Below are 60,948 nucleotides of genomic sequence, written 5' to 3' on the forward strand. Positions count from 1 at the left end.
CCAGGGCAGCGCAATGGAGAAAACCAGCCTGGAGAGACGGAAATTCATGAAAGCCTAATTCTCTCTCTAGGAAAGTGCACGTTTGCATTTAACTGGGGAGCGGAGTTGGTCGCCGTTTATTTTCTTACTTTTTAACAAATATTTATATTGCATTTATATTCCAGGCACTTCACAAATATTAAGTCTTTGGATCCTCACGACAAACCAATGAAATGGGTACTATTTTTATCTCCATTTTACAGATGAGGAAACTGAGGCACAGAGAACTTAAGGAATTTACCTAAAATTTCATCACTTGGAAGTGGTAAGATTTGAACCCAGGAAATGTGATCTGACTAAGGGATGCCTTCATGCATTGAATCCTTAGAACTACAAGGCAAAGAAGGGTATAATTAATCCCATTTTATAGATGCATAAAACTGCAGCTCAAGGCTATTTAGCGTCTATGCTATAAACCCAACAGGCCCTTCACTTCTTTGCTACACTCCCTGGATCACGTGCCAGGAATTCTTGGTCTGGGCTGTGCTACTCAGTTTGGTAACCATTTACTACATGAAGTTACGGAGCATTTAAAATATGGCCAGTATGACTAAGAAACTGAATTTTTTCATGAGATTGACCTTTTAATTTAATTTAATTTAATTTTTTGAAAAGATTTTATTTATTTATTCGACAGAGATACAGACAGCCAGCGAGAGAGGGAACACAAGCAGGGGGAATGGGAGAGGAAGAAGCAGGCTCATAGCGGAGGAGCCTGATATGGGGCTCGATCCCATAACACCAGGATCACGCCCTGAGCCAAAGGCAGACACTTAACCGCTGTGCCACCCAGGCGCCCCTGACCTTTTAATTTTTTTTTTTTAATTTTTTTTTTAAAGATTTTATTTATTTATTCGACAGAGATAGAGACAGGCATCGAGAGAGGGAACACAAGCAGGGGGAGTGGGAGAGGAAGAAGCAGGCTCATAGCAGAAGAGCCTGATGTGGGGCTCGATCCCAGATCGCCGGGATCACGCCCTGAGCCGAAGGCAGACGCTTAACCGCTGTGCCACCCAGGCGCCCCCCTGACCTTTTAATTTTAAAGCAGGTGAAACGTTTTGTCCATTCAACACAATTTAATTGTTTTGGTAGAACAACATTTCACTTTAACCACTGACACTTTAGCTCCCGTGCTGATTTCTTTCCAAACTAAATATAAAAGACCAGATTTTGAAAACATTAGTAAGAAAAAAATTAGATGATCGCATTAATAATACTTTATTATTTGTTGAAATGATCCTATGTTAGATATATTGGATTAAATAGAATATAGTATTAAAATTAATTTCACCTGGGGGTGCCTGGGTGGCTCACTCGGTTGAGTGTCCAATTCTTGATTTCAGATCAGGTCATGATCTCAGGGTTGTGAGATCGAGCCCCCTGTCAGGCTCCACATTTAGCGGGGAGTCAGCTTGAGATTCTCTCTCTCCCTCTCCCTCTGCCCCTCCCCCCCTCGCGTGCACGCATGCTGTCTCTCTCTCTCAAATAAATAAATACATCTTTAAAAAAATTAATTTCTTTTCGTTCTTCTTTAATACATGACTAGAAAATTTGAAACTACGTATGTGGCTTATATTTTATGTTCTGTTGGTCTACAGAACTGGGATTCGACGCCCTCAATGTGACAAGGCCCACCCCCAAACCTGGGGGCCATGCCCTGGGTACAGTTCCAGAAGCCATATATCCACCAGTCCAGGTAAAGGCAGCTGGGTTGCAAAGGTTGTAAAATGTCCCTGGACAGTGTGGCCACTGGAGTTAGCGGCCCCAGCAAATCTCAGATCTGCTGCATACCACAAGCTGGGTGCTCTTGGGTAAGCCCCTTACTTTCACTCATCTGTAGAACAGAGGTCATAGTGCCTATCTCATGGTTCCTAAAGTGCCTCAGGGCCTTTGCACTTACTTTTTCTGTGTCCCCTCAGATCTTTGCACTTCTCACCCGTCTCTTCCTTAAGATCTTAGTTTAAACATCACCTTCTTGATGAGTCCTCGTGAAAATAAGCACCCCTCAGTCACATCTGATAGAGGACAAATCTATCCTATTCAAATTTATCCTATTTCTTTATTCAAGAAAATAGATGACATCACCTTTAAATGATCTTGGTTATTGATTTTATTTTCTTGGTAATGGTCTGTCTTCCCATTGATTTATGAGATCTGTGAGGTCAGGGATGGGTCAATCTTGTTACTGCTGAGTCCCCAGCATTTAGAACAGGGTCTGACACAGCATGAACAAAGTTAGGAATGCACGAGCACACCCAGCCAGTGCGGGCTTCATAGAGAAGCTCAGAGAACAACCAACCCCACCTTTCTTTGCCCCTTCCCTTACTGCTGTGGGATTTTCCACTGAGTCTGGATGTCCTGGTGTGGAAAATGAGTTCATTAATCCCTCCCTCCCAGGGGAGCCTCCAGGATTAAATGAGATCCCAGAACACCCTGGTGAGCCCTGAAGGTCCTGAGACACGGGTGAGCTGGTCCCTGAGGTTTGCGAACCTGAGAAACGAAGGTAACTCCACCCACGATTCATCCAACCTCTGCCTGGAGGAGTTATTTTTTTGACACTGGTGCATCCAGACATCAAGACCTAAAGCGGATTTCCCGGAAAGGTACTGGACCCCTAGGGCTGCACAGGGATCCTTCACAAAACAGCAAGTGGCCCCAGGGCCTCCTAGGCTTGGGGTGCAAATCCTGTTACGGGTGCCTTCCCCTCTCTGAGCCTCCATTCTGCTCTCTGAGCACTTAGGATGTGAAACACAGTTCTAAGCATTTTGTCTCAGCAAAAACCTTAGGAAGTGAGGACTCCTGTAAGCCCATTTTATGGAGGAGGAACTTCAGCTCCAGCAGGGTGTGAAGCAGCTTTCCCGAGGCTGCATAGTGCGTCTGTGCAAAGGTGGGGGTGCGCTCTTAGGCCCGCTGGTTCTAGGCACCGGCTCTTAACCATTACGCTGCACTGCTTCCAGCCAACGAACGCTGTGAAGCGAAGCTTGCCCGACCTCAGGCCTCCCCAGGGGACCACACCAGCTCTTTTGAGTCCGGAGTCAGCTCCTGAGTCTGCAGTCTTTGCAAAGCTCCCGGGCTGCTTTCCCAGCGCTGGACCCCAGGATACCCCTTAGTAGAATGGGGCACGCGCGGAGCTTCCTGCCAGGCTGCCCAAGGTCCTCCTAAAGTTAATAAGCAACGGCAGGAAGGTTCTTTATAAACAGGAAAGCGCCGGGGAACTGTCACGGTTTGCTCTTTTTCTCCTCTGCATCCTGAGAAGGAAGGATGTTCTCCCCATTTCACATACGGGGAAACTGAGGCTCAGAAAAGGAAAGTGCTCTTTCCAAGGTGATAGGGAGAGCCAGTAGAGGGTGTCCGCGCGCGGGGCAGGTGGGGGAGGAGGCGGAGCCCAGACACCCCTGGAGGACTGGTGAGGCGAGAGGGGCGGGGCGGGGAGCGCTGGGGCGGTGACCCCAGGGGCGGAGCCCGGGGGATGGTGCAATCCCCGGCCTGAGCGCATCAGGCCGCGGCCGATTAGCACAGGTTTGCATCACCCGGGCCGGGGCCGGAGCCGGAGCCGGAGCCGGCGCCGGGAGACACTCGAGCGGAAGCGCCGGCGGCTCTACACGTGTCCGGCTGCCGGGGGCCGGGGTCCCGAGCTAGGTCGCATCGCAGCGGGCCCCGGGCCACGTGGGAGTGCCCTGGCGACTCAGGACCCCGCCGCACGCCCGGGCAAGGTACCCAGCGGGGCCGAGAGGGGCCGGGGCCGGGAGCGGGCGGGTGGGAGGGTGCGCCCCCGCGAAGGTGGCGGCGGTATCCGGGGGGCGGAGGGAGGCGGGGACGGAGGTGTGGGAGTGTGGGGCGGGGGAGGCGTGTGTGTGAGGGGCCCGTGGGGGGCGCTGGGGACTCCGTAGGGTGTCACTGCAGGGTGAGCCTGGAGGTCCGCGTGAGCCTGCGGGGTTGGGGGAATGTGTCTCAGCGGACAGTGCGAGCTATGGGGAGGGCTGCGTACCTGGTGCCAGGTGTCGGCCGAGCGGGGGACACGGCTGGAGCCGGCTGGGGTGTCCTAGGGGCGGGGGCAGGTGCAGAGCGAGTGGAAGCGAGGATGCGGGGCGCAGAGTGCAGGACCCCGGAGCGCACGGAGCGTCGGCCGCAGGTGTGCACCTGCCGCTGCGGCGGCGGGTTGCCAGTTGTACCGTGCGCGCGTGTGTTTTGTTCCTGAGGACCCTGGGGTGTTCGGGGCGAGGGCCCAGGTCCGCCCCTTCTCGCAGCCCTGGGGCCCAGCCTCATTCCCTTCGCCTCCAGCCGCTCCGTTTCCGCTGAATCCTCTGCCTCGGGACACCCGCTGTCCGCCGCTTCCGCTCCCACGGGAGGAGCCTGGCTGGGGAAGGCGGGGCGAGGCCGCCTGGGGGGCTGGGGCACGTGTCGGACCGTGCGTGTGCCCTGACCGCTCTAGGTGGGGTGTGTGAGGGTTGGGCGGGCTCTGTGTGCGCGCACACTCGCCCCCGGAGGATGAGGTGTGTGCCGCTTCATGTGTGTGCGCGCCTCTCTGCCCCCGACGTGGTGTCTCGGCTGGCTGGCCTGGACAGACTGGCTTCGAGGGGCGTGTGTACAGCTGTCTGCTCTGCGTCTGTGCGTGTGTGCGTGGTATGACCTGCCCTTCTTCCCCCAGAGGTGGCAGGGAGCAGCAAGAAGTGGATAGGAAGGGCTGCGTCCATCCTACAGTGGAGATTCTAGTCCCGCGGTGTGGCCTGAGAAGTCCCTTGCTCAGTTATTGTGACTCCACCTGTCCCCTGGAGCTTATCCCAGGGCCTACCAGCCTCTGAGGCATGGATACAGCCAAAGGGACAGTCCCAAGGAGAGCACTGAAGCAGTTCGGCTACGAGTAACAGTAGTAGCAATGGACAGGGCGACCATTTACTGACACCCACCCTGCAACAGGGTCACTCTGAGTTATTCGTACTTTCATTTCATCATTGTAAAAATCCTATGGGCCTTGCCTCCCGCTCCCACTTTACAGATGAGGGAACTGAGACTGGGCAAGACTTCAGGACTTGCCCAGGGCTACCCAGCCCGGAATGACTAGAACCCAGGAATGACTACGGCCAGCTGCTGTTGCATTCTTACCACATTGGGGTTATGGCCTTTTACTCATGTGGGGTCTCCCTGCCAAGGCAGCCCATGCATAGTAGTCCGCTGTGTGGCCGCGCCATGATGTTTAACCAGCCCCCTGCTGCTGCCCATTTGGGGGGGTTCCTGCCTTTTGCTGTTACATACAAGGCTCTCCTTTTTTTTTTTTTTAAGATTATTTATTTATTTATTTGACAGAGAAACAGCCACTGAGAGAGAGAACACAGGCAGGGGGAGTGGGAAAGGAAGAAGCAGGATCCCAGCGGAGGAGCCTGATGTGGGGCTCGATCCCAGGACTCTGGGATCACGCCCTGAGCCGAAGGCAGGCGCCTAACGACTGCGCCACGCAGGCGCCCCGCACAAGGCTCTCCTGAACGGCCTTTCACGAGTTTAATATGTTGATGAGCATCTTAATGGGAGGATAAAGTCCCAGAACTGGGACACCCGGTCAAGGGTAAGGGCATTTGTCAGTTTCATGCACGCTGCCAAGTCACCCTCCATAACAGCGAGGGAAGAGGGGGGCCACCAAACAGCCTCCCCTCAGTGCTTTTCCCCCTTCTTTGTAGATGCGAGCCACCCCTCTGGCTGCTCCTGTGGGTGCCCCCTCCAGGAGGAAGCGGTTGGAGTTGGACAATGACCTAGACACCGAGTGTCCCACCCGGAAACAAGCTCGAAGCAGAACCCAGCCCCAGCTGCTGCCCTGCCCGCTGCCCCTGAGCCCACCCCCTGCTCCAGCGCGGGCCGTCACTGTGACCACTGCCTCCCGGCTTGGGCCCTATGTCCTCCTGGAGCCCGAGGAAGGCGGCCGGGCCTACCATGCCCTGCACTGCCCCACAGGCACCGAATATACTTGTAAGGTAGGTCCCCGGGGGTCACTCTCCCCCAGCATCACAGGGGCCTGGAAAGGGCCTTGGCTCCAGAGGATTGTCAGGGTGGAGGAGTCCTTAGGGTTACTTTGTTCCTGTGTTTATTGGGGAAGCAGCCAGTGAGCCCCCAGCTCTCGGTCAGGCCCTGGCCTGGGCTGAGATCAGACGGGTAAACCCGACAGGCCCAGCCGTGGGGGAATTGCGCCGTTTAGGCCCATAGTAGGATCCAGGCCATAGGGGTGGAGCCTACGGGCGGTGGGAGCACAGAGAAGGAGCCTCTGGTGTATTCAAGGGGGGGCATCAGAAAAGGCTGAGCGGCAGTTAGCGAGGGAGAGGTGGGAGAATGGAGGTCTGGGCAGGGCCTAGAGGAGTGAGAGCATGGGGGCATCACAGGGTTCAAAGGGCTTCACCCCAGCCAGAGTGGAGAGGGGCGGGAGATGAGGGTTGGTGGCCACCGGTTGTGAAAGCACGAGAAAGGAGCTCACACTGGGCTGGGGGAGCCACTGAAGATATTTGTACAAGGGAAGGGTGAGGTGGGGTAGACATCAGAACTCCTGGGACCCTGGAGGTCATTGGGCCTATCCTGTGACCATTTCACAGATGAAAAGACTGAGGTCAAGAAGGAAGGGCCAAGCACAAAACCTCATTGTATTGGGCCTGGCTCCTAGGGCAAAGTCCGGGGTTCTTGGCACAAATCAGGAAATGGACAGGGTCGGGCCCACAGGACATTGGCAGGTCATAGCCTAAAAAAAAAAAAAAACAGAGCTGAAGAACTACAATTATAAGTATTTACTGTGCACTCGGCACTACATTGATGGCTTAGTGTGTATACTCTCTTCCAGTCTTCACCCGGTCTATGTGGTAGTTACTATTATTGGCCCATTTTGCAGACGGAGGACACTGAGGCTCATAAAACGGTGGTCACAGAGGTGTCAGAGGTGAGACCAGGGCTGTGGCCCTGTGCAAGGACACGTGTCTCAGACACAGCAAGGCAGCCTTGCTTCTGGTAGGCAGGGTAAGGAAGATACAGGAGACCCAGCTACACAAGGAAAAGGAAGAAAGGGGCCTGGGTCCCCTCCGGGATGCACAGAGAAGCAGGTGGACCTAAGCTTCCACCCGGGAGCAGCGGCAGCTGGCTCCTGAGGGGTGGGGGTGGGGTGCAGTGGGCAGGGGGATGGAGGCAGACCTATGGTCCAGCCACCAGCTTTACCCCACTGCAGGTCCCCAGTGCTCTGCCCCAAGTGCTCTAAGGAACCCCTGAACTCTGGCTCCTTTTCCTGCAACATTACAGGTTTTCGTCTGTTCCTCCAGGGGTGGGGAGTCTATGCTGAGTGGCATGACCATAGCGGGCTCAAACCAGAAGTTCGAGGCTTTCTCATAGCCCCAGTTACTCAGAAACATTTAAGGGGGTCTCCTGGCACGTGCTTATCCCCATACTAGCGTGAGCCGTGGGGCTGACCTGCCATTTCCACATAGCCATCCTGCCTGTAGTTTATCACCTATTCATTCATTCATTCATTCATTCATTCAACAAACCTTCATCGAGCACCGTATGTGCCATGCACAATGCTGTGGTTCCAAGGCAAGAGTTCTGCTCTCATGGTGCTGGTGCTGTAGTGGAGGACATGGACAGTAAACAAGGGAATAAGGAAAATACGGCACAAGGGAAAGGTGATCTGTGCCCGGTGATCCTAAGTGCTTTGGAGAGAAAGCCAGGAGCTGGGAGAAAGGGGGACGGGGACCGTGGGGGAGCAGGTGATTTCAGTCCAGGAAGAACTCTCCAAGGAGGTGACATTGGAGCAGTGACTTGTGTGAGCTGGGGGAGCCAGCCCCTGTGGGGATCTAGGGAAGAGCATCCAGGAAGCAGGACAGGCAAGTGCCAATGTACAGAGGCAGAAATGTGCTTGCCCTGACTTAAAAAAAAAAAAAAAGGAGTCTTTGTTTTTTGGATTCTTTCTTCCATGCTGCCCAACTGTTTGTTTTTAAAGACATGCTTACATTTTTTTTCATGAATTAAATATGTACATGCTTTCAGTTTATTTTCTGTGCGGCAGAGCCAGAATTACATGGGAAGGGTTTAAAGGCAGACAAACTGAGTGTCCCCGCTCTGCCTCTGATCGGGTGTATGGCCTCCAACAAGCGCCCTTCTTCGCTGAACATCAGTCTCACCAGCAGTAAAACGGAACACACCTTTCAGGGCTGTGGTGAGGCTCCCATCTGATGTCCATAAAGCCCCTAGCGTGTTTCCAACAACCTCGCCACTCTCACCCCTGCCCCTCTTCCCTCCCTTACCCTACTCCAACGGAACTGATCTTGGGCTGGTTTTCTAGAGCAGTCAAGCTCTTTCTTGTCTCGGGGCCTTGGCACTGCCCATGTCCCCCACTTGGAAAACTTATCCCATGGACATCTCTGAATCATTCAGGTCACTTGCCCAGAATCCCTTTTAGACCCTTTTTCAGCTAGGTGCCCCCTTCCAAAATATTCTCTATTCCAGTATCTTTCTTGGTTCCTTTGCAATGCTTATCAGAATTTGTAAATACTTAGTTTTTGGCTTGTTTGGACCATGGGCATCAGGGGGCAGGGACCATGGCTGTCGGGCAGGCTGGATCCCTGTGCTGGCATGGGCGCTGCACAGTGCCTGCGGGTGGAGTGAATGAGTCGGTGGGCAGGCAGTGAATCCTAGGGAATGGGAGCTGTGAGCTCTGACGATGCTCGGGCTAAAGTGACTTGTGCGCTCTCTGATCTGGCTCTTCCCGGCTCTCGGGTTATTTTCGTTTGGGTTACCTACTATTTCCCAGTTATCTGGGAAAGGTAGCAGTTGAGAGCGCAGACAACGGATGGTGGATTCAGATCTCAGCCCTGCCGCTCGCTGGGTTTGCGGGGTGGGGGTGGGGATCGGCTTGCTGCTGGAGCGCCGGGCCCAGTGCCTAGTGCACAGGGGTGCCTGAATGGTGGCCTGGGACTGTTCCCAAGGCCAGTCTGCGCTCCTCCGGGCGCCACCTGCGCTCATGCCAAACCCCGCCCGCAGGTGTACCCGGTCCGCGAGGCCCTGGCCGTGCTGGAGCCCTACTCGCGGCTGCCCCCGCAGGGACACGTGGCCCGGCCCGCCGACGTCGTGGCAGGCCCCCGCCACCTGTACGCCTTTTTCCCGCGGCCCCACGGGGACATGCACAGCCTGGTGCGCCGCCGCCGCCGCCTCCCGGAGCCCGAAGCCGCCGCGCTCTTCCGCCAGATGGCCGCCACTCTGGCGCACTGTCACCAGCACGGGCTGGTCCTGCGCGACCTCAAGCTGCGGCGCTTTGTCTTCACCGACCACGCGAGGTGAGTGTGGTCACAGAGACCCTCCTCCCAGACATACCTAAGAGATGGGCCGTGATGGGGAAACTGAGGCCCACGAAACTGAGGCCCACGAACGTAACTTACACAAAGAAATGGAGAAGCCCGGGCTGGCGCCTCTGCCTGGCTCCCGGGAAAAAGTTGTCCCGGGGCTAATGAAAGCCCCCTGGGCTGGAGCACTGCCTTTGTGACAGTCCTAAAAGCTGACAGTGATGAAGAGCGTGGCTGCACGCTCTGACTCAGCTGGGATCCTTACGAAGAGGAGATAGGCAGTATTCGAGTTCCCACAGGCCCGCTGAGGCAACGGGCCCAGAGAAATCAAGGAACACCTAAGATTCCACAGCTAAATAAATAGCAGAGCTGGGAATCGAACCCAGATGACTCCAGAGAGGTCCTAATCCACCCCGAGCTTGAGGCACCTGCTGGGCTTACCTGCCGACTCAGGGCCTCTGGACCTCAGTTTCCCCATTGGTAGAGGAAAGGGCTGGATTGTCAAGCTGTTTCCAGGATGTTAGGGCCACAGACAACAAGCCGCAACAGGCCCGGAGGTTCCTCACATGGGAACTTTTTCTGTGAAAAAGGGTGATTTTGGAGGGAGGGAATAGAAGGGGAGCTGGGATTCTTTCCCCTCCCCCAGACTCTGGGGGGTGTGCAGGGTGTGTCCGGAAGCACGGCCAGACAGTCATGTCCACATGAACAGCCATCAGAAGCATGGATAACACTGCAAAGATTTTTTGTGTGGGGGGAGGGGGGAGGAGGGAGACCCCATTGCACATTTTAATTTAAAAAAAATTTTTTTTTAAGTAATCTCTAAACCTAACGTGAGGCTCAAACTCATGACGCCAAGATCAAGGGTCACACGCTCTTCCAACTGAGCCAGCTAGGCACCCCCCCACACTGCACATTTTAAGCTTTTTTTTTTTTTTTAAAGATTTTATTTATTTATTTGACAGAGATAGAGACAGCCAGCGAGAGAGGGAACACAAGCAGGGGGAGTGGGAGAGGAAGAAGCAGGCTCACAGCAGAGGAGCCTGATGTGGGGCTCGATCCCGTAACGCTGGGATCACGCCCTGAGCCGAAGGCAGGCGCTTAACCGCTGTGCCACCCAGGCGCCCCCATTTTAAGCTTTTTAAAAATATATTTTGTTTGTTTGTTTATTCGTCAGAGAGAGAGAGCACAAGCAGGGGGAGCAGTAGGCAGAGAGAGAAGCAGACTCCCTGCTGAGCAAGGAGCCTGATGTGGGACTCAATCCCAGGACCCTGGGATCATGACCTGAGCGGAAGGCAGACACTTAACCGGCTGAGCCACCCAGGCGCCCCGTGTTCATCTGTTTTTAATTGAAATTGGCTGTCAATATTTCAAAAACTGGGATTTTTCATCAAAATATGATTTCTGGCTTCTCTTGGGGAGAAATGGGAATGTGGGGCCACCTTGGGAACGGTGAGTGGTTCATGGCAGTGGCTCTGGGTGGGTGGGAGCTGGGGTTCACATCCCAGCCCTGTGCCTGTGCCTGTGCCCGTAAATTGGTGTCTTCCTCACAGGTTGTGTGAGGATGAGATGAGATGCTCGAGGTAGTGAGCTTAGCTCTGGGTCAGGTACCCAATGGAAGCTCCAGAACATTGACTGTGATGTTGCTAGTGGTGCCCTTTTCAGGTAGGGTTTGTGTTGAGGTGTTTGGCCTGGTCCCCACTTCCTATTTCTGTCACTTTATTACCTGCCTGGACCCTAAGTTTGCCTCTGGTTTAAGAGCAGATTAGTGCCCTCGGCCCCCTCAGCCCCCTCCCCGAGGGGCTGTTGGGAAATGTGCTCCTCTCAGAGTCCTAGTTCAAACACAGTTGCTCCGTGGCCTCGAGACATGACTTAACATCTCTGAGCCTCGGCCTCCTTGTGTGTAAAATGAGATCAGTCAACCAGTCTCACAGGACTGGCTCAATTCTGCCCAGTGCCAGCAGGCACTCAGGAAGTGGGTGCCATTAAGGGTGAGAGAGTGGGGGCGCCTGAGTGGCTCAGTCGTTAAGCGTCTGCCTTTGGCTCAGGGCGTGATCCCGGCATTCTGGGATCGAGCCCCACATCGGGCTCCTCCGCTGGGAGCCTGCTTCTTCCTCTCCCACTCCCCCTGCTTGTGTTCCCTCTCTCGCTGGCTGTCTCTATCTCTGTCAAATGAATAAATAAAATCTTAAAAAAAAAAAAAAAAGGGTGAGAGAGTGGGGTGGTGGCATGGTCTCCCCAGAGGAGCTGACCCCTCTGTCTCTCCCCCTGCCGCAGGACAAAGCTGGTGCTGGAGAACCTGGAGGACGCCTGTGTGCTGACTGGGCCCGATGACTCCCTGTGGGACAAACACGCGTGCCCGGCCTACGTGGGACCGGAGATCCTCAGCTCCAGGGCATCCTACTCGGGCAAGGCAGCCGATGTGTGGAGCCTGGGCGTGGCGCTCTTCACCATGTTGGCCGGCCACTACCCCTTCCAGGACTCAGAGCCTGCCCTGCTCTTCGGCAAGATCCGCCGCGGTGCCTTTGCCCTGCCTGAGGGCCTCTCGGCTCCTGCCCGCTGCCTGGTCCGCTGCCTCCTTCGACGGGAGCCAGCTGAGCGGCTCACAGCCACGGGCATCCTGCTGCACCCCTGGCTCCGGGAGAACCCGGTCCCCTCAGCTCCGTCCCGATCCCGCCTCTGGGAGGCTGACCAGGTGGTCCCCGAAGGGCCGGGGTTGGAGGAGGCTGAGGAAGAGGAGGGGGAAAGAGAAGCGGGCCTGTATGGCTAGGCAGCCTCAGACTCTCAGCCGCAACAAGTGGACTGAGTTTGGGGTAGCTCCAAGCTCTCTCCTGCCTTTTTTGCACTGAGCCAAACCTTAGTGCCTTCTAGAAGGGAGAAAGGAAGAGGCATGTGTGGCGTGTGCCCTATGCAGAACTGTGTGGTTCCTCACACCTGTGCACACAAGCCTGTGCATTTAACACATCCTTCCTGGGAGTTCACTGCGTGCCAAACCCTGTCCTGGATGCTGGGAACACAGCAGTGAACGAAAGACAAAACTCCTGCTCCCAGAACTCACCATACTTGCCTGTGCCCACAGGTCAGTGTCCACACTGGGCCCTCTCAGTACAGTGTCAGCATCCACTTGTGCTGGGGCCCACGCACTTCTGCCCTGGGACAGGACAGTCCCTCTCACAAATCCCTGTGCCAAAGGCTCCGGGCCTCTCCCTCTCCAGGCCACTCAGGACTCCAGAGCTCAGGCGGTGCCTGGAACTGCTGTGCTGCCAACAGCTCACTTCTCCTTCCAGGCCCGAGCCAAGGATTCGGGCTGTAGGCTCACCAGTTCCAGCTATGAGGCTGGCCCTCATCTAACTCCAGGAGTGGTTTGGATTGAGGGTCCGCGGCTGTCCTCCTCTGGCCTGAGCACCAGAGCTGGGGTCGGAGGAGGCAGGGTCTTCTTCCTGGCCTCCTGGCAAGTCTCAAGCCCTATTCTGGGTTTTGGATTATCACTATGGCTTTTGGATGCCATAAGAGTATATTTTTACCTTTTGCCTAATAAAGCAGTTATGAGATATTTTAATGTCTCCTGAACATTTGTTCTGTCCTCTGCTCCCAATCTCTTACCGGCTTTCCTTGCCCCATGTGGAGGCCAGAGGCTTGTGGTTTGTGAGAATAGATTCCTTGCAGCCCAGCCGGTCTCGCGCGGGCCCTCTGTTCCTTCTGGAGGCAGTGGTGTCTCTGTTAGGGTACTTTTTGGCTGCAAGTAACTGAAACCCTGGGCCAAAGTGGCTTTAAAAAGAAGGAAATTTCACACAAAGCAAGGAGTCAAGAGGTGGGACGGGCTTCTGGGCTGGGATTCAGCTCTCATAGCCGTCAGCAAGGACTGGCTCCCCAGGCTCATTCTGTCTCGTCTCTGTTGTCCCTGGTGACTACTGACAGTATGGCCACAGTGGTCCTGGATGTCACAGAAGAGAGATCCGTGACCAGAGGAAGCAGGGGGACGGCATTGTAGCACCGGAGGACTCTGTCCTCTGGAGTCAGGCTGCCTGGAGTTAAGTCCTGGCTCCCGCCCTCGCGAGCTGACCCCAAGTGTCTTAACGACTCTGTTCATGCCTCAGCTTACTCATCTGTACGATGAGGAAAACAGTGCCCAACTCAGGAGAGTTGAATGAGATATTTCCTGGAAAGCACTTGAACCCTCAACAAAAGTGAGCTGTTACTATTACCCCCAGAGCTCGCTCTTGGCGATGGGGAAAGCTATCCCAGAAGTCCTCCTAGCACACTTTCCCACAGATTTCATTGGCCAGGGCTGGGTCACATGTCCTTTCCTGACCAATCACCGGCAGGGAAATGCAAGCGTGCTAATTAACCATGCCAGTCCTCCAGCTGCGGGGTGCAGCCTCCCTGAGGCTCACGCTCCATGTGGGGGGAATATCACCGGAGCAAAGTCAAACTCTGGGAGGAGGTGGTGGGGGAAAGCACAAGGAGGCGTGGGATGCGCTGGCCTATAGCCGGCTGGCTGCAGACAGGTGAGGGAGACCGTCCTAGATCGTCTAGCCACCCAACTGCAAATGCACAGATCAGTCGGGCTGGCCAAGAGCAGAAGACTTGCCATAGAATTATGAGCTAAACAAACGGATCTTTGTTTTAAGCCACTGAGTTTTGGGGTGTTTCATTACACAGCAAAAGCTAGCTTGTAGGGAAAAGTCAGCCTTGTGTCTCTGCACCCAGGATTGCCGGGGACAGGGCCCCAAGCTTTCTTCTTTCCCCTCTGGGCTTCCAACAGACCGTGCCCCAGGTCCCTCACAAGCTGGGCGTCCTCCCAGGTAGCAGTGGAGCGAGGGCAAGGGAGACAAAGTCGTACAAAATGGGGTTGCCAAATGGCAGTGCCGACCTTGTATCTGCATTATGCAGAGGGACTCGTTTAGGTCTCACGGCAACCCTGCAAGTAAGTGCGCTTGTCATTTTATAGGTAAGAGAACTGTGCTTTAGAGAGCGGAGGACTCGTCCAAGACCACACAACCGAGAAACAGACTCACCTGGCTTCGCCTTGAAACAGGAACTTTTTTTTTAATGTATTTATTTGAGAGAGAGAGAGAGAGAGAGCACGAGCGGAGCGGCAAGGGAGAGGGAGAAGCAGACTCCCTGCTGAGCAGGGAGCCCAATGCGGGGCTTGATCCCAGGACCCTGAGACCATGACCTGAGCTGCAGGCCAACGCTTCACCGGCTGAGCCGCCCAGGCGCCCCCGAAGCAGAAACTTTTGACAAGGCGTCTCAGAAGCAGCCGCATGAAAACTGGCACAGAAAAATGCAGAATCCTCCTTCACCAAGTAACGCATGTGGCCACACCCCTGCCCCAATTAGTGGGGACTTTCATGTTCTGTTTATATTCATATAATGATCATTATAAAAGTTTTACAATATCAAATGAAATACATATATATTACTGTAAGAGAGGGACCGACCGTAGGAAGTTTAATTGGGGATTTTCTTTATAACTGGGAGCTAAACACAAAAGATAATATTATGGCCTGTCCGATTATTCATTCACTTTGGCACCTCAACCACTATTATGAATGACGGCTACAGGCCAGGCATGGTGCCAGCCAGATGGACACAAACGTGGTCCCTCTGCTCAAGGACTCAGTCTAATAGAGAAGCCAGATGTTAACCAGGTAACCACACAAATTAAGAAACTAATTACCAGGGGCGCCTGGTGGCTCAGTTGGTTAAGCGGCTACCTTCGGCTCAGGTCGTGATCTCAGGGTCCTGGGATCCAGCCCCATGTGGTCCAGCTCCCTGCTCAGCTGGGGGTCTGCTTCTTCCTCTCTCTCTCTCTGCCCCCCCCCCCATGCTCTTTCTCTCTCTCTCACATAAATAAATACCTTAGGGAAAAAAAAAAGAAACTAATTACCTCTGTGGTGGGTTCTTTGTGGCTAAGGTGGGCTTCATCAGATATTCCAGGTGCTCTCCTACCTGCCTGCCTCCCTTACAGTCACGTGATTATTCTGACCGATCGGGGGTGTGTGTGTGTGTGTGTGTGTGTAGACGTGCCCTCTGCAGGAGATCCCTTCTGGGCCATTGAGAGCTGGTGAACCTCCACCCCTCTCATCCCTAACACAGCCACCTGAAAGCCACGGTTCCCTCAGCTACGAGACAGAGGAGGGCCGCCATCCACACTGGATTTTACTGAGCAAGACATGAAGCTTCCTGGGTGAGGTCTTTGTGATTCGGCGTTTGTCTGTTGGGCGGTTAGGGTTAATGATCATGATTAAGGAAAATTTGCCCCAGAGGAGGGGAGGAAATTTCTCTCCCCCAGTAACTAGGCCGTAGCAGTCTTTGCTGTGTTACAAACACCAAAACTTAGCGGTCCCTGCTTCTCTGGGTCAGCAGTTTGGGCTGGGCTCAGCTGGCTCACTCACGTGGTGGCCGGCAGCCCCCTCTAGAAGGGCGCCCAGGCTCCCTCCTGGCTGTGTGTCATCCGTCAGTCTGTCAGTCAGCAGGCTCTAAGGAGGCCGGGCTGGGTGGCTCACCGCTGTTCCACGAGGTCTCAGCCTCCAGCAGCCTGAGCCCTGGCCCCCTCACGTGGTGGTGTTGGGATTCGAGAAGCAACAAGAGAGGACAGCCACCAACGTGCAAGCTCTGCTGATGTCACATGGGCAAGTGTTCCATTGGCCAGAGCACGTCACACAGCCAGATTCGGCAGGTGGGAAAAAAAGATCCAGCCTCCCGATGGGAGGAGCTGAAAATGATTTATGGCTTTTTATTTACTTATTTTAATAGACGGCATGAGATATACTTGATCAAATAAGTTGGCCACCGTGTCCCCACATGTGGGCTGTGTGTCCCTGGACAAATTGCTTGGTGTCTCGGGGCCCCAGCCTGTTCCCCTCCTCTCCACGTGGCTGAGCCCGGCCCCGCCTTGGAGGCTGGACCTGGAGACTCCGTAAAACTGGGCCAGCCCTCCCCTGCCCCTCTGCAGCCAGATGTGGTTGGTCAGCCCCCTGGGGTGCTTGTTTACAAGGCAGATCCAGGATCTGACTGTGAGTCAGACCGTGTGGGGCTGTAACATCACCCCTGGGTGATGCTCCTGGGCCCCAGCTTGGAGAACCTCTGTATTTGGAAAAATCCTGACTCCTTGGGGAACTCAGAGCTCATTTCAGCTCTTCTCTGAGCTTGTTTGACCCCAGCCCAGGTATAAAATGGGTATAAGTTCCACCTGCCTGGGATGCCAGGATGGGCTCAGAGGTCTGAGAGGGCTGAATCAGGGGTCAAATCTGAGCCACCATGACTGTTGTCCTGGCTTTCCCTCTCCCCTTACCTGGCTTTTTCTTTCTTCATGGCCCTCAGCACCACCTGGCAGGACATTCTATCTCTGTTGTTCGCGGGAGCTACAGAAGGCTGGGGGCTGTGTTTTGTTCATAACAGTCTCCCCCGCTCCTAGAACAGCGCCTGGCGCACAGACCTGCTCAATTACATGTTTGTTGAATGACGAAATGACAGTAGTTGCTATGCAGCCCCTGCATGGCTAGAACAAAGCAGGACTTACTAGGGATGGTTAATGTTTACTGAGGATATGTCACGGCCAGGCCTGGCTCTAAGCCCTTTGTGTGCACTCTCTCATTTGACTTGGGCTCATCGCCAGCCTCCAACATGGCCCCCATGATCCTCGACACGTGGTATTCATGCCCTTGGGTAGTTCCCTCCTACCCTAAGCTGGGTTAATGGGTGTAACAAATAGGATATTGTGAAAATGAAGAAATAGGACTTTTTTTCAGGCCGTAAGAAGTGTATTATGTCTTCAAGACACAACAATGTAGACTCTTCTCTCAGAGAAGCATCTTTCAGACCCAGGGAACCATCACCCAGATGAGTGGCCCATTTGTCATTTTCATAAGCAGCTGGATGCTTCCCCTTGGATTTCTCAAACTCCCGGGTCCCCCATATGTGGACAAGATCAATACTACAGACGGTGACACAATGACAAGGATGCATGCCCGAGTGTGGCGCCGTGCCCTGGGGGTGCCCTTGCCGAAGTGCAGGGGAAGGTGTGATGCTCGAAGGACCGCAAAGCTGTATGTGGCCCCACGGTGCATCCGTGTTAGATTCCCAAACTCGTGGCCCAGGGTCGCGGTGGCGCCTCCTTCCCACACAGGGGTCATCTCGCCCTCCCCAGTCGTGGGAATCACTGTCCGGCTGAAGGTGTAAGACTCGGCTGTAAAATATAGCATGGCTCCTGCCTTGCTCTCCTGAACCCTCTGCTCTTGGGAAAGCCGGCTGCTGTGTTTCGAGGACACTCAGGGAGACCTATGGAGAGGCGCGTGCGACAGGAGACTTAGCCATCAGCCAGAGGCTTTCCTGAAAGCTGATCCCCACCCCAGTCAAGCCTTCCCATGACCGAAGCCTCAGCCAACATCTCTACCACAACCTGGGAGAGACTTGGAGCTAAACCACGTAGGATGCTGCTCCTGACTGGGTGTTACGCGCAGCCGAAGAATCGCCGAGCACTGCAGCTCAAACGAACGGTGTGCTGTGTGCTGGCTAATCGAATTGATGTATTTGTTTGTTTTTAAAGAGATTATTTATGTATTTATTTGACAGACAGAGAGACAGCCAGCGAGAGAGGGAGCACAAGCAGGGAGAGTGGGAGAGGAAGAAGCAGGCTCCCAGCGGAGGAGCCCGATGCGGTCTCGATCCCAGAACACCCAGGGATCGCGCCCTGAGTCAAAAGCAGATGCTTAACGACTGAGCCACCCAGGTGCCCCTGGCTAACTGAATTTAAATAAAATTTAAAAAAGAAAAGAAAAGAAACCGTTCCTGAATGCTTAACCCCCAGAAACTGGGTGAGATCTACATGTTTATTGCTGTTCTAAGCCGCTAAATTTTGGCGTAACTGATCAGTAACCGATGACTGACACAGATCGTCAAAACAGCCCTATGAGGGAGGGGCCGTCATGATTGCCGTCATACAGAAGGGGAGACCAAGGCCCCGAGAGCAGGAATCTTGCCCAGGGCGCACAGAGTGAACAGTGGGACCGAGCCCAGGTTTGAATGACTGAAGAGTCTACCCGCTGGGAGGAAGGATGTCCGAAGCGAATGCCAGCTCTGCCCTTGAAGGGCCAAGGCTGGGACTAGAACACCGGAAAGAAAGTATCTGCCCTCAATACGAATTTGTGCAGGTAACCTCAGGGCTGAAGGGACCATGACCGTCGTAAACCAGCAGGGTCACCAGAGGAAAACAAGGCACCGGAAGTGAAAACCGGCAGAAACAGACAGAGCTCAGATGGCAATATCACCGGATACAGATTATAAAGGAAAAAATGTGTACTGCCCTGAAATAAATAACAAGCTCGAAACTATAGCCAAAGTGTAGGAACTTATATCAAGTGACAACAGATTTGAAAGGGGCGCCCGGGTGGCTCAGTTGATGAAGCGTCTGCCTCCAGCTCAGGTCATGATCCCAGAGTCCTGGGATCGAGTCCCGCGTGGAGCTCCCTGCTGGGCTGGGAGTCTGCTTCTCCTTTCCCTCTACCCCTCGCCCCTGCTCATTACCTCTCTCTCTCTCTCAAATAAACAAATAAATAACATCTTTAAATTAAAAAAAAAAGAAAAAAGAAAACCTAAGAGAACTTCTAAAAGTCAAAAAACAATAACCAAAATAAAAAATTCAAAAGCTGGGGGGTTGGGCACCTGGGTGGCTCAGTTGGTTAAGCTTCTGCCCGCGGCTTGGGTCATGGCCTGGGGGTCCTGGGATGGAGCCCCGCCTCCAGCTCTCCACTTGGCGGGGAGTCTGCTTCGCCCTCTCCCTCTGTGGTCTCTCTTGTTCTCTCTCTCAAATAAATAAATAAAATCTTTTAAAAATTAAAAAAAATAAAAATCTGGGTTAAACCACAGATTAGATGTGGCAAAAGAGGGAACAGTGAGATAGAAATCCAACATCAACCACAGATTCAAGAGACTCTATAGGGGCGTCTGGCTGGCTCAGTCCATAGGGCATATGACTCTTGATCTCAGGGTCATGAGTTTGAGCCCCACGTTGGGCGTAAAGATGACAAAAAAAAAAAAAAAAAGAGAGAGAGAGAGAGACTCTAAATTTTCACACATAGACACATCATAGTGAAAACGCAAAAAGACAACGAAAAAAATCTTAAAAGCCCTCAGAGGGAAAAAAACCAGCGAGATTACTTTCTAAAGGACAGCAGTACAACATGGATGAAACTCAAAAACATGATGGTAGGTGAAAGAAGCCAGTTACTAAGGACACATTTGGTAAGATTTAATTACTTTAGGAATAGGAAAATCTATAGAGACCAAAAGTAGATTAATGCTGAGGGGTTGGAGGATACCAGGTGGGGGGTGTCTGCTAATGTGTACGGGGTTTCTCCAGGGGTGATAAAAATGTTCTAAAATTAGATTGTGGTGATGGTTGTATATATAAGTCTGCAAATGTACTAAAAACCTTTACAGTGTACACTTTATTTTTTTTTTAGATTTTATTTATTTATTTGTCAGAGAGAGACAGCCAGCGAGAGAGGGAACACAAGCAGGGGGAGTGGGAGAGGAAGAAGCAGGCTCCCAGCAGAGGAGCCTGATGTGGGGCTCGATCCCAGAACGCTGGGATCACGCCCTGAGCCAGAGGCAGACGCTTAACGACTGCACCACCCAGGCGCCCCTAAATTGTACACTTTAAATAGGTGGCTCTTATATCAAGTATAGGTCAGTAAGGCTGTTGAAAGAAGGAACAGAAGTTAGACTGACAGGTGGTGATGGCTCGGTAGCAGCCATAGATGCCAGAGACGATGGAGTGCTATTTTCTTTCTTTCTTTTTTTTTAAAGATTTTATTTATTTATTTGACAGAGAGAGAGAGAGAGACAGCCAGCGAGAGAGAGAACACAAGCAGGGGGAGTGAGAGAGGAAGAAGCAGGCCGCCTGCGGCGGAGCCCGACGTGGGGCTCGAACCCAGAACCCTGGGATCATGCTCCGAGCTGAAGGCAGACGCTCAACGACTGAGCCACCCAGGCGCCCCTAGAGTGCTATTTTCAAGGTGAAATACCAGCTGGAATTCTCCTAGTGAAAATGTCTATCAAGACCGGGGTCTATGGGGCACCTGGGCGGTTCAGTCGTTGAGCGTCTGCCTTCAGCTCGGAGCATGATCTGAGAGTCCTGGGATCGAGCCCCGCATCAGGCTCCTCTGCTGGGAGCCTGCTTCTTCCTGTCCCACTCCCCCTGCTTATGTTCCCTCTCTCGCTGGCTTCTCTCTCTGTCAAATAAATAAATAAAATCTTTAAAAAAAATCTTTAAAAAAAAAGGGCCGGGGTCTAATTAAGACTTCAAAGACCAAGAAAATCTGTCACCAGAAGTCTCTTCCTACAAGGAATTTTAACACAGTGGCTCTCAAACTTGACTTCTTATTATAAATAGTAGAGAGCGTTGTAAATTCCTGATGCCTGGGCCCAGCCTGAGATTCGGAATCTCAGTTGATCTGAGATGTGGCCTGGGCATCAGGATTTTTGAAAGCTCTGTAGGTGATTCAAATGTACAGCCCAGGTTGAAAGCCTCTGTGTTAAGGGATGCATTTCAGGCAAAAGGTAAGTGACCCTAGATGAAAAGGCAGAGATTCCTTCACTCATTTAAGATATAATCCTTGAACACCTATTATGAAATGCTGGATGTATGCGGGTGTGTGAAATTTCAGATAGAGTGGACGGGGAAGACTCTTGGGTAAAGACCAAACTAAACAGACAGAGCAAGTCATAAGGATATTTGGGTTGTGGCATATGCAAAGGCCCTGAGGTGGAGTGTGTCTGCCTCATTGCAGGACCTAGGAGGCCAATGGGCTTGAATGGAGTGAGCCAAGTAATCAAGGGAGACCTCACTAAAATGGAGTGGAGAGGCCAGGTAGGGGAGCTCTGACAGGTACCCCTGGAGGTTCCTTACAGGAGGAATTGTCCATTACACACCCCAACAGAGTTCTCAACAGGAAAAAATCAACTACAGGCCCCAACAGGGAAAGATGTGCATTGCACCTCCTACAAGAATCCACTATCTTTTTAACTCTGCCAATGAAAAACTGTCATCACCCTGAACTCTTGCTTTTCTCCAATGGCCTTTGGCTGAAAGCACCCCTCCCAATTTCCTCCTTCTCAGTAGAATAATGTCCCTTTCCTTTGCTTGTTAGACTTGCCCGTGGTTTTTCATAGCTCAAATGTCCTAAATTGCAATTCTTGGCTATTTCTGAATAAACCCATTTTGCTGGGAAAATAATGGGCCGTTTTATATTTTAGGTTTAACAGTAGTCAGAGAAGGAGGGGAGGCAGTTTGCAGGCCTTGAGGAGGACCTCGGCTTTTACTTTGCCATGAGAGTGTTGGGAACTACTGGGAGTGTTTTGAGGAGTGACGTGATTTGATTTACATTCTAGGGACCCTCTGGCAGCAGATGGAAAATGGACTGTTGGGGCCAAAAGGAGTAGCAAGGATTCGAGTGAGGCTAGAGATTCCGTCGGTCTCCGGCAAACAGAACTGAGGATGCCGCTGACCCTCAGGTGTGCGGGTGGGTTCGCGGAGGCTGAGCAGGGGTGGCTCCGCGCCGCACCCCACCCCAATATCGCTCAAATCCCGCCCCCGGTAGTCACGGCCCCGCCCCCATCCGGGCTCCGCCCCTCCCGTCCGGGCCCCGCCCCCGCCCCGCCCCTTCCAGCAGCGCTGCGGGCGCAGCTGGGCGGGTGAGTGAGGGTCGGGGAGTCGGGGGTTAGCCCAACAGGGGTCACTCCGGTCAAGGTCATTGAGCACCCGGACCGCCGTGATCCGGAGCAGGGCGGGGACCGCCGGGGACTGCGTAGGTGGCAGCCGCCCCTGGGTGGGCCGGGCGGTGTGTGGGGGCGGGGGTGTCCGGATGTCCCGACAATCTGCTGCCCCACTTCCGGGGCCTCCACTTTCACTTTCCCTTCGGCTGTAGCTGCTCTCCTCCCCTCCCCAGTGTCTGGGGCCGCCCGGGAGGGGAGGGAGTGTGGCTGCAATCCCGGGCGCCGGGGGCGCTCCCAGTAGCGAAAAGTGGGGGCCCTCCGTGGGAACTAAACAGCGCCCGGCTGTGCGGCGTCAGTCTCATCTTCGCACCAGGCCTATCCCGTTTCCTCTAACGCTCGTTGTGGACTTGGCCCGGTGCCGCCTGCCCTTTCACCTCCCACGCGGGGTCCCGGCCCGTTCCCATACCCGGTCCCCGGTGCTTGTGATGTTACCCAATTGCCGCTGGGGAAACCAAGGCACAACGAGGGCTCGGGCCGCGTTGGAGGCCACCGGCCGGGGCTGAGTTGCTTGTGGTCGTTCGCCCTCTGCCAGGTGACCCAGGGATAGCATTTCTCCGGAGCCGCTGCCCCCGCCCGGGGGGATGGGCGCAACCACGCCAGATGGACGAGAAGACCAAGAAAGGTGGGCACCCCCTGGAGGCGGCTGGAAAACTTTCATTGGGAGGTGGGCCCCAGCAGCACCCGGCCTCCCCTTCCCGGAAGGGCCCGGGAGAGAGAGCTTTAACCGTGTCCTCCCTCTACCCACCTGCCCCTCGGTTTCCTTCTTTGGGGCCTGGTTGCTGCCAGAGGCTTGTCGTTCAATTATGGGATGCCCCTGAGGCCACCGTGAGCCAACTCTGCTGCGATGGGGGTAGGGAGCTCCCAGAGGGCACAGGAGACATCGCAGGCTGGTGGGGAAGACAGATCTCAATTGACCTGTGTACCAGGGGCCCTTGCCTCCCCTTGCCCCCTCCACCCAGCACTGTAGAACATGTCAGGTCACGTCATCAACCTGCTTAACCCCCCCCACCCGGTGCTCCTCTGTGTTCTTAAAACAGAGGCCAGAGCCCTTGGTTAGCCCACAAAGCCCTTTGGGCTTTATTTATTTAGTTATTATTTTTATAATAATAATATTCTTTTATTATATTATGTTAGTCACCATACAGTACATCCCCAGTTTTTGATGCAAAGTTCCATGATTCATTTCTTGAGTATAATGACCTCATAGTCTTACCCCATTCACCCCCTCGTTCATTCTGATGGAGCTCCACTGGCTTCTTTCTGTTCTCATCTAACCATTTCTTGCTCAAGGCCTTTGCCCTTACCTTTCTCTCCACCTGGTATACTCTTCCTTAACTGGGTCTGGACCTATGTAGCTTCTCCTTCTGGTCTCAGCTTCAGTGTCACCTCCTCCTAGAGGCCTTCCCTGATCTTACCCTGTTTATTTCCTTGCCAGCATGGATCACAATCTGAATTTTTTTCTATTGTCTGTCTCCTTACTGGGCTGGGTGGTCCATGAGGAGAGGGACCCTGTTTATCTTATTCACTGATGCATCCCAGTTTCGGGGACAGTGGTTGGTACACAGTGGGAGCTCAATAAATGCTTGTCAGATAAATGGATGGAAGTATGGGGACCTGGGAATATGAAGGAAAAATAGAACCAAATGAACAGGGAGGGGGAATGGGGAGTTTCAGAGAAGGCCCCTCAGAGAAAGGGACTTTTAAGCTGGGTATGGAAGGATATGTAGGACTTCACCAGGAACACAGAGGAAGTAGCATGTACAAGGGATCACCACCTCCCTCACCCCCAGCTCCTGAAAAATAAACCCTGTGCTAACCTGCTTCCGCTGTGCTGCATTTCAGCCGAGGAGATGGCCCTGAGACTCAGCCGAGCGGTGGCAGGCGGGGATGAACAGGTAGCAGTGCAGTGTGCCATCTGGCTGGCAGAGCAGCGGGTACCCCTGAGTGTGCAGCTCAAGCCTGAGGTCTCCCCAACACAGGACATCAGGTGAGGAGTGCATGGTTGGCCAGAGACTTAGGGCTCCTGAACCCCAGCGGACCACGATGTATTCTTGCCCATAGAATGGTTATGCATAGTGGCAGGTTCTGGCGTCAGGAGACCTAGGTTCAAACCCAAGCTGCGTCACTAATCAACTGTTCGATCTATGGCACGTCACTTTGCCTCAGAAAAAACATCATAACAGTGGCGTAAACAAGTTCGACGGCAGGCAGTCTAGATCCACATCTGGGAGGCTGTGCCTCCTGTAGTCCTCAGAGACTGATGCTTCGTCCTGTATTCTGCCTTTCACGGACTCCATTCTGAGTTTTCCTTCATGGTCTAAAATGGCTGTTCCAGCTCCAGCCATCACATCAGCATTCTTGTCAGCAGGAAGGAGAAAGGTGTGGTGTCTCTCCCGATCAGATGGGGGACCCCCAAATATGGGGCCCCCCAATCGGGTGGAAGCTGGCGGCCCCAGGCACTGAAAGGATTCACCCTAGGCAGAACAAAGGAGATAGAAGTTAATTGAATACACTGCAAGGGAGTGGGTGGGCAGGATAGCAAAACAGAGACTTGTCTGCAATGAGGCAGGGTGGGGGGCTGTAGTTAAAGGGCGGAGTGGGGAAGTAGGGGAACGGATGGAATTTTCCCTTTCTTGGGAGCCGTGCCTGGTGTAAGTAACCCGTGGTCAGCTAGGGCCATGGGCATTTTGAGGTGGTGGCTTAATGAGCCTATTTGCGTTCAGCTTTGGCGGTTGCTGTGGCCCTTTTGCCTTGATCACGTTTCCCTTGCTCCAGCTTCTTGCCCCAAAGCGGCCTCTACGGAAGGGAAGAAGGACACCCCCTCCCGCACTTAAGAGCGCACAGCTCAGAAAGTCGCACACTTCCTCCACTAAATTCCCGTGGACCAGAACGTATTGTCGCGGCCACCCTCGGCTTGCAGGGAGGCTGTGAGACGTGACCAGGTAGCCAAGTGTGACCAGGAATTCAGGGGTTCTGTTAGCAAGAGAAGCAAGGGAGGGATGGAACTGTTAGTCTTTCCCCAGGAGACTGAAACTCGATGTTGCTTAGCCCAGTGCCTCGCACATGTCAAACTTTTTTCCTGCTTTTTTGCTGCTGCGTAGTAAGACAGTCGTCTCATAGTTTGTGATTTTCAATGATGCTGGTGGATCCCATTTGATTTTTTCATGGTTTCATTGAGATACAGTTGACATACCGTACAATGCAACGATTTAAAGTGTAGAGTTCAAGTCTCTTAGTATATTCAGAGTTGTGCAGCCATCACCACCATCAATTATAGAACTTAAAAAAAAAAAGATTTTATTTATTTATTTGAGAGAGAGAGCAGAAGCAGGGGGAGCGGCAGAGGGAGAGGGAGAAGCAGGCTCCACACTGAGCATAGAGCCCAATGCGGGGCTCGATGTCAGGACCCTGGGATCGTGACCTGAGCCAAAGGCAGATGCTTAACCGACTGAGCCGCCCAGGCGCCCCACTTATAGAACATTTTTATCACCCCCTGCAGAACCCCAGTCCGTGCTTATTAGTAGTCACTCCTCATCTCCCTGCCTTTCCCCAGCCCCAGCCTTAGGCAGCCACTGATCTTGCTATCTCCAGGGTTGTGCCTCGTCTGGGTATTTCATAGAAATGGAATCATATAATATGTGGTCTTTTGTGTCTGTCTTCTTTCACTTAGCATAATGTTTTCTCAATCCATCCGTGTTGTAGCACGTATCAGAACTTTATTCCTTTTATTTTTATTTATTCATTATTATTTTTTTAAATAGGCTCCCCTAAGTGTGGAGCCCAGTGCGGGGCTTGAACTCGCGACCCTGAGATCAAGAGTCGGATGCTTAACTGACTGAGCCACCCAGGTGCCCCAGAACTTTATTCCTTTTTGTTGCTGAATAATAATCCATAGTATGAATGTACGATATTTTCTCTATCTATTAATCATTTGATGGAAATTTGGGGTTTTTTCCACTTTTTGGCTAATATGAATAATGCTGCTGCTGTGAATATTTGTGTCGGGCTTTTATATGGACCTATTTTTGTTTCCAGTTTTACTGTATCATTGACATATAGCATTGTATTAGCTTCAGGTGATGTGGTACTGTGATTTATAATAAGGAATACATATTTGGTCTTTGTCCTTTCCTGGCACAGAGCTCCTTGGAACTTCCTAAGTGATGAGAGTGGTAAAGGTGCCTTTTGTTTTGTGAATGAGGTGACTTTTGGAATGTCCCCCAGATCTCTTAAGAATAGGGGCTGGTCACCAGAGCAACCAACCCCCTGATTAGAGGGTTGGAACTTTCAGTATCACCCCTGACCTCCTGGGAGGGGGCGGGGGCTGGAGGTTGAATCAGTCCCCGTGGCAATGGTTTGATCAGTCATGCCTATATAATGAAATCTTCATAAAAACGGAAGAGGACAGGGTTCAGAGAGCTCCTGGGTTGGTGCGCACATGGAGATCTGGGGAGAATGGTACAGTCCAAGAGGGCAGGGAAGCCCCTCACCCCTTCCCATATACCTTGCCCTACATGTCTCTTCCACCTGGCTGTTCCTGAATTCTGTCATTTTATAACAAACCAGTGGTCTAGTAAGTAGAATGTTCGAGTTCTGTGAACTGCTGTAGCAAATTATTTGAACCCGAGGAGTGGGCTGCTGGCACCCCCGACTCTATAGCTGGTGAGTCAGCACAGGTGACCATCCGGGGCTTGTGATTGGCATGGGGGGGGGCAGTCTCATCAGTCTGAGCCCCTAATCCCTGGACCCTGCTGTTGTCTCTGGGTGGATAGCGTCAGAATTGAGTTGCAGTGTAGGACGCCCTTCTGGTACCCGAGAATCGCGGGGGGCTGTGTGAGGAGCACCCCTCTTCCCGTCCACACGTGGGAAGCGGAGTCTCAGAATCATTTTAGATGTACGCCATGATTTGGTGCGTGTGTATCGTGCAGTGAGGACACAATAAGTTAACGTCCATTGCCTCACATACTTACAGATTATTATTAAGTAATCTGTACGCCCAACATGGGACTCCAGCTCACCACCCCAAGGTCAAGAGTCACGTGCTGGGGCGCCTGGGTGGCACAGCGGTTAAGCGTCTGTCTTCGGCTCAGGTCATGATCCCAGGGTCCTGGGATCGAGCCCCACATTGGGCTCCCTGCTCAGCGGACAGCCTACTTCTCCCTCTCCCTCTCCCTGCCACTCCCCCTACTTGTGTGCTGTCAAGTAAATAAATAAAATCTTAAAAAAGTCACATGCTCTACCGACTGAGCCAGCCAGCACCCCTATTTTTTCTTGTGATAAGAACTTTTAAGACTTATTCTCAGCAATATTCAGACATACAACACAGTATTGTTAACTGTAGTCACCATGCCGTACGTAACCTCCCCGTGGCTTATGAATCTCAGTCTCATTATCACATCTAACAATAATTAAGGAATTATTAATAAAAATCCCCTAATACTGTTTATATTAATCCCCTACTACTGTTTATATTAAAATTTCCCTGATGATCTCATTAATTTTTGTAGTAGGTTTATTCTCGTCAGGAGCCAGAGATCGGCACGTAGCATCTCTTAATATCGTTCTTATTCCCTCTCTTTTTTAATGCCATTCATTTAAGAAACCTGGTCTTGGACTTCCAGAATTTTCCCTCATTCTCAATTTCTTAACCGCTGTCTCGAGCTGTCATTTAGGATCTCCAGTTCTTCCGATGAACTTGTAGTTGGATCTGAAGGTTAGGTTATCAGGAGTCACTCTTTACATCTCCAGGAGCTCGTCCTCCTTTACTAATTGCTCCTTGCTCTTCTTCTGTACTCCGATTTTTCTGTTTCCTTTGGGATCAGTTCTGGGTTTTTTGTTTGTTTGTTTGTTTTTAGTTTTTATCCTAGCCCTTCTTTTTCATGCTTTTGATCTTCCAGAAATGTTGAAGGGTCCTTGAGAAGGCTGGTGTTTCCCTGGAGTGACACCGGGTTGGAATCCTGCCTCTCACAGACATTCAGTGCTTCCTCGGTAGAGTCAGTGTGATCTGGCTGTGCCTCGGGTTTTTATCCTTAAAATAGCGGTGACAACAGTCACCTCATGGGCCTCATGGGTTTGTGGAGAGCGTTAAATGAGCTAAAACATATGAAGTGCTTTGAAGTGTCTTAGCATATAGGAAATAATAACTGCTTGGCTAAGGAGCAAAGGACAGAACGAGAGAGGAGGCTGCAGAGCGGGGAGGCGTGGATCGCGGAGGCCCTCGTGTGCTGCGTGTATCTGATTCTCCGAGCAGTGCCGAGCCATTGCAGGGGCTTAAGCAGTGGGTTCTGATCAAGAAGGAAGCCCCAGGCTGTGGGAATCCAGGAAAGGCCCCTAACCTAGACTGGGGGGCTGTGGGCGTGTGTACATGTGTCTGTACACAGGCATGCGCGTGCACAAGTGTGCAGACACGTGCGTGCCCATTGCTGATGGCCGGGGTTGGACCTGTGACCTTCTCTGCAGGCTGTGGGTGAGCGTAGAGGACGCTCAGATGCACACGGTCACCATCTGGCTCACCGTGCGTCCTGACATGACCGTGGCTTCCCTCAAGGACATGGTGAGTTGGCAGAGGGCGGGGCCACACTGAAGGGACACATCAGGGCAGATGCTTCCCATTTTGCCTCTACCTCTCTTTACTCTGGTCCACCCTTGCCACTCTCCCGCTCTCCGCATCCCCCGTCAGGTATTCCTGGACTACGGCTTTCCGCCCGTCCTGCAGCAGTGGGTGATCGGGCAGCGGCTGGCCCGGGACCAGGAGACCCTGCACTCGCATGGGGTGCGGCGGAATGGGGACAGTGCCTACCTCTATGTGCTGTCAGCCTGCAACACCTCACTCAACCCTCAGGAGCTGCAGCGGGAGAGGCAGCTGCGGATGCTGGAAGGTGAGGCTCCGCCTCTGAGCCACACGGGACTCACCTGAGATCCCAGGCCGAGAGGGAGCAGAGCCCATGGCTTTTGGTCAGGAGCTCTCCCCGGGAGGACCTTATCCATAGTGGGGAAGAGAGGACAAAGGGCACCCCGGAGAGAGCCATTTCTGAGCCATTTTGAGAGCAGCTGGTCTGGGGACGAGAGGGACGGAGTTCAGTCCTGGCTCTGGCGTTCATCAGCTGTATGACCTCAGCACGTCCCTTCCTGTCTCTGTTCCTCAGTTTCTAAATCCGTAAATTGGATATGATGATGATAATAGCATTTATAATTTTTTTTGCTTATTCTCTGGAAATATTTCAGATACAGAAAAGTTGCAACATTGTACAAAGAACTGTGTAACAAATTCCCAAGTACCTTTCACATGGATTCCCTAAAATATTAACATTTCACAACTGCTTTGCTTTGTCATTCTGTATATAAAATTATTTATATGTCTAAATAATCTTTTTCTGAACTGTTCTGAAGTTGCAGACATGTCCCTCTCCCCTGAATACTTCAGTGTACATGTTCTTGGAAAAGGGGTCATTTTCTTACACATACAACTACCAAATTTAGGAAATTAACAATGATGAAATACTATGATCTAATCCACAGATGTTACCCAGATTTTACCAGTTGTCGAACGAATGTCCTTTATAGCCAGACGCTTGGCAGGGTTTTTCAGTCTTTGGTGCCCTCAGTCTTCCTTTGACTTTCCTGATATTTGAAGAGTCCGGCCAGTTTTGTTTTTTGTTTTTCTGTCCGATGCCCCCTCGGGAATGGATGCAGATTCAGTGTTTGGCAGGAGCATCTCAAGTGATCGTGCATGACTTCAGGAGCACCGGAGGCTGGTTTTTAGGCCCGGGTTTTTAAGCCAGGAGCTCGCAGGAGCACTCACGGGCGGAGGAGGGACCCTGACCCTGTGGGAGCCGGACACTCAACCAGGTCTAGGCTCACCTGGCGAACCGAACTGGAGACTCCCCCAGGGAGGAGGGAACGGTGCGGGGTGGGGGTGGGGGGCGCGCAGGGCGCCTGGCTGGCTCAGAGTGTGCACGAAGTGGTCTGCCTGGATCTGCCACCCTCTAAACCCTCCTCCCTAGATCTGGGCTTCAAGGACCTCACGCTGCAGTCCCGGGGCCCCCTGGAGCCCGCCCCCACGAAGCCCGGAGTCCCCCAGGAGCCGGGGCGGGGCCAGCCCGACGCCACGCCCGAACCCCCGCCGGTAAGCCGCCCCCGCGAGCCGGTGACCGCGCGCCCCGCCCCCGACTCCGCCTCCATGCTCCCGGGCCCCGCCCCCGCCCGACTTCCAGCGCGGGCGCCGGGCTGTGCTCAACCCCACACCCCCGACTCTGCTCCCAGGTGGGCTGGCAGTGCCCGGGCTGCACCTTCATTAACAAGCCCACGAGGCCCGGCTGCGAGATGTGCTGCCGGGCGCGGCCTGAGGCCTACCAGGTCCCCGCCTCGTACCAGCCCGATGAGGAGGAGAGAGCGCGCATGGCGGGTGAGGAGGAGGCGCTGCGCCAGTACCAGCAGGTGGGCGCGGAAGTCCCGGGACAAACACCCGCAGACGGGGCGGGGAGGCGTAGGACGGGAAGGGAGGCACCTCCGCATTGCCGCTCCTCCCCCGTTGCTGCCTTGCCCCCTCCCGACCGCACCAATGGTGGTGACGCTGCACTTGACTGTGACTCGCCCTCTCCTGGAGGTCTTAGGTGCTGAGACCCTGCTCCCTGGCTGTGATCACGTGCCCCGCCCCCACTTGGACTGTGGCTCCGCCCTTAGCTTTGACTTCCACACCCACTGTGCATACAACTCCCCTGGCTGGGACTCCAGTGCCCTGGCTGCGACCATGCTTTTGTCCACCTCCTCCTTATCCGCCTATGACCTAGCTCTTGCTCCACTTAGACGTCACCTCACCCTGGATCCTACTGTTCCTGAACCCCTACCTCCCTGTTGTGATTCACCCCTGACTTCCTGTGAGCCTGGACCCAGCCTTTCACCGCTCCCTGCGAGATTGACCCCGCCCTCTGTCCTGCCCCTCGCATAGCTTTGCACCCGATCCTGACACACACCAGATCCTGAGTGTTCCCCATTCTGTTCGGATGCCCCCCAACCCCCACCTGAGTTCCCCTTGGATCCAGTGCTGTCCTTGCCCCACCCCAGCCATGACCTCATTCGTGGTCTTCCCTACAGCCTTGGCCCAGACCCCGTCCTCTCTCCCGTCTTGCTTTGCTCCTTAGCTCCATACCCCTGACCCACTCTGTGACCTTGACCGGCTCCGACCCCACCCCCTGCCCAGCCCTGCCCTGCTTCTTGGCAGGGATGTGAGCCCTGTTACCCCAGACTACCCCCTCAGACCTTAACTCCCTTCCTTTCCCTGCCGCCGTCACTCCCTCGCGTGGCTTGACCCCTGGTTGCAGCCCCAACCTGCCCCCCGCCTGGCCCGCCTCCTGCCCCTGGCTTCTCTCCCTCCCGTCCAGACCCCGCTCTGGCCCCACCCTTCCCAGCATCTCGTCTCCTGCCCACGGTCAGGCCGCTCCCGACCCCACCCAGGGATCCTGACTGTCCCGCAGCTTTGCCCCGCCTCTGGGGTCTGACCTGGTGCCCCCCCGCGGTCCCGCCCCCTTCCTGGTCTGTCCCTCCCCTGAGACCCTGACCCGCCCCGCGGCCCCGCCCCGTGTGCCCAGCGGAAGCAGCAGCAGCAGGAGGGGAACTACCTGCAGCACGTCCAGCTGGATCAGAGGAGCCTGGTGCTGAACACCGAGCCCACCGAGTGCCCCGTGTGCTACTTGGTGCTGGCGCCCGGCGATGCCGTGGTGCTGCGTGAGTGTCTGCACGCCTTCTGCAGGTGCGGCCCCCACCCCCACCCCCAGCGGTGCAGCGTTTCTCGCAGCCGCCGATTACCGGAGGGCTGAGAATGGGTGGGGCCCGTGCTCTTACGTCTCATTGGACGCCCGCAAAACCCTGCGAGGTAGGCGCTGTCTCCGCTTGGTGCGAGCGAGGAGTGCGAGGTACCGCGAGGCCCGCGGCTTGCGCGAGGCCACACTGCTCAGGCGTTCTAGTTCCAGCGTCTGTGCCCCTTGCCGCTGCCTGCGCGGGCCCAGCCGAGGGCATCGAGGCCCTGTCCCTGGCCGATGCGCCAAGCGGCTCTCTGCCTGGCTGGCGGGCAGGCTGCCCGTCCTGGGCTGTGGAGACCGGGTCCTCCTTCACCGCAGCAGACGTGCGTTGAGTGGCCCCGGGGTGCTGGGACTGGGCTAGGCCTGGGGATCCCGGGTGAACAAAAAAGCTGTTCCTGCCTCCTGGAGCTTACACTCCAGTGGAGAGGCTGATGGTAAAACAGTAATGACCGGTGTCATTGTAAATTGTGTCAGATCTAAGTACCAGTGAATTATGAGGAAAAGGGGGGCTCTGCTCTAGAAGGGGGTCAGGGAAGCCCCACGGGAGGTTAGCACCTGAACAGAGACCAGAAGGTCGGGTGCAGGGATGTGCCTGGCCCTTCTGTGGCAAGCAGGGATCGGTGTGGCCAGAGCAGAGGGATGGACAGAGAGGTGTGAGGGAGGACGTGCCCCGGGGTTCATGGGAGCTGTAGTGAGGGGTGCAGGTTTGCTCTGGGCAGGGCGGGGTGGGAGCCTGCTGGGAACAATGTGGCCCCTGTGTTGAGAGTGAACCCCTGGGGGCGAGGTGGACACAGGGATCCCAGGGGAGCCGCACCCACAGTCCTCCAGGCGAGGGCTGCTGGGGGCCTGGACCAGAGCTGTGGGGGTGGCAGCAGGGTAGACGGAAGCGGAGGCCTTGCTGATGGGTTTGTGGGAGGGGGACGAAGGAAGGGAGGTACTGAAGAAAAGCCTACCATGTGAGGGGTAGAGTCTGGATGGATGGGGTTCAGATGACCCTAACCTCCACCCCTCCCCCCTCTCCCCCTCCAGGGAGTGTCTGCAGGGCACCATCCGCAACAGCCAGGAGGCCGAGGTCTCCTGCCCCTTCATTGACAACACCTACTCGTGCTCGGGCAAGCTGCTGGAGAGGGAGATCCGGGCGGTAAGGCCTGGGGGCTGGGGGAGGGAGGGGCACGCCCTGAGCCGGCAGGGCTCTGACAGCACACGTTTATCCAGAGCCTTCTGTGGGGGATGCTGGGGGCCAAGCAGTGAAGAGGACTGGACTTGGGGGAAGTAGCTGCTAAAGAAACCGCTGTTGTGAAGGAAATACAGCAGAGGTGTTAAGAGTGGGGAAACGGGCTGTTGGCCCGGGTGACCTCAAGTCAGATACTCACCCCGTGCCTTGCTTTTCTCATCTCAGTTAGGGTCGAAGTTAGTTTCCTCAGAGGCTGTGAAGAATATGAGAGAGGGTGTGTGGAAAGGCTCCAGAGTTGCGCTTGAACGTGGTGGGTGCGCCCTGTATCGGCTTGCTTTTGCTGCGTAACAAGTTATTCCAGACACGTGTCTTCAGACAACCGCTGTTTGTTTAGTTCATGAATCTGCACGTTAGTCACTGGGGTTGGGCTTGGCCAGACCCTTCTCGTAGCTCCTGATTCTTCTAGCTCCTGCTGGGCTTGGCCGGTCTCGGGTGGGTTTAGCTGGTGGGTTACTGTCGTGGACTGATTCATGATGGCCTTACTTGCAGTGGCGGGGGCAGCTCGGCCTCTTTCCACTTTACTCTCTCGCCTGGGCAGGCTGGCCAGGCCTGCTCACGGGCCGGGGGTCCCCAGGTTCCAAGAGCAGCCAGCAGGGGGCTCCAGTGCAAGAGTGCTTGCCCTCTTCTCTCACTTGCTGCCCTCCCAGTGAGCACGCTCAAGCCCAGAGTCCCTGCCAGCTGAGCCGGGACCACCCACCAAGTTCTCACTCTTCTGTGAGCCTCTATTTCCCCACTCGGAAAATTGAAGTGGGCTTGAGTCATGGTTTTTAAACTGCTGGGGAAGGGCCTTCTCAGAATTGGGTATCTTGGGATTCCCAGGCCAAAACATGAGGCAGGGTCAAAGGTGGCTGAGGTCCACATGGGAGACCCCCGCAGTCACATCCCAAAGACCTCTGTTCCTCCTGCCTTTCTCTTAGGGTCCTGCTTCTGCGAACCTCCTTGACTGCACCTAGTATTTCCTGGAGCCCAGGGGGTCTACCTCAGCTGAAAAAGAGGGGGCAGAAAGGGTAGAGTGTGGGGAACTTCCGCCTACACCAAGCACAGCCCCTTTTATCTGTTGTCTGTGGGGCATCGGGGAAGGGTGGCTCCGGAGGGTTGCTGAGGCCCTCCCACTGCGGCCCGGAAAGCTCCCAGACACAGAGTCAGTCATTCCATATGTCCTGGCACCCGTGGTCATTGCCCAGAGGGTTTTCCTTGAGGTCCATCCCTGCCAAGGGCATTGTGATGGGACCAGAGTTCCTGCCAAGGGGCTGCAGGGCCCATGCTTCTCCAGAGCCCCTGGGGGTTGACCCAAGACTCTGAAAAGGTCAGGCGTGGCAGAGGGAGAGAGGGGCAGGGATCAGCAGAGTAATGAGTGGAGGTTATCTTTACAAAACATGCCTAAACCACATAAAACTGGAACAGAAATCAAAGAGAAAAGTCACCCACAACCCTGCCATCCCAGGGAATCCCCGACTGCATTTTCCTCTTTCCCTTGATGTCTGTGGGCAGACATGATTTTATTCCTTTTAAATCATGTTTACTAAGGGAAACTTGGCATGCAATAAAATGCACCCATTCTAAGCATGCAGTTGGGTGAGTTTTGACAAATGCAACTCTTGTAACCACCACCCAATTCAGATACAGAAAGTAGGTGTGATTTTTCCTTCATTGTCACCAGCATAGATACAACAACTTCTGCTTTTTTGCCATAAAATTTTTCTAAAGATTTTCATAAATCTTATGGCACCTATCCTGCTTATACCTCTTCTCATAATAAAATTCCAGTTTCTCAGTTTGTAATGAATGCTTCAAGAAACGTTTTGCCCGGTGTCTCTTCTTATATATTATTTGCTTAGGATAAACTCGTGGAAGTGGAGTGAATCCCAAAGGGTCAGAGAAGTTTTGTTGAAACACAACTGCCACGTTGCTTTTTCAGAGTGTGAGGTACCAGGATACTAGTTTAACCACATCTTCCCCAGCAATACCAGTTATTACTTTTGTTTGTTTTTTCCTTTTTAAAAAAAATTGTAGCATACACATAACAAAATTTACCCTTTTTTCCCGCATTTGTACTGTTTTAAGTGTACAGCTCTGTGGCGTCAGGTACCCTGACGTTGTTGTGCAGCCCTCACCACCATCCATCTCTGGAACTTTTTTTTTTTTTAAAGATTTTATTTATTTATTCGACAGAGATAGAGACAGCCAGCGAGAGAGGGAACACAAGCAGGGGGAGCGGGAGAGGAAGAAGCAGGCTCATAGCAAAGGAGTCTGATGTGGGTCTTGATCCCATAACGCTGGGATCACGCCCTGAGCCAAAGGCAGGCGATTAACCGCTGTGCCACCCAGGCGCCCCGATCTCTGGGACTTTTAATCCATTTTCTGAATGGAGTTTTTAAACCCTGAGGGTAGTAAGAAGTAAAGAGCCGGGGCTAGGTTGGACTTCGTGGGTTGGGGGCTTCCTGGAGGATATTTGGGGGCAAGGAGGGCCCTCATTGGCTGTTCTGAACCCCGAGCAAACCAGGTTGTGTGTTGTGGCCTGTTGGCAGCTGCTGCCCCCTGAGGATTACCAGCGGTTTCTGGACCTGGGCGTCTCCATCGCGGAAAACCGCAGTGCCTTCAGCTACCACTGCAAGACCCCGGACTGCAAGGGATGGTGCTTCTTTGAGGATGATGTCAACGAGTTTACCTGCCCAGTGTGCTTCCACGTCAACTGCCTGGTCTGTAAGGTGGGGACAGGGACCCGTGCTGTCCAACCCCCTCGTCCTGCCAGGAGCTCACTGCAGTTCAGTGCTTGTTCTCCTGGGAAGGGAGCTGTGACACTAGCCTGTCAGGACAGACAGCTGCATGTCCGTCATGGGGCCTGGCCCCCACACTGAGCCTAAGCCTTGGACCAAGCCCTGGCCCTCGATAGAACCTCCGCCTAGACCGAGCCTCAGCCCAGTGCTGAGCCCTGACCCCGGCCTCTAACCGAGCCCTGATTCCAGTCACAGACCGACCCCAACCCTGCCCTAGACTAAGTCTCCACCCCCATCCCGAACTGAGCCCTGACCCCAAACCCAGACGGAGTCTTGCCCCACCCTGACCTCAGCCCGCTCCCTCCCTTCATTGTCTCAGCACTTGACCACCGAAGAGACTGGTCTCGAGCGAGTAGGCAGGTCTGAGCCTGGTCACAGCCTAGGCAAGCTCAGTCTCGGAGCATCAGGCCTGTAATCAGGGCAGAGTCTAGCCAGGGACAGAGGGGCTGCAGCCGTGGGGCCAGGGGATGTAGGAATTTCTCTGCCCTCAGAACTTAGCACACGTGGGTATTATCATCAGCATATGGGACGGCCCTGGCCTCCCCTCCCTGGCCTCCGGGTCCCCTTCCATAAAATGGGTACTTGGTTTATAAAGTGAGGCCCTGTCCGTGACATCATCTAGAGGCAATAAGCGCCCCTCACATCTCTCAGCTTCTTAACCTCTTGAGGAACCTTCTCACCTCGAGCCCCTCACCCTGCCGCAGGCCATCCACGAGCAGATGAACTGCAAGGAGTACCAGGATGACCTGGCCCTGCGGGCTCAGAACGATGTGGCCGCCCGGCAGACAACAGAGATGCTCAGGGTGAGGCAGGGTCGGGGCTGAGGGCCTGGAGACTGGAGTTCTGGGAGCTCTCTGTGGGTGGGGGGCTTCACAGGGCTGCGGTTCAGGAGCCCTGAACGCTCTCGCCCTGTTCTGGCGTCGCTGCCATCCAGCAACGGGACCTAGTTAGGACAAGTGGTCGGGGAGCGAGCAGCAGGAAGTGTCCAGAGACGAGGCCTGGGCGGAGCAGCGGAGGAGAGTGGGCCCACGACTCCAGAGGGATAGCCAGCTTCGCTCTGCGGGAGGCCGGGGGCCAGGGGGCCGGGGGCTGAAGGCCGGCTCCTGCTCTGCCCCAGTCGATGCTGCAGCAGGGGGAGGCCATGCACTGCCCGCAGTGCCGGATTGTGGTGCAGAAGAAGGACGGCTGCGACTGGATCCGCTGCACTGTCTGCCACACGGAAATCTGCTGGGTCACCAAGGGCCCACGCTGGGGACCTGGGGTGAGTCCTCTGGAGCGCAGAGGCTTGGGGGTGCTAAGGGGCGGTGCCCTGGGGGTCTTGCCTGAGAATGGGGGACAGCCCCTGGGCCAGATCCAACCAGTGCCTGTATTCGTCCAGCTGGTAAAGTAAGAACGTGTTTTACATTTTTTAAATGTTTGAAAAGTACCAAGAAAAGAAGACTATCTTGTGAGCTGTGACAAGGATATGAAATCCCAGTGTCCTATCCATAAGCAATGGGAGCTGAGCCCCGGGAGCACAGCCCTGGACACCCGTTGTGTCCTGTCTGTGGCTGCGTGTGCGCTACAAAGGCCGGGACTGTATGGCCCCAGAAACCTGAAGGAACTGGCCCTTTACAGAAAAAGGAGGCCGCCCCCCCGCCCCCAGGGCCTCGATGAGGATTGGGTCTGGGGTCAGGCAGAGCGCCCCCAGGCCTCGTGGTTGGGCTGTGCATCTGTAACGTGGAGGTGCGGGCAGGCCCTCTCCCGCCCTCTCAGAGGCCGCTGAGCACGTGCAAGGGGGGTGCTCCGCGGGTGCCGGTGGGTGAGCGCGGCGCAGAGCAGCTCTTTACTAGACTAGCGTTCCTGGAGATGGGGGCTCGTTGTTCTGTCCGGGTGGACCCCGGGACAGACGCAGGCAGAGGGGCTGCCCTCTCTCCGCTGCCAGGGTGCACACCCACGCAGGACATGCGACAATCCATCACCCTCCTTTGCCTGCTCTGGGCCAGTGGAGCGTTGACTGAGACCATGTAACTGGGGGTGCCGTGGGAGCCCAGAAAGGTCTTACTGACTGCCTCCATCGGGTAGCTGAGGCCAAGAGGGCCATTCGCAGCGGGCGGACCTGCCCGAGCAAAGGCCCGGAGTGGAGACGTGCAGCATGGGGAGGGCACTGTCTTCACTGTCACGACCTTCTCTCCTCCCCATCCTCTAGGGCCCAGGAGACACCAGTGGGGGCTGCCGTTGCCGGGTGAATGGGATCCCTTGCCACCCCAGCTGTCAGAACTGCCACTAGCTGAGGATGGCCTGGTCCCCACGCTGACCCAGCCCCACATCCCCATGCTGCTGCGGGACAGCGCTGGTGCTTTGGCTCTGGTTTTTGGCCTGGGAGATGCCTTTGTGCTTGGCTGAGACAGGCCTTGTAGAGACCAAGGCCCCTGAGCTGTGTGGATGGCTTTGTTGCAAGGGGTGTTGCAGGGGGTCCTGCCTCAGCTTGCCGTCGGTGTTGTCTGTGGCTGCGTCTGTCCCAGGGCCTTTGCTCTTCCTCTGGGGCTTGCCAGCCAGACCTCTCCGCTCTTCTCTGCGGCTCTTACCCCTACCTGACCCAGACTTAAACACAGCCCTGCCGCATGGAGCCTCTGAGAGCCCCGAGTGAGTCCACACTCTCCCCCTTCCGCCACCGTCATCTGCTGAACGCTGTGCACCCGGAGCCCACCCCTTCCCCGTCGGCTCTCTGGGGCTGACTCTCCTCTGTCCTCGCTGTCGGAGGCCCGGGGCCTGTGAGACAGCTGCTGCTTGGCCGTTCGGAGCCGGGAGGGAGACCTGGCCTGTCGGGTTCAGCTCCATGGCCCCCTCTCGGCTGCTTGTGTAAGCGAATTAAAATGGCTTTCCAGGAAGGGATGACTGTGACGTGGTGAGGGCATGAAAGCGTCGCGGGCAGGATGGCCAGCTCTGGGGGCACCGAGGCAGGGTCGGGTAGCCTCCGGCAATGGTGGGGCGAGGGTGTGAGCTGCACCGGGATCCCTGCCCCGGTCCATGCGCCCCGTGCGCACTAGAGGGGCTGCCTGCTCTCGGGTCAGCACCCCGACGGGCCGTCTGCCGTGTGTCGGGGTCCGGGAGGCTGCAGACCGGTGGCCCCTCGGTGGCGTGCGGGGCTGGAGGACAGCAAGCTTTCAGGAACATGTGACGCTGCGGCGGTGGGGTGGCGGGGCGGGCCACCCTCATTTTGAAATGTCTCAGGCGAGACACCACAGCTTTGGTGTCACTCTGTGCCGGTCAGAGATGAAAACACGGTTGTGGGTGTCCATTCTGGAAGTTCTGCTCCCTTCTCTGACCAACGCCCCTTCCACGTTGAGATCTGGTATTTGATGGTAAATGCGTCATCTGAGCTTCAGTGCGGATCACCGTTGTGACAGGCAGCGGGCATCCCTGCCCTTCAAGGCCTGGCTGGATTCCAGGCTCTGGAAGTTGGAGCGCGTGGCTTTGGCTGGGGGTGGGGGATGGGGCAGGGCTCGTTCCGGTGCCTGGACGGGCATTGCCACCCTGTCCCTGAATGACAAGACTCCAGCGTGGACCCCAGGTACTGGGGGCGGAGACGGCTGAGAACACAAGTGCCTGGTGCTCTGCCAGCCTCCCTGGCCCGGGAGGAAGAAGGGTCAGGGCGAGCCGCTGCCTGGGAGGACACGGAATGCACTAAGGACAGCCGGGCTGCAGGAGACGGAGATGGGGCCCGGTGGGGGCGGAAGGTCTTCTGTCCCCAGCTCCTCTGCCTCCTGCCAGGGCCTGTCTGGCAGCCCTCGGGGGCCTGAGCACAAGAGCTAAGCAGAGACCATTCTCTCACGAGCCACAGGCTGGAACCAGTCTACCCGATATTTTAGAAATTTGAATTGGTTGCCGATGATTCTAAATTGAGAGGTACTGCATTAAAACCTAGATGCCTAGCTTCTGTTGAGAGACAACACTTGTAAGTCTGGGTCCTCGTTTCCACGGGGCAGGACTGGGCCAGAGTCCTTGAGTGTAGCTCTCCTCACGTGGCTCTCCGGTTCACCCCAATCCTCTTCACCCCCAGGACACCCCACACTGTGGCCTTTCCCAGGGCCTTGTACCATTCTTCTTCACCCAACAGCATTATGAGGTATCTCTACCCACGGCTGTATGAGAAGTGAAGACAAGGCAGGCCCAGGGGGCGGTGCGGCTACGCTCACTGGGCCACTCAGGCAGACATGAGTCTGCTGCAGCCAAGGAGAGGGTCAGGAGTACGAATGGAGGGGTGCAGGGCTGTCCCAGCTTCTGGCCTCCAGCACTTACATGCCATCTGGTGAAGGATCCAAGACGGGAGGGCCTCAGGTGCCCCCTACTGTGGGTCGAGGGGAGGTGCCTCCCCCTCCCAAGGGGGCGGCCTATGTCCGGGGGGCCCAGACCACTGAGAGCCCAGTGCAGACTTGAAACCCCACGGGCTTTGGACTGGAGCCACCTACCTGAGCAAGCAGCCGGAGGTCCCCGTGGACTTGGGCAACAGTCTTTCCTGGGGCGGGGGACGGCGAGTGGAAGCCCACCGCTCGGATGACAGCCGCCAGGGCTGGTGCGGGCCGGCCCCTGCCAAGGCTGACACGTCTTCCTCTAGTGTCCGGGGCTGGCACGAAAGCCACTCACTTTAGAAGCAGGAAGTTGGAGGCAAGCCCACAGCCTTGCTGGCTCACAAAGGCTGCTGGGCAAATTCCGACCATCTGTAAATCTGGAGAAGACGCCTAGAAGTAGAGGGCCTTTGTAAGGACAGGGAAAAGGCAGCACGAGACATAGCAGAAGGGTGGGGGGGCGAGGGGGTGAAGGGACGCAGGGCAGGGGAAGGAAGATCAAGCCAGGCCGAACCTCGGGCCCCATCACCTCGCGGTTGCATTTGGCAAAAGCCTCCAGCCTGTTCTTCCCTCAGTCACCGCTTAATCCCTCGACGAGCCCGGGGGGGGGGGGGGGGGGGGGGGGGCCCTGGAGCGGGGCTGGCTAGAGGCATTTTGGATCAATAAACGTTCACTGAAATGGAAGTAAAGCACTCGCACCAGCTCGCGGTTTGTAGGGCACCCCTCAAACCTCAGCCTGGGAAGCCGCCCGTGTGGGAGGGGCCGATCCCCATCTCACGGCTCTTCACCCCGAGTCTGGCATCTGACAGAAGCTCACACCGCCAGGAGGGGACACACTAGCCGTCCTGCCACCAGTTGTGGTCATGGCCCATCTCGCTCCCCAGACTGCCCCCGGGGAGTCCCAGCTCCCTTCTCCAGGGCCTGAACCCCAGGTCCCCTTGGCTGGCAGGACCCACTCCGTTTCTCTACGAAACACGCATTTTTTTATTCAACTGTTTTCACACAATTTCCCCTCCACCCTGCCTATCGTGTGGCATTTTCTGACCCCACTGCCCCAGTTCTCCGACACCAACCCACCCAACAATTCAACTCGGTTCTGACGCAACTACCTGGAAGTAGCATCAGACCCCACAGGTTAAAGGGCTCAGTTCCCCGAGACTGTCCCACTTCAGATGCCAGCCGCAAATGGGGTGCCCAGGCTGCCCGCATCTCTGCCCGGCCAACCCCAAGTTCAGGGGTTTCCACGACACCCACTCAGGTTCAATACTTTGCTAGAAGGGCGGACAGAACACTTTACTCACGTTTACGGATTTATTACAAAGGCTACAGTAAAACGGAAGAGATGCACAGGGCAAGGCGCGGGAGGGAGGTGCGGCCCCAAGCCCTCTCTGGGAACGCCGCCCTCCCAGCACCTTGACGGGTTCACCTAGAAGCTCAGCGAGAACCTCTGAATCTGGAGCTGCTGGTGCGCAGCCGCGGCTCCCCAGCAGCCCCCGCCCCTTGCCGCCGGGGGAGGGGCCAGCGGGAGGGGCTGGAAGTCCCACCCTCCAATCACTTGGTCTTTCTGCTGACCTGCCCATTCCTGAAACCCCACCTTGTCACCTCATTAGCATAAAGTCACAGGAATCAAAAGGGAATCATTGTGAACAACCAAAGACACTGCCATCAGGAAATTCCAAGGCTGTCGGGAACTGGGGACAAAACACAAGTATTTATCATACCACACATGTACCTCCGAGTTCAAATCACCAAAACTGTTCTTTATATTCAACCATCAACTCCAAGCGACCACCGAATCTGCCACTCAGAACAAATCGCTTGTTCAATGCAACTCTGGTGTGTGAGCGCCCAGAGGCAGGGCGGCGTCCTGGCCAGCCCTGTGGATGCCGTGTCAGGTCAAGGGGCAGCATGGGGGGCTGGCCTATGGTGGTGGGACATGGTCCAAGAGCTGAGTGATGCCCGTCTGGCTTGGGCGCCCTCCCACCTCCCCTCTGGGCCAGGGAAACATGAATAAACAGGCCAGACAACATAGATTCTTGCCTCCAAGATGGCCCCATGCTCAAGGTGGAGGCCACCTGGCCCTGCTCTGGGCTCCCACTATCCTACAGCCGGCAGTGTTGAGAGGTGTTGGAAGAGCCTGGCAAGAACAGCTCTTGACAGCTCCTCCGGGGATGGAAATTACACGTGGAGATTAAGTTGCATTCACATCAGACTCTGATTAGGTTCCCAAACCAAATGGTCCCCTTTAGAGCCAAAGGCATCCCCAGAAGTATGTGGAAAACAGGCAAGATCCCCCCCCAGACGAATGTCCCATGTCACTTACACTGCTTAACTGGGGCCAGTGCCCCTGCCAGCACCTGGAGCGTAGGTCACACCTCTTGCAGGTGAAATAGAAACAGGACTGCAGGTGCTCCCCACGCTCTCCAGGTAAGCCAAGGCCACCAACAGTCCCAGGCGTGGGGTGGAAGGTGGGGGAGCACAAGGACAGGACGTCAGGAGATGGATTAGTAACCACATATGGCTGTTTATTTTATACAGGGCTCTGTACAAAATATTTACACATATTCTTTACAGAATAGTAAACCACCTGAAGGTAAAAGGATAATGCTTTCTTCTCGTTGGCAGGGAGAATCCTGATGTCAGCAAAGGTACGAAACAAACGAACCCCCTCCTTAGGCTACAACAGAAGCATGTGCCACTTGCTTTCTGGGACCCAAAGGCTGTGGTCCTGGGTCCCATGCCCCTCCTTCCTTCTTCCCCATCAGCTCCTTTAGTATTTACAGACAGGCCCCCGTGCTGTGGCAGGAGGCGCTGATGCTGCTGTCCATCTGTAAAGGTGATAAGGGCACAAGCTTGCTGGGGGAGAAGACTGGGACCATCCGTCGCATCACCACCTCTGGGTCCTAGAAGAATTTCCTTTGTCTTCATGCCTCTATCACTGTCTAGATTAATCCATCCACATTACACTTACCCCAAGTAGGACTCCTGCTACAGAGAATGACCCATCACTTTAACCTTTTGTTTTAAAGTGCTTAGTGTCACTTCACGTGACTTGGCGTAGACACCTCTCCTCACTGCTCTGGGCCTGCCGGCTGCCTGGCGTACTAAATGCCCTCCACTCTGCGGTCCGGGTATGCTAAGGGAGAGGACTTCTGGCACGTTCACTTTAAGAAAACACCTGCCAAGAGAACAGTGCCCAAGAGACAGGAAAAAGAAAGTACAAGGCTGCTTCATACTCTACACCTCAATTCCTTAAAGCAGCAAAGGCACTTTTTTTTCAAGCCAGAGTTAATCTCAAACAAACTTGGTTTCGCTTACAGGAAAAGCTGTCCAGAAGGACTGAATGATCCATCCTGTCCCCTCAGGCCTGGAGAGTCCTCCAGAAGCTCGGGGCGGGAGCTGGCCGTTCCCAGCTTCTCCCATGCTCTTCAGGCTGCACTGTGTCCCCTCTGGTTGCTGACAAGTCTCCACTGACATTTCCGACCAGGAAGGAGAGACCAGCAGTTGAGGAGATAAACTGAATCCCCAAAAGGAAGCCAAGGTAGGAGTGAGCGGGTGCCTACTCGGGAGGAGAACAGTGGTCTGAGGAGAAGAGGAAGGAAGAGGGCGGCCCGCGGGCGCTCTGCAAGTGTGGGGCTGTAAACACGCAGCAGCTCCAGCTCAAGGGAGATGTTCAACGGCTGAGGAGAAAGGAAACTGCAGGGTCTTAGAAGCTCATCTTGCTGATGAGGACTGTTTTTCCTGTGAAGGAACTATCATTTTTAGAGTGAGGGTACTTTGCGTGTTGGGTATATGTAATTCTAAAAATAGTAATAAAAGTGTCCTTTAAAAGCAACATCATGTGGCTTGTGGGAGAGAATAGGGAGGAAAAAGAAAGCAGGCAGGCAAAACCAGTTTACATCTGGGCCCTACAACCTCACATTCCTTCATGTTTGACTGGAAATGCCCAAGTGACTTCTAGGCTGAAAATAGGCTGGATTTACCTAGTAACCTAGTTGACGTCTGCCTGATTTCTGACCAGCTAACGGAGCTGCTCTCGAGAGGGGCCGATCTTGTTCCCGGCTAGCAGCCTCTGTCCCCCGTCTGCGTTCCAAGGTCTAATTCCCTCGGCAGCAGCTCCTTCCTCCTCGGACCAGCGGCAGCAACGGAACAGGAGGCGCCGCGAGGTGGGCACTCGGTGGCCCAGCTTCACTCACTACTGGGCAGCCAAGAGGGTCCCCAGCAACCAGGCCCAGCGGGTTCCCACGGCCGCCCATGGTGCCCATGAGGGGCAGCAGCGGGGAGCACGCGGAGGAGGCCGCGGGGAAGGAGAGGAGCCCCGCAGCCCGGCCTCTGAGCGTGGCTGCCAGGCGCCAGCGGCCTCCAAAGCGAAGGCAAACCGCGGGCAGGCAGGGCGGGGCTGGCAGGAATAGAAAACCCTTGACAGAAACCCTTTTAATAAAGGAAATTCCACCCCCTCCCAATCCTTCCATGGAAGGGTGAGACCTCAGTGTAATGGAGGAGGAGGCGCCCTCCCCGGCTTTTAGGGGAACAGCTGCAGTTGGAACTTAGGGGCCCACTCCAGGGCACTTTTCACCACAGCCAGGGCGGCCGCTCCAAGCGCCACCGTCAGCCCCATCACCGCCAGCTTCACAAAGCGGTTGGTCCTTGGTTTGGTCAGGACATCTTTCGTGCGATCCTCTGGTTGCAGGAGTCCCCGAAACCGCTGCCGCAGCACCATGTCAGGCCTCTGCTGGGCGGATGCCAGCTCAAAGTCTTTGAAGGTAGAGGCGGCCGTCCTGCAGTGGGGGAGGAGACAGGAGGAGGAAATGCTATGAAAGAAGAGAAGGAAAGAAAGACAATCACAGAGGCTGGGGGCAGAGCCATCCATTGCTCAGAGGCTCTTCTTGATAAAGACCCATGAAGACCGAAGTAGGGATTCCGCTGGCCTGAGCTTAGGTCTCTGGAAACATCCCCCAGCCCTGACCCCGGCAGACACAATCTTCTACCACTTCTGCTCTCTCACAGACACCCCCAGTTCAACCAGAGCCTTGGCCTCACTCACTTCTCAGCCTGCTGTTGGGCAGCTGCCTCCCGAGCAAGTTCGGACGGGGGAAACTGAACAAACAGGTCTCCGGCTCTACTGATCAGTGTCTCATAGGGCAGGTCCTGAGGGATCTGGGACAATAGGTGGTGGACCGAGGCCATGTCACAGTCACAATCCAGGACTTCCTGCTCTCGATACAACACGATCTGTGGGGAGCAAGGCCTCGCATCAGAGAGCGGGACACGCAGGGCCTTTGCCGCTTGCACGTCATTCTCCTCAGAGATGAGTTTAAATCGGTAACAGACAGCAGACTCTTGTATCCACCAAAGAAGGAAGGACGGAGGTATGCGTGCTTTTCCCAGGGGGCTGGCCCTTCCTGCTATGGGGGGACTTCCACCCCAGGATGTGGAAAGCCCACCAACGAAATGAAGGAGGTTCTCTCGGGAGGAAAAGAAGGAAAGGGATCATGGGGAGACTCCTGGAGCTCCCACAGAGAAAAAAGTGGTTCAAAGCAGTAGAAAGAACAGTCCTGCTCCCCTCTCAAGAGCAGTGGAGGGTGTCCATGTGCTCCCCCCTCCGTGGGATGGTTCAGGCCGTCCTAAGCACTGGAGTCCCACCAAGCCCTGTCCGTGCTCCCTGTCGCACCATACCTCCTCCCTCCCTGGCCTGGAGCTGGCAGTCTCTACCAGTTCCTGGAGATGTCAAGAAGAACACGGACAATTTATAACGCACACGAGCATTTTTAAACGTTCAAAAGAAGCATGTAGTAAACAGATCTCTTTAACCTGGTTTAACCAAGTATTTCCCAAACCTATTTTGACACAGAGCCTCTTCTTTCCCCATGATGCTGCCATTCACATGGCGCAGAATGGTGTCCAGGGGCGTCAGTCTGGGAAATGCTCTCTTTCTCATCTTTCCATAATCACCAGGTTTCCCTTGAGGGAAAAGGATCAAGCTGGAATGGGTGATGGTGAACCTAGCTGCTGGCTTATGGCCTGTACCTACCACGGCTGCAAAGTAAATGGGCATCAGCGGGTGGCAGGCCAGGAAGAAGTCGTATAACCGCACGACGTGCCTGAAGTCAGACAGGACATGCCCAAACCAGGTGATGAGCCAGCTGAGGGCAAAGATGGTTCCCACCTCGGCACTAGGAGCAAGGAGATCCAGATGTTAGGTTCCCTGCAGGGCTGTCCCTTCCCGCTCCCTGGGGCATCTTTGTCCTCAGTGCTTATGAGAAGGGAGAATTTGGGAAATGCGCTCTCTGGAAAATTCAGTCCCCTAGGAATTCAGCATCTTCTCACCAAAATCAAAGTCCTTAAAACATACCCACCATCATGACACTAATACTACGATGGGGTCCTGGTTGCCTTATCTTGCCGGCTGCTTTCCTAATGGTTAACCAATGTCAATTACAGGAAGAAAAAGTAGCTGTTTTCACAGAACAATACCATGGTTTTGTTTCTGAGAAAGTCATATACTCTTCCGGCAGACACAGGCACATATTCTCAGGCTTAAAGATACAACTGTATTAATTGTTCAGTTAACATGAGATGACCGAAACATCTTAAGACATAGCTATTATTAAAAAAAAAAAAAAAAGGTGAGGCATTGGCCAAGGATACATTTCTAATTACAAAGAAGAGAAAAAATCATATGAGATTTGCAAAGAAATATTTCTTCTCTGTGGAACCCGGAGAATAAGCAACCCATGATGGCCTTGTCCTTCTTGACTTGGGAACCTACATTAGTATGTCCTTCTCTTGCAGCAATAACCTCAAAGTCCACCTCTGCATACTCACCTCCCCCTCCTCTCCCCACCCCTCCCCACCCAATGTAACCTCCTCAAGGGCGTGTGCTGTGACATCTCTCATATCCCCACGAGAGCACAGTACCCAGAAAATGCTCCCAGACCATGCAGAACTGAATCATCCAGCTCGCTGGCAAACAGAAAGGACAACCCGGAAGAACTTAACGCTAATCAACATATGATGGCGGTGAGATGGAGCTGGACTTGTGAGGAAGAGACCAGAGCCAGGATGCAGTCAAAGGGGTATGAGTGCACGTGTGCACGTGTGTGCATAAACGGAGCTGTGCACATACCTCTGCATGAAGTCATGGAGCTCTGGGTTCACCTGGTCAATGATGGGCATCAGATAGTTCAATATATGCTTGGTGTTGTCCATTGTTGGATCCATGAAATCCCTGGACGGAGACAATTCAATGAGCTCGGTCAGACCAAGCGGTCAGATCAGGGCTGAGGGGGTAGAACGGGGTTCCAACCACTGGGAACACGGACTAGCAAACGGCGGAGGAGTGACCCCCAGGGGGCCTGGAGGAGTGCTCCCCAGCCTCATATTCCTCCGCGCCGGTACCTGAGGTGGTGCGTAGACAGTTTTTCTACCAGGGATGTCGTCAGCTTCTCGCCTACCACCAGCAGAAACGTGACCACGATGTCGTGGTAGCCCTGGTAGTAGTGCAGCTGAGGGTTGCGCTCCAAGATGAGGAGGATGATGTCGACCAGCTCTTCCTGGAGCCCCTCTCTCTGCTTCTCTGGCATGCCTGGGGGGGGGGGGGGGTGCGGGAGATGCGCGTGAACACACCGAGCGGCCTGACAACGACGAGGGGAGGGCGACGGTCAGCAGAAGGTCTGCTAAGTGTGTAATAAAAAGTATGAATTGTGAGCGGTCCGGCAACACATACTAAAATCCCCACGCCATCGATACTACTCGGCGCACAGGAAAGAGCCACGGACCAGCAACCTTACAGCGGGGGAGCCCGCCCACGCCATCTTAACCCAGTGGCCACAGCTGCCGCTGCTGGGAGCGTGACTGCCCGGCACGCGGCGCCGGGAGAGGAACTCGGGAGGCCTGCTGTGCACGCCTGCGGGAGCGCGCTCGGCCGGGGCTACGTACCGGACGGCCCAAACCGAGGGAGGCTTTATAAAAATAACGGAGTCGTAAGACACAAAGGAACTACCCCAGGGTCAAGGAGGCTAACGAGATAGGATGACTGAATGGAACTGCTTGCGTTCATATTTCCTGTTCCTTTAAAGGACGGTGCTGTGATAAAGGGTGAGACCTGAAAAAAATCCACACATTCGTAGCAGCAGTTTTCAGTGTGTTGCTGACTTAATAAGTGCCGTGTGGTTATGTAAGAGCCTTGTTTTTAGGAACCACACCCTGAAATATTTAGGGGTAAAGGGACACCAGGTCTGTAATTGATTCTTAAATAATTGAGGAAAAAGGTGTGTGTGTGTGTGTGTGTAGGAGAGAGACAAAGCAGTACTAAAGCAAATATAGCAAAACATTAACATATAAGGAAATCTGCATAAAAGGCATCTAGGGAATTATTTGTCCTATTTTTGCAACTTTTCTACAGGTATGGAATTATATAAAAATAAAAAATTTAAGAGTTGCATGTTCTCCTCTAAACCAAACTAAGTATCACAGGAATATATCTTGATCTAAAATATAGCTGGAAACCCCTTCTCAAAAAGGCTTCCTCTAAAAGACCCAATAAAAAGAACACAGAGTAACTACCATGGTTAGGGAAAGTAATCAAAGTGGTGAGAGAACAAGACTAAACTCTGAATTTGCAGAGTAAGAGAGGTCAGCTGAACTCAAAAGAACACGGATGTAGAAGAATGTACGAAACCACATGGAAAGTGCAGCCCCACAAAGCAGCTCACAGACCGACATTCCATGAAGAGAAGAGGCAGAAAGCGTGCAAAGGAAAAGCAGGTTACCGAGGGGGAAACGAGGGCACCTGCCTGCGTGGTCTCATCCAAACTGGCAGGACAGGGAAAGGGGACTGGGCCATGGGCAGACGTTTTTATCAAAAGCAAGCGGGCAGGCTACCGGCTACACAGGAATCATGAGCAGAGGCGTAAGCAAGAACTAAGAGGCAAAATCCAAGCCAGAGCATGGTTTCGGAAGAGTGAGGCAATGGGTTTAGGGGCTCTCATCCCCTTTAGCAATTCTCCTTTCTTCTCGGACCTAAACAAAGGCAAGGCTGCCAAAGGAAGAGAAATGGATCGTAAACACGAGGTTTGTTGCCCAGCTTCCTTCGCTGTGAACATGGAGACAACAGCTGGTCATTCTTCTCATGCTTCCCGGAATGGGAAGTGATTTTTCAAGCAGACCCTTTAAACATGCAGGGAATGGCCTCCCCTCCAGTCCAGGGACCCAACAGAGGCACAGGTAAGATATCCCTATTTATACATTGAATCAAACAAAGATATGAATACTTCTTGTTAGTGCCCCCTTGTAAACCCATCTGCTCTTTAAAGCTAGACGATGGCTCTAGCGGTCCCTATGAAGTCCCTTCGGTGGCTCTGAAGCAGGGAAAAGCCTCTAGGTTTTTCATTCACCACCTCTAGGCCAAGAAAAATTACTCTGGGCTCAGGCTTTCACAGTGAGGGTCTGAATGTGACCCAGCCAGTGAGAGAGTGTCTCTGCAGACCGAGCGTACAAAGGGCCCCTGAGGAGGCAGGGTCCCACGCGAGGTCACGCCACGGGCCGGGATGGAAGCAGCAGCAGCAGAGCGTGCGTGCGTGCGTGCAGCTGGGACGGGCATTCCCAGGCGGCGGGACCGAGGGAGCTTCTCACCGGGCGGGAAGCGCCGCAGAGACCGCCTGACGTCCAGCAGCACCTGCTGGTAGTCCTTGCTCACCTGCCGCAGGTCCTTCCCTGTGGGAGGAAGGGGAACACGTTAGTGCAGGAATGTCCGCGAAGCCAGACTGGGGGCACAAACATTCTGGTATGACATCCAAGGCCCGGAGGACCTACTTCAGCTTTTTTTCCTGAAGAGGACAGGACACACGAGAACACCTGGAGAGGAATCCCCAGTTTGGTTCCAAACAAGCTGTTTCATTCGAGTCACAGTGACCATAGGAGGAGGGACACACTCTGTTCAGGGTGAGGTGGAAGGAGCAGCAGAGAAGTCAGGAAGCCAGAGGCCTACTGGAGGCGGCTCCTGCGAGTCGCTGGGGGACTGCTCCGAATTTCAAGGTCCATGTCAGTAAAATGGGGATATTTCCTCCCATATGTACCTCTCAGCTTCCTACACTGATCAAATGAGATCATGAGTGTGGAAACCACAGACCACTGGAAAAACCCGAACATCTGTGCAGCCATTCGTGCCCAGGGAGCACTGAGCTGTTCGGAAAGGAGCACTAAGATAAACTCACACAAAGAAGAACCTACCCTCTCTTTTTTTTTTTTTTTTTTAAGATTTTATTTATTTATTTGACAGAGAGAGACAGCCAGCGAGAGAGGGAACACAAGCAGGGGGAGTGGGAGAGGAAGAAGCAGGCTCATAGCAGAGGAGCCTGATGTGGGGCTTGATCCCGTAACGCCGGGATCACGCCCCAAGCCGAAGGCAGACGCTTAACCGCTGTGCCACCCAGGCACCCCAAGAACCTACCCTCTCTTGACCCTGAAATTTAAAAACGAAGACGCTGCAACGGGAGCCTGTGTTCAGTTGCTAAGTCCACACCGTGGGAAAGTAAGGAGGCAGTCTCTAGCTGTTGTACGTGGGACAAGTGTACTCGTCCCTCACCCCCGACCCAGTGTAATACAACAGGTGCAGATTTCCAGCACAACCCAAATCCAGAGCTCCCCGACGAGCAAGTGTAATACTTCCCCCCACACAGACTTCATCTTACGAAGATCTGGGAAGTTTGGAATCTGATAGGAGAGCGTCATCTCCGGGTTTAGCGTGTGAACAGGGCGACGTCTTTTCCTTCCGACCGAAAGCCCGCTGCTCTGAGGCAGCCAGTTTCAAAGATAACAAGCGGCAACTTAATACTGACTCGGTGGCACCGTGGCGCCCTGAGCTTCTTGTCCGCAGGGGCTGTGACTCGCCTCCAGCCCCTGGCATAACAACAGGAGCACAACTAATATCCGCCAGACGAGGGAAAGAGTCTCCAGCACCCCGACTTTGGCCAGACATAGTAGGAAAGCAATCAATGTTTGTTGAGTGAATGAATGACAAAGCGGATTCACTGTTCTGCAGTACTTTCTTTGTATTTTGTACTATATTCCAAGGAACTGCTGTTACTTCATGGGCCTTGCAAACTAGTTAAGTAACAGCTTTTCTTTCTTTTTCAAGATTTATATATTTATTTTAGAGAGAAAGAGAGAGAACATGCACGTGAGCGCATGGGGAGAAGGGGCAGAGAGAGAGGGACAATCTCGAGCAGACTCCCCACTGAGTGTGGAGCCCCACATGGGGCTCGATCCCATGACACGAGATTGAGACCTGAGCTGAAATCAAGAGTCGAACGCCCAACCGACCGAGCCACCCGGGTGTCCTAATAATAGCTTTTCATACTGTTACGGAACTTTAGAATTCAAAACGATCTTAGTATTTCCCAGCAAAAAAGTTTTGTTTTGCTTAAGGACCAGAGAGGTATTCTCTCTCCCCATGGCTTAGTGTTTCTCAAAATGAGCTCATCTGCACCAGAATTAGCTGGGGTGCTTGTTAAAATACAGATTCCTATAACCCACCTCTAAGTGAATATAGAAACTGGAATAATATAATAAACCCCCCTACCTGGTCAATAAAAGCTACCTATCAACCTAATAAAAGCTCATTCTATTTTTTGAAGAAAATTCTACTTATCCGTTTCAGAGTGGGCCCAAACATGTCCTAAAATGCTTTAGACTTACACATCTACTATTGGCTTAAAATGAGCATAAATCAAAGATCCTGGAATTCTTTTTTTTCTTTTAAGATTTTATTTATTATTTGAGAGAGAGTGAGAGCGAGCGAGAGAGCACAAGCAGGGGGGAGTGGCAGAGGGAGCGGGAGAAGCAAGCTCCCCCCTGAGCAGGGAGCCCGATGCCGGGCTCGATCCCAGGACCCTGAGACCACAACTTGGGCCGAAGGCAGATGCCCAATGAACTGAGCCACCCAGGAGCCCCCTGGAGCTCTTTTATCCCTGTGTCCTAGACAAGTTTCCCTCACAACCACCCCCCACCATTACCTGATATAGGAGGTGGGTCACTGGTGTTGACATTGAGGAGCTTGGGCCACACTTTCTGCCTGATCTCATCAGTCAGGAGCCCCCCTTCACTGATAGCCATGCGTCTAAGGGCGGCCACATCAGTGGGGTCACTGTTCAGAGCCTGGTATATCTCTGCCACTTTCTTTCTCCTTTTGGCGTTAAAGTCTGCAAAACAAAGGGGAAAAGGCATCAGGCACATACTCAGCATGCGTGCGTTTTCTGTGCAGGGCTCAGTCTCCTTATTTGGTTGGAGGTACAAGTAGGTATCTTTAAAGCTGACCTACAGAGATGTAATTAGCGCATAATGTGCAAAACACTGAGGAGATACACCATATAAATGACAATCAAGGAAGTACAATTATAATAAACACTCAGTGAATTCAGGCATACCTAACACTATTAATGTTTCGGAACAGAATCGAATGCTTGTTCTTTCTTAATAACAAACTTCACAGAACATACATATGTCTTTATATAATAATTTTTTCCTGTTGTTTATATGCATGTCACCAAATTCAATACATTTTAAAGTAAAACCACATGAGAAAAAATTCTCCAGTTACATGCTAATACAACTGGTAACATATCAGAATTACAGAGACATTTTTTCTTTCTTTCTTTCTTTTTTTTTTTTTTAAGTAGGCTCCATGCCCATTGTGGGGCCCACCCTCATGACCTAGAGATCAAGAGTTGCATGCTCTATCAGCTGAGCCAGCCAGGCGTCCCTACATAGAGACATTTCCAAAAGCAGAATACCAAAGGGAGTACGCGGGTCTCCAGGGTGGCTGGTGGTCAGAGTGGCACGATCATGCACGCAGAGCAACTGTTTCTGATGGCCACGTTAACTACGGGTAAGCAGGAAGCACTGTTTTAAGCATCTTACATCCTTATGTGATAGTTTGTGATTTATACATCGGCATTTTACTGTATTTAAATTCCTTTTAGGAAATTGGCTGGGAGTCTGTGGTTGATGTGTATCCTATTGTAATTTTTCTATTGAAAAGAGTACAGTAATATGCTTTCACGGTTTAATGCAGAGTATCTAATTTTAGGAACAGCAAACGCAATCAAAGTTAAACAAGACGGTACCAAAGAGATGTTACAGAACAGTGTAGTATAACTGCCCCGAAAAGCAACGTGCAGACACCAAGAGCTCAAAGAGGCTGTGGTAGGTCAGGCTAAGTTGAGGCCTTACTGAAGGGTGTAATTTCGAAAAGAAGGGCGGATTTCAAGAAGCAGGGGGTGGGGTAGAGAGCAAAAGAAAGGCTTGGATCCAAGAAACACAAGGCCCTTTCATCTAACAGTAAACAGATTCATTTAAGAAATATTTATGTAGCATACACAAGGTGCAAGACCCTACAGTTAAGTGGAAGGTAAGAGTGGAAGGAAGGTTAGGCTTTAGGAGGGTCACTAAGCAGCTTTCCTCAGTAATATTCTACTCCGAGACAACAGTCTACAAATTGTTTCCATGGCAAAGATGCACATTATTAACAGCATAAAAGTTGGTAAGTTGGTACTAATGGTCCTGCTTACCTGTGACATACAAAGGATACAAACAGAGGCATCACTGGCTTGGAGTCACATGCACCTGGAGGTGCAGACAGAACACAACACAGGTGACCCTTCACCCAGGTAAACCTGTTCTCCTGGCTAGACTGTTATTTTCCCTGGTAACCTAGTTGGGTGATCACCTGTTCCAGTTTTTCTGAGAGATTCCTGGTTTACGTCTATAGTCTCGGCATAATTATCCAAACTAAACCCCTCCTGCTAACTGCACTCTCAGAAATGTCCCAGCATGGATGCTTAATTAAATGGTAACTCTACCTAGAAATCATGAAAAAATCAAGACTCAATTTCCTCTGTTAGCATAGCACCTACTAGTCTAACGTTTGTTTACAAGGTGCTTCAAGTTCTTAAAGACTGACTGACTGATTTAGAGCATGTGCATAGTGGGGGAGGGGCAGAGGGAGAGGGAGAGAGAATCTCAAGCAGACTCCCTGCTGAGCGTGGAGCCCAACACGGGGCTCAATCTCACGACCCTGAGATCATGACCTGAGCCGAAATCAAGAGTCGACTACTTAACTGAATGAGCCATCCAGGCGCCCCAAGATGCTTCAAGCTCTTGGCTTGAGTGTGTCCTTCCTTCCTTCCTTCCACCCACCTGCTCATTAGTCCATCCATTCATTTATCAATCCATCACTTAATGAGCCTCTACTTGTAGTAAGTACTACACTGGGGACAGAAACATGAATGTGATACCGCAGCCTTTGAGAGGTTCACATAAGGGGGGGGGGACACAATTATTGTATAACAGAACCATGAAAAATTATGAAAATCCAGAGGGAGGAATGACTACTTCTGGGGCAATCAGGAAAGGCTTCAGTGAAAATATATTCTGCAACCTTTTTTTTTAATTAAAAAAATTTTTTAAAGATTTTATTTATTTATTTAAGAGAGAGAGAGGCAGAGGGAGAGGGAGGGGGAGAAGCAGGCTCCCTGCTGAGCAGGGAGTCTGACTTGGGGCTCCCTTGAAGGACCCGGGGATCATGACCTGATCTGAAGGCAGACGCTTAACCGATTGAGCCACCATGGCGCCCCTATTCTTCTTAAAGCAAACTTTGCACATGGAAGAGTGTGTTGAAGGAAGAGCATTCCAGGCAGAGGAAAGACTGTGTGGAAAGCCTTGTCACATGAAAGAAATATCATGTCCAGAAAACAGAGAAATTTTGTGAGGCTGAAGTGTTAGGGAAAGAGAGAAAACAGAACCTGGAAGGACTACAGGAACTGGGTAATAAGAGTTTGGGTTTTATCCTGCACTCAAGAGGAAGACAAGGTGGGGTGCCCGGCTGGCTCAGTCAGTGGAACCTGTGACTCCTGATCTCGGGGTTGTGGGTTTAAGCCCCACACTGGGTGTAGAGATGACTTAAAAATAAAATATTAAAAAAAAAAAAGAGGAAGACAAGGAAGGAATTTTAAACTTGATCAGGGGCGCCTGGGTGGCTCAGTCAGATAAGCATCTGCCTTTGGCTCAGGTCATGATCCCAGGGTCCTGGGATGGAGCCCCACGTTGGGCTCCCTGCTCAGTGGGAAGCCTGCTTCTCCCTCTCCCTCTGCCGCTCCCCCTGCTTGTGCTATGTCAAATAAATAAATAAAATCTTTAAAAATAAATAAATAAATTCAGAGTGTCCTTGTACTTTCTACACATCACAAATTAAGAACACTTAGAATGATAATATTGAATACTGCTTGAGGTAAGCTGACGTTTAGAAATCTTGTTAACCTACTTGCTAAGAGTGTGGAAATATTTCCTCAATTTGTTTAGACATATATCCACCCCACCCCTCTTCCCAAGTGAGCTATTCAGCAATCTGGGGGAAAGGAAAACTCTTGCTACTATCTTGGGGGAAATAACTCTATTTGCAATCAGCTGGATTTCCATTATACTTTGGCAAATAATCTGCCAGAATTTTAACTAATTCTGAACCCAAACCACAGCTCCCATACTTATTTCTCTTAACGCTCTGCTCCTATTCTATTTTTAATCCTGCATTTCAAAATTTACTACTATCTTCCTGTTCGGGGCGCTCTGTGGGAATTCAACAAATATGTGTGGAATAAAATAAATAATTAGCTTAGCCACTGTTCCTGGAAAAAGTGGCCTACAGTAAATGATATCACTTCCCCCACACTACAGTTAGGGACAGGCTCACTGCGGTATGTAGACTCTTTGGCCTCTTTCTAAAGCTCCTCGTACTTCCCAAAGCAGGATACTGCGCAAACGTGGACTTCAGCTGCTGTCTGTTTAGGCTCCACTTTCGACCCCACAATCCAGTGATTGAATGGTAGTGGCAGATGAGGAAGGCACGCCTATGTGTGCTACTCCCCGCTTCAACAAAAATTTATTGCCCCTAATATATAGGTTCTCACTGCGATGTAAAAAAGGAAGAGAAAACCGAAAACTCAAGGGAGCTAGAGATGTATAAATTACAGAGTGATAAGGACAACTACTAGGCCATACAACAAAGAAGAAAAGGTTAGCAAAGTCTCACCTGAACAACTCCTTTCATCTCAGAAAGAGAAAAATCATAGACCTGTTCTCGGGAAGCTCAGGAAAACAGTAGAATAATGTCCACTATCTATTTTACTTTAAGATAAATTTTATATATGGATTTTGGGGTGAGACCCACATTTCTGGACTTGAGAATGCTATATAAAAGCCCACATTTCATCTGGAGGTAGCATCTATGTAATCCAAATCCCCATGTATCCTTTCTTCTCCAGCTTCTTTTTGCCCCCACTTAAAACAGAGATGTATTACAGGGGTGCCTGGGTGCTTAGTCCATTAACTCAGCTGACTCTTGATTTCAGCTCAGGCTGTGATCTCAGGGCTGTGGAATTGAGCCCCGAATCAGGCTCTGTGCTCAGTGGGGAGTCTGCTTGAGATTCTCTCTCTCCCTCTGCCCCTCTCTCTCTCAAATAGATAAATCTTAAAAAAACAAACAAAAAACCCCTCTCTCTCCCTCTGCCCTTCCCCTTGCTTGCATGAGTACTCTCTCTCTCTAAAAAGAGAGAGAGAGAGAGAGAGAGAGAGAGAGATGTATTATATACTCCAAAACTGATACTTTCCAAATTCCTTTATAGTAAAGGTTCTGGCTGTCATAATCATGACAGAATGAAATGACTATCCTACAACTGGCTGCAAAATATAAGACACTGCTATAAAAAAAAGCCTAATGTCTGAAAAGTAATTCATTCAACAAAGGAAAAAAAAATATTGGTACTACTTGGCCTGTTCTCCATTAACATGATCATTTTAAAAAGGGAATTGAAGCAGTGGTCCTTAACAGTTCAGATAAGGGTGGCTGAGCTCACTACTGTCTCACACCTCTCCCAACTCTGGCTACAAAACCCAGGTTAAGATCTTCTGAGCAACAGGTATCTCCAAAAAGCATCTGGGTTGGGAAACCTAATATATAGGGAAAGGACAATGAGAAAAGATGAGCACTAGCTATGCTTCCTCTAAAAATTTTTTCCAGGGGAGGCTGAGTGGTGCAGTCAGTTAAGCATCCGACTCCTGGTTTCAGCTCTGGTCATGATCTCAGGGTCATGAGATGGAGCCCTGCATCTGGCTCTGTGTTTAGTGGGGAGTCTGCTTGAAGAGTCTCTCCCTCTGCCACTTCCCCTCTAAAATAAATCAATCAATCTTAAAAAAAAAAAAAAAGGTTTTCCATATCAGTAACATATATATTCGTGACTTGATCAGGTAAATGAGCTACACACTTAATAATGAAATCCTGTGTGAGAGTACAAAATTCCATGCTGATTATTTGATTTAAGCTTGTGTATCAAGAAAGCTTTACAGTCTTTTTTTTAAAATTTTTGAGTAAATTCTACCCCCTCGAACTCACAACCCTGAGTTCAAGAGTTGCATGCTCCACTGACTGAGCCGGCCAGGCGCCTGCAGAAAGCTTTACAGTCTCTCAACAGAAGTTACACTCAAACCAAGCAATGTCAGCCTAAATCAAAACAATGGAAGACCCAGCCAGAGAGGAGACAGATTCCCCCAAACAGACACCTCCTGTCCCATCCCTTGAACTCCTAATGCTGACACTGGAAATGAACTTAAAATTTTATGTTTGAACTTCATACCTGTACCAGATAAAGACAGTGGGAGAGGAAAACCTTACCTTACTTGGACTAAGGTTCCTACTGAAAACAAAATAAAACAAAGTAACCTCTGTTCTGGAAGTCCTAACTAGTTTCAACAAACAGTATCCAAATTAGCAGAGATCCATTAACTACCTGAAACATGAAGACAAGCATGTATTAAGAAAAACTGCTTGGGGTGCCTGGGTGGCTCAGTCAGTTAACCATGTGACTCTTGGTATCAGTTCAGGTCTTGATCTCAGGGTGGTGAGTTCGAGGCCCCTGTTGGGCTCTGCGGAGCCTACTTAAAACAAAACAAAACAAAACAAACTGCTTTACCCCAACAATAAAGAAAAATATACTATTGAGTAAACCAATCTGATCATAAAGTCTACAAAGGAGGGTTTCCAATATTAGTAACTTTGCCAACAATTAATTCTCCAATATGATTAAAAGCAGAACAAGAACTCTCATCCCTAAATTCCTCCCAGAGAAGCAAAACCAAGGAAACTGGGTTAAAGTCTCACAACCTAGGCACAGCCACACTACAACAGGTCACAAAACCCATACTGCTTGGGGCACTATTATGCCATGAGGACAGATGTCATACAAAAACACCAGCAAAGGGTTACAAGGCCAAAGGGCCCAAAGAAGTAATATGAGGAGCGAACAGGAGTAAAGTAAGATAACAGAAAATGAGTACAGAAAAACGTGGATACCAGGTGCTTCACCAAAAATGTGGGCTGCATATGTGGCCGGTCTATTACGGGCAGCACTCATCAGAGTACAGAAAAATGGGAAAGCACCTTAATCTCAGGGGGAAAAGAGATATCTTCCTTTGTACAGAGTAAACATGAATAATTTTAAGTGCCGTGTTTTAATTGTATGTAAAACATATTCAAAAACTGCACAACGAAACCATGATTTCATAGAAATTACTGCTTAGTATGAAACTATAAAAATTTGGGAGAATCGCTTTCTTCTACACAATTAAGTAACATTAAATTAGGTGGCACAGGATCGAGACAGAAAGTAGATTAGTGGTTGCCAGTAGCCGCGGAGACTGGAGAATGGGGAGTGATGGGGGTTTCTTTTTGGAATTAGAAATGTTCTGGAATCAGACAGTGGCTATGATTGCACGACACTGTAAATGTGCTAAGAACCAGTGAACTGTACATTTGAAAAGGCTGGATTTTTATGGCAATTAAAAGAAATAGGTGGTGTACGTACACCGCGTAAATCAAGCCGGCGAGAGATGAATGAAGTTTGGGAAACGCGCCCTGCAACTAGGGAGGAGGCACCGGGAGTGTGCGGACGTGGCCGGACAGCCTCGGGCCGGGGGTTGAGGCTCGGCCTCAGTTCTCCGGGAGACCCAATTCTCCCCAGATGTGACGAAGCCGGACCAGATCCCCCGCCCGTCCTTCGCACTGGGGACGCGAGCCGGCCAGCAGGGTTCCTCTGGTCTCAGCATCCGCTGACTCCCCAACTCCGGATCGCTTCCCTTTCAGACGTGACCGGGCCCACCACCCTTTTCCTCTCCCGCGGTCCCGACCCCGGCCCGCGGCGCTGGGCACACCCGCGCGGTCCCTCGGGGCTCCCTCGCCCGCACCCCCCCTCCCGGACGCCGCCTGCGCCTGGGGCCGCTCCTCTGACAGCTATCCCCTGCCGACCCCCCGCAGGGCCGCCCCTGCCCCGCGGGCCGTCCCCGAAGGTCGCTCCTCGGCGCCCCCGCCGGCTTCCGTACCTGTCTTCTCCGCGCCGCCGTCCCAGCGGCTGGAGGTGGGCCCGTCGCCCTGCGCACTCGGGAGGGCCATGTCCCGGGGGCCCGGGCTCGGGCCCGAGCCCCGGCTAGTGGCAGAGCTGAGAGAAGACGCGGCTATGGCCGCGGGACCCAGAGCCGGCTCCGCCGGACAGGGTAGAATCGGTCCGCCTGCGGCGCGCAGGCGCGCAGGCGACCCCGCGCGGGCCCCGCCCCCGCGCCGGCACGTGATCGGCCGCTACGCCACGCGGAAGGCGGTCGCGAGGACACACGCGCAGGCGCCTTAAGAGGCGAGGGGGAAGTGCGGGGAGTGCGCTAGGGAGTTCTATGCGAATTACAGTGTGGCAGGCACACTTGAATTAAGTGTGTTCAGGACCAGATTTTGCCATTTCTTTTGCTGTTCTTATCTGTAAAATGATACCGATGATGATAAAAGTACTGAACTCACGGAATTATTGGGAAAGTACCTGGAACACATAGAAGCGTATAGTAACTGCTCCACAATTATGAACTATTATTTTTGTTTACCAAGGATTTTACCTCCATCTCACTTCCCCACACCAGCTCTTGTCGTCATACTTGTGACTTCAGGGTTCACTAGAACCATTGCATATAGCTCCGCGGGTTGTGCATTGCTCAAGGCCAGAAAGTGCTGTTTACATAGACTGTTATGTGAGCCGTACCCCTTTGAGCGGTACAAAACTGGCTACTCACCCAAATGAGCACCTATCTTATCAGGTCTTTGAACATGGAAAAGTCCAGAATCTGAGATTCATGATGGAGTGTGGGGCACAGGGACGCAGATCGATTCTTGCCTGTGGTACTGATGAGACAGTGACCCGCTCTCTGCCCCGTCACAACTCTAGGGCTAACGCGTGTGGTCCTTGCAAGGCTTGGGCCAACTCTCACCCTCTGTAAAACAAGGGAGTGGCTAGCTCTCAGGGAAAAGGGGGGAGGGAAAAGCTACTGTCAAATGCTCAGCAACTGGAACAAGGTGTCCCAGTGGAGATAACCAGTTCTTGTCCTAGGCTGGTACCCTATCTCTGAGCAGCATATTGTCTAATTACAGTTCATCACCACCAAGCACTAAGTGACAGCATGACCAGGAAAGCCAGTTATTTGCCTCATAATTCCTTCATCTTGAAGCATGAATATCTTGAAAGACCCCAAATCACAAAATAGAGATTATTGAACCCTTTTGTTTGTTCAACAACTATTCATGGTGCTTACCCAGAGCAGGCCAGTGCTAGGACC

At 53.0% G+C, this 60,948-nt stretch overlaps 3 protein-coding genes across 11 annotated transcripts; 2 read left to right on the plus strand and 1 right to left on the minus strand.

Moving 5' to 3' along the window:
• The first annotated feature begins 3,529 nt into the window (after positions 1-3,529).
• TRIB3 (tribbles pseudokinase 3) lies at positions 3,530-12,888 on the plus strand. Of its 2 annotated transcripts, XM_048222374.2 has the most exons (5): positions 3,531-3,752; positions 5,344-5,599; positions 5,712-6,002; positions 9,040-9,332; positions 11,613-12,888. In XM_048222374.2, the coding sequence occupies exons 3-5, from the start codon at positions 5,712-5,714 to the stop codon at positions 12,103-12,105; spliced, it is 1,077 nt and encodes a 358-aa protein (XP_048078331.1). In that variant the 5' UTR covers positions 3,531-3,752; positions 5,344-5,599; the 3' UTR covers positions 12,106-12,888. The 2 variants fall into 2 exon arrangements, with proteins under 2 accessions (XP_026358996.2, XP_048078331.1); XM_026503211.4 differs by lacking the exon at positions 5,344-5,599 and having other exon boundaries at positions 3,530-3,752.
• Positions 12,889-21,992: 9,104 nt separating this feature from the next.
• Positions 21,993-38,796, plus strand: RBCK1 (RANBP2-type and C3HC4-type zinc finger containing 1). 5 transcript variants are annotated; one of them, XM_044385752.3, is made up of 13 exons: positions 21,993-22,037; positions 22,651-22,740; positions 23,961-24,105; positions 28,578-28,671; positions 28,798-28,996; positions 30,122-30,243; positions 30,381-30,554; positions 31,706-31,866; positions 32,945-33,056; positions 35,678-35,857; positions 36,631-36,729; positions 37,044-37,187; positions 38,115-38,796. In XM_044385752.3, exons 2-13 carry the CDS (start codon positions 22,719-22,721, stop codon positions 38,193-38,195), a joined length of 1,533 nt encoding a protein of 510 aa, XP_044241687.1. In that variant the 5' UTR covers positions 21,993-22,037; positions 22,651-22,718; the 3' UTR covers positions 38,196-38,796. The 5 variants fall into 5 exon arrangements, with proteins under 5 accessions (XP_044241687.1, XP_057168590.1, XP_057168591.1 ...); XM_057312607.1 differs by having other exon boundaries at positions 37,044-38,796; XM_057312608.1 differs by lacking the exon at positions 21,993-22,037 and adding an exon at positions 22,045-22,150 and having other exon boundaries at positions 37,044-38,796.
• Positions 38,797-42,754: 3,958 nt separating this feature from the next.
• On the minus strand, positions 42,755-59,915 carry TBC1D20 (TBC1 domain family member 20). Of its 4 annotated transcripts, XR_007190670.2 has the most exons (10): positions 59,680-59,906; positions 52,269-52,454; positions 49,888-49,968; positions 47,653-47,839; positions 47,381-47,482; positions 46,286-46,427; positions 45,299-45,486; positions 44,238-45,032; positions 43,573-43,934; positions 42,755-43,082 (listed from the first exon to the last, which is right to left on the minus strand). XR_007190670.2 is itself a non-coding variant. In XM_026503210.4 (8 exons), the coding sequence occupies exons 1-8, from the start codon at positions 59,747-59,749 to the stop codon at positions 44,777-44,779; spliced, it is 1,212 nt and encodes a 403-aa protein (XP_026358995.1). In that variant the 5' UTR covers positions 59,750-59,915; the 3' UTR covers positions 42,755-44,776. The 4 variants fall into 4 exon arrangements, 1 of the variants encoding a protein (XP_026358995.1); XR_008959384.1 differs by having other exon boundaries at positions 42,755-43,934; positions 59,680-59,913; XR_003317237.4 differs by having other exon boundaries at positions 43,573-45,032.
• Positions 59,916-60,948: the final 1,033 nt, after the last annotated feature.

This window comes from Ursus arctos, unplaced genomic scaffold, assembly GCF_023065955.2.
Source record: "Ursus arctos isolate Adak ecotype North America unplaced genomic scaffold, UrsArc2.0 scaffold_16, whole genome shotgun sequence".
Classification (NCBI taxonomy): domain Eukaryota; kingdom Metazoa; phylum Chordata; class Mammalia; order Carnivora; family Ursidae; genus Ursus; species Ursus arctos.

What these genes read in the sequence shown, in the direction of transcription:
- RBCK1 (XM_057312607.1), top strand. Translation starts at nt 22,719, where the DNA reads ATGGACGAGAAGACCAAGAAAG. An exon ending in TGTCTGCACGCCTTCTGCAG is followed by an intron (nt 31,867 to 32,944) that starts GTGCGGCCCCCA and finishes CTCCCCCTCCAG; the next exon opens with GGAGTGTCTGCAGGGCACCA. An exon ending in AGACAACAGAGATGCTCAGG is followed by an intron (nt 36,730 to 37,043) that starts GTGAGGCAGGGT and finishes GCTCTGCCCCAG; the next exon opens with TCGATGCTGCAGCAGGGGGA.
- TBC1D20 (XM_026503210.4), bottom strand. Translation starts at nt 59,749, where the DNA reads ATGGCCCTCCCGAGTGCGCAGGGCGACGGGCCCACCTCCAGCCGCTGG. An exon ending in CGGCGGCGCGGAGAAGACAG is followed by an intron (nt 52,455 to 59,679) that starts GTACGGAAGCCG and finishes TTTGTTTTGCAG; the next exon opens with ACTTTAACGCCAAAAGGAGA. An exon ending in CTGTCTACGCACCACCTCAG is followed by an intron (nt 47,483 to 47,652) that starts GTACCGGCGCGG and finishes GTCTCCGTCCAG; the next exon opens with GGATTTCATGGATCCAACAA.
- TRIB3 (XM_026503211.4), top strand. Translation starts at nt 5,712, where the DNA reads ATGCGAGCCACCCCTCTGGCTGCTCCTGTGGGTGCCCCCTCCAGGAGG. An exon ending in GCACCGAATATACTTGTAAG is followed by an intron (nt 6,003 to 9,039) that starts GTAGGTCCCCGG and finishes CCCCGCCCGCAG; the next exon opens with GTGTACCCGGTCCGCGAGGC. An exon ending in GTCTTCACCGACCACGCGAG is followed by an intron (nt 9,333 to 11,612) that starts GTGAGTGTGGTC and finishes CCCCTGCCGCAG; the next exon opens with GACAAAGCTGGTGCTGGAGA.